Source organism: Mirounga leonina, unplaced genomic scaffold, assembly GCF_011800145.1.
Source record: "Mirounga leonina isolate KUSES-001 unplaced genomic scaffold, KU_Mleo_1.0 Mir_166, whole genome shotgun sequence".
Taxonomy (NCBI): domain Eukaryota; kingdom Metazoa; phylum Chordata; class Mammalia; order Carnivora; family Phocidae; genus Mirounga; species Mirounga leonina.
In genome coordinates, this window is record NW_023270418.1 from 24,293,793 (window position 1) to 24,354,740 (window position 60,948).

Consider the following 60,948-nt stretch of genomic DNA (forward strand, 5'->3'; position numbering starts at 1 on the left):
CACACCACATTTGTCATTTAATCTCACCTTAGCTCTGACAAGGTGGCCACCATAGGATGATCTTTCTTTTGCACATGAGGAAACTATGACTCAAAGAGATTAAGTCCCTTGTCCACCGGCAAGCATAGATAAAGTCACCTGTGTCTTCCTCCAGGGACTGAACTCCTACCATTACATCATAAAACTTCTGAGAGACAAGACTGTTAATGAAAACTTTAATTAAGACCCAGGGTGACACTGACTTTACTGCCTGCTTTTATCCATCTGTTTGTCTACCATCATCCACCCTCACCCATCATTTATCATCGGTCCTCCGTCCATCCATCATTCATCCATCCATCCATCACTCGTCCATCATCCACCCATCCCTCATGCATCCATCAGCCAGCCACCGTTCATCATCCGTCATTCCCTTCATCCACCTATCCCTCATCCGGCCAGCCAGCAATAACCCATTCATCTTGATCTCTCATTACCTCCCTCTAAACCAGCTCCCGATCTGGGATCAAAGTCCTACCCACCCATCCCTATTCTTTTTAGTATTTTCAGTGTCCCTAATACCTGTATGTCACCAGGACAAAAACAAAATGATATTCCAAACAACTCCACACATACAGAGAACTTAAGCCCTGTCATTCAGTTGACCTTATCTCCTCAGAGCAGAAATTCCAGCCTTAAGCCCAGGGCTCCCCCCCAGGGGAGCAGAAGTAAGATCAAGACGGAGAAGGAAGGTGAGGAATTAAGAAGACAAGGGCTGAGAAAAAAACTTTAGGAAATCACAGACTACTGGACATGAGCTCCTGAAGCCCACCCCCCTGCACATCACTCAGATAAGGGAACCAGAGGTCCAGAGCTCCAGGCTTCATCACACTTGTTACTCTCTACTTTGAATCCTAATTATTAAAGTTTTAGTTTTTTCCCCTGTTAAAATAATAAATCTGTTAGGACTTGTGTTTTATTGATTCCATAGCACCTGGCAATGTGCCTAGTGTACAAGTATTGCTTTGTATACATTTATTAGATGGATAGGTCTGTGCGAGATGGCCAGAGGGTTTGGCAGGTGAAGGGAAGGACACCTGGAAAGGTGAATGAGTGGATGATTAGATGCGTGTGTGAATACATTGGGGGATGGGTGGAGGGTCAGTGGTATGAGAGGATGAGAGAGTACTTGGAAAGATGGAAGGATGGAGACGAGTCATGCTTTGGGACTCTAGTTCCTTCAGCAATCCCCTCACAAAGAGCAAACCTTATCACATCCATTGCGATGGCTACTATCAAAAAACGGAAACTAACCAGTGTTGGTGAGGATGTGGAGAAATTGGAACACTTCTGCACTAGGGGTGGGGATGTAAAATGGTGCAGCCACTGTGGAAAACAATATGGGGGTCCTCAAAAATTAAAAAAAAAGAACTACCATTTTATATTATGTGTATTTTACCACAATTTAAAATAATAAGAATAACCAGTAAATTTTATGAGCCCTGCCTTCAAAATCTATCCCAGATTCTGTCTCTACTGCCACCACCGTTGGCCAAGCCACTATCATCTCTTGCCTGGATGATTCCAGGAGCCCCCTCCCGGTGCTTTCCTCCTGTTCCTACTGTGGCCCCCACTCCATCTATTTTCCCATAACAGCCAGAGTGATTTTTTTAAAAGCTTATTCAGTGGAACCACTGAGTGTTCAGAGAAGGTACTAAAAACTTCCAGAGAGACAAAACGAAACTAAACAAGCAGAAAAACACACAAAAACAAAAAATAAGGTTACATTCCAAAAAGAGGACATAAAAAGGCTTCTGACTTCGAAGGAAAAACTCCAGTAACCAGAAGATAGAGAAATGCTTTCAAATTTCTAAGGGAAAATGTGGTTTTCAACCTAGATTTCTGTACACGGCCAAACTACTGTTAACCATGAAGGCATGAGAACAAGAATACAACAAAACCCTACCTCCCACACACCCTCTCTTAGGACACTGTGATCCGAAGAATAACAAGTCCTATCCACGTTACGTAGCATTCACTGCGTGCCCGGCACCGTTCTAAGGATTTTACGTACAGTGACTCACTCAATCGTTATAGCAATCCTGAAAAGTAGGTACCAGTATGAAGTTGAGACAGAGAGGTGAAATATCTTGCCCGTGGTCACCCCAGAGAGTAATGGGGAGGGCAATGGGGTGTGAATCTCAGCAGCCTGGCTCCAGAGCAAGAGCTCTATCTCCTTGCTACCTGGCCCCTCATCTTCTTTTTCGGGGATGAGGTATGGTCCCCAAAAAAGGGGGATATATATCAAAGTATACCATGTGGCTCAGCTGAGCAATCTTCACATGGCCATAATACTGGAAAATGCAGATACTGATTTCATAAGTTACTATAGGGAGAAAGACAAATATTGTATGATCTTACTTATATGTGAAATTGGGGGGAAAAATATCCCAAACTTATAGACAAGGAGATCAGATTTGTGGTTGTCAGAGGCTGGGGTCAAAAGGGACAAACTAAAAAAAAGGTGGGGGGACAAACTTCCAGTTATAAGTACTAGGGACACAACGTACATCGTGGTGACTGCAGGGGCGCCTGGGTGGCTCAGTCGTTAAGCGTCTGCCTTCGGCTCAGGTCATGATCCCAGGGTCCTGGGATCGAGTCCCACATCGGGCTCCCTGCTCAGCGGGAAGCCTGCTTCTCCCTCTCCCACTCCCCCTGCTTGTGTTCCCGCTCTCTCTCTCTCTGTCAAATAAATAAATAAAGTCTTTAAAAAAAAAACAAAACAATGTGGTGACTGCAGTTAACAATGCCGTACGGTATATTTGAAAGTTGCTAAGAGATTAGATCCTCAAAGCTCTCTCTACAAGGAGAAAATCTTTTTTTGTATCTCTATGATGTGAAGGATATTAACTGAATTTACTGTGGTGACCATTTCACACTGTCTACGTACGTCAGGTCATTATGGCGTGTGTCATAAACCTACACAATGTTTTATGTCCGTTACGTCAATAAAACTGGAAAAAAGTTGGTGTATAATCATTTTGGAACGTGTGAACTGTGAGTGTGTGTGTGTGTTCTGAATGACTATTATCAGTCTCATCTTACAAAGAACAAGATGGAACATTAGACAATATCTCAAATTGAAGATTCAAGCTAGATTCCTCTCCACCTAGCACATAGAAGGTACTCAATAAATGCTCGTGAATGAATAAATGGACAATGTTCTAAGTCTCCATTTCAAATCTTCATGTGTATGTTTACTTAGCACTGGAATAGGCAGACTGGAAAAATAGCTTTTCTCCATCTCTGCTGAACCATGTATGTCACGGAGAAATGTCTCTGATAAGCTTAAGTAAAAAGCAGCAACTTGCAGAACAGTGTGATGTTACAATTCCATTGTTGCGGGAATAGAATATACCCGCACGTATGCACTGACAGACAAATGGGAGTATATATGTGGAATAAAATGTCTGCACGGATGGACGAAGGTGCTATCAGTGGGGAGGGAGGTTGGGAAGAGGGAAATATTTTACATGATAAGTATTTTTAAATTTTTGGCAATATTTGTTATTTTAACAATCTAAAATCGAAGATTTAAAATGTATTTAGATTTTCACCACACACACGTACAAACGCTCAGACAAGATGATTCAGATCATGTCATTTCTCTGCTCAAAACCCTACAATGGCTTCCCATTGTTTGTAGGATAAAACCCAAACTCCTTGGGGCTCCTGGGTGGCTCAGTCATTAAGCGTCTGCCTTCGGCTCAGGTCATGGTCCCAGGGTCCTGGGATCGAGCCCCTCATTGGGCTCCCTGCTCCATGGGAAACCTGCTTCTCCCTCTCCCACTCCCCCTGCTTCTGGTCCTGCTCTCGCTCTCTCTCTCTCTCTGTCAAATAAATAAATAAAATAAAATAAAATAAAATAAAATAAAAAAACCCAAACTCCTGCCATGGCCTTCGGGCCCTGGGTGATGTGTCCTCAGCAGGCCCCTCGGGCTTACCCTTTGTCTCCACGGCCGCTTCCTGTGCATCTACCACTCTAGCCCTCTGTTGAGGTCAGCGCTACTTTGCACTTGCTGTTATCTCTACCTAGAGCATCTTTATCCTTTGCGTGCACGGTCCTTATCACCTCCACTGCCACCTCCTCAGAGGCCTTCCCCGACCACCCAAGGGAAAGTAGCCCCCAACATAGACGCTCTGCATACATGACTTTGCCTTTTATGGGACTTCTTATGTGTGTCTGCGTATGTGACTGTTTACCGTCTCTTCTCCGTATGAGAGTCGTGGCCTTGTCTGACTCGCTCATCACGGAAACTCCAGTGCCTAGAACAGTGCCTGGCACACGGCATATGATCAGAAGCTATGTGGTGGATGGACAAATGAGGGATGAGTGGGCATGTGGAAAGATGATACGTGTTGGAAGGATGAGTGGGAGGCGGCAAGGGTGGGTGGTTGAATGGGTGCGTGGCTGGTCGGTTGCCTGTCACCTCGGTCAGTTGAAACTGACGCAGTGAACCTGTCACAGAGCCTTCTGGGCTTCTCCCACTCTCCCAGCCGCTTCCTCTCTCCTGCCTAGGGGAGTCATGAAGCTAACGTACTAGGTCCTGAAAGCTCCCAGGACCTTGCACATTTCGTGTGTGACCTCAGTGAATCGCCACAACGTGACGAGGTAAGTGTTTCCATGCTCTCACTTCCATATATGAGGAAGCAGGGGCTCCGAGAGGCTGTCGTTCGCTCTAAGGTCACACACTGGTGAGTGATGAAACCAGGACCAGCCCCAGGTCCAGCCCCAGTGCCTTTTTAGTAAGTTTCAACCACCTGAAAACATAGACGCAGAGGACATTCGGGAACTGGTGGGAAAATGTGGGGTGTCTCTACTCTTGGGTCTTCAGACAGTACCTTCCAAGAGGTATTAGGAAAGGACAGAACAGGGCGCCTGGGTGGCTCTATTATTTAGTGTCTGCCTTCAGCTCAGGTCATGATCCCAGGGTCCTGGGATCAAGCCCCACATCAGGCTCCCTGCTCAGCGGAGAGTCTACTTCCCCCTCTGCCTCTCCCCCTGCTCTCTCACTCTCTCTCAAATAAGTAAATAAAATTAAAAAAAAAAAAAAAAGGAAAGGACAGAACAAAACAGATGCCCAGATCAGCACAGATGCCCAGATTGGAAATGACAGGAGCAGGGGTGCGGGGAGTAGGGGCCGGGACTCCTGGGGATGCCAGAGGAGTCTCTGAAGAAATTGGGGCATGACCAAAACAGGGTGCTCAGGCATCTAATCAGGAGTCATTCCTAGAGCCCCAGGCCAGATATAAGGGACCTGCCTGGGCACTGGGCCAGGAAAGCGCAGGCTTTCTCTAAAGTGCTCACTTCATCAGCCACAGCCCCCGGTCTAGCTGGCTTCTAGATGTATGCACACACCCTCATATTACAGGAGGGGAAACTAAGGCTGCAACAGGCCCAAAGAAAATGCCCCCAAACCCAGTGAAACTGAGAGAAGTTTAAGCCAGAGGGGAAAGAGTCCCTAAGCCATCCCGGGCAATGCAGTTTGCTGGGACCTGGCCGTCCTGTTGCCTGGAGCCACCAGGGGGAGCCAGTCCTCAAGTCCAGAGGGACCTTCTCGGGTGCTGAACTGCTAGGGGCAAGGGTCACCAAGGGCTGGTCTCTAGGTCAGGGAGACCCGCCCTTGATCCTGGCTGGGGGCGCTGGGAAGAGAGGTGGATGAGGGAGATGTTCTCTCTAAACTGTTCAGCTTTTGCACAGAGAGGATACATTGCAGAAGCACAAATAAGCTTTAAAGGATGAAAAGGAAGATATTTAAAACCTTTCTAGCCCCAGGATTCTGAAAGAAGTCTTGGTGTTCCCACCTGTGGACTTGAGGCTCTCCACCACCTACTCCCTAGACATGGCTCCCAGGTATGGTCTTTATAATCGTTCCCAGCTGTGTGTCGCCAGTGAGCTGTAACCGAGATCTGGCCTCCCGATGTGAGGTCCTAATAAGGACCCGCCACCCGTGGCGTCCCCGGGAAGGGCCGTCGGGGGGAGACCGCCATCCATGCGCCTAAAGAATGGAGCTGCTGGGGCGCCTGGGTGGCTCAGTTGGTTAAGCGACTGCCTTCGGCTCAGGTCATGATCCTGAAGTCCTGGGATCGAGTCCCGCATCGGGCTCCCTGCTCAGCGAGGAGCCTGCTTCTCCCTCTGACCCTCCCCCCTCTCATGTACTCGCTCTCATTCTCGCTCTCGCAAATAAATAAATAAATCTTAAAAAAAAAAAAAAAAAAAAAGAATGGAGCTGCCGGTGAGGCTGGCCCCCAGGTGGGAAACCTTCCTCTGCGGCTGCAGACACCCCAGTGTCTGGCCTGCCCAGATTTCAGAACTCCTGGAGAATCCCCCAAGGAAGACCTATGAACTAGGCCTTCTTACTCTGGCTCAGGGGTGTCCCAGCAATATACCAAGATCCCCTTTGGGGGGCCTCTCTTGAGTGCCCTGCCCAGGTCCCAGGCCCCTAACGCCGGTCCACGTCGACCCTGAATGTGCTCCAGGGTCGAGGCTGGGCCTTGGGATGGGCGATGAGACTCAGACAAAAGGATCCCCTGGCTTATGCTCACTCCCACCCCAGCAAACTGGGGCTCCAGCCCCTGCTGAATGAGGGGTCCCTCAGAGCCTTTCCCTTAGTGAGCAGGTCTCAAACAGGGGTGATTCCATCCCCCGGGGGGACATCTGGCAATGTGTGACATTTTTGGTTGTCATGACTGGGGGTACTTCGAGCATCTAATGGGTAGAAGTCAGGGATGCTGCTGGACATCCTACAATGTACAGGGCAGGCCCCCACAACAAAGAAATTCTCCAGCCCCAAATGCCAAGAGAGGTCGAGAACACAGCAGGGAGCAAGAATTCACGTTGGGTGAAGGGGGTGACAACACCAGAGAGGAAGGAGGGGGGTTTGGAGGAGCAGGAGAGGAAAGCACGAGAGGTGCCCTGGACCGGAGCAGACAGACTGGGCTCCCCTGACCAGCTGTGTGACCTTGTACAAGTCGCTTGGCTCCCTGAGCCTCTGCTTCCTTGTTTGTGAAAAGCCACACGGATTGGACCAGAAGGTCAACGTGGACGAAGCTGACCGCCGGCCTTGGCACACCGAAGACGTTCAGTAAATGCAGGCTGGGGGCGCGGGGGGCGGGGGGTCGGGGACTCACCGCTGTGGCTTTCTCCATCGCTGCTGAGATAGGGGTAGTACTCATGCGTTTGGCGCTGGTAGAGGTCCGTGTCATAGGGAACCAGGTCTTCCGATGGCTGCTGAGAGAGGAGGCTGTCAGGACTCGGATGGCGGCGGGAAAACCCCAGCCAGGTTGGCAGCCCCTGGCATGCTGGGGGCCACAGCAGCCTCCCTCCCTGAGGGACTGCTTCAGGCCCACAGCCCTCTCTCCGCCTGGAACTGGGAGAGGCCACAGTGGGGACAGGGGGACCCAGAGAGCAAGAGTCTTGGCTCCTGCAGAAGGGGGCTGACCGGGACCCCAAAGGTCCGAGGTCAAAGGAGGAGGTCCCATCTCACACACAAACTCTCGCCCGTTCACACGGACACACCTACACCCCCAGACGTACAGCTATTCCCCATGACACCCACACTCCCACACGGGAACTCACTCCCTCGTGCCTGCCCACACTCTGCGGTCACTGGCATTCACACACGTGTGCTCACACGCGCACACGCCGTCGTACCCACTCACGCTGTAGGCACACGCGGCCACTTGGATGAACACACGTCTCCTCACACTTGCCTTCGGGCCCTAAACACAGGCTCAGGCCCACCTCCATCACGGCCACTCACATTCCGCTCGCACAGCCGTCCTCACGACACACACATGGTCCTCCTGCCGCCGTGTCCGCAGCCCGCGTCCGGCCCCACGCAGCCTCGGGGCCCGTGACCAATGGCCGCCCACACTCATGGGCTCTACTGTGTCACCAGGCAGGCTTGCGGGCCATGGGCCAGCCGGAGCCTTGCTCTTCCATCCTCCTTCTGCCCCACCCACTGGGATACCGCCTTCCCTTCCTCCCTGCCCTCCTGCCCTCATCCCTCATTCTTCCTCCCCACCCTCCCCACCCTCCTCTCTCGCTCCTCCCCCTGCACCCCTCACCCCTCCCTGCCCTCCTCCCCTCCACTCCTCACTCCTCCCTGCCCTCCTCTCCCTCTCCTGCCCCTCCACCCCTCACTCCTTCCTGCCCTCCTCTCCCTCCTCTCCCTCCACTCCTCCCTGTCCTCCTCTCCCTCTCTCCTCCTCTCCCCCTCCACCCCCCCCTCACTCATCCCTGTCCCGTTGCAGGCACGGGGACAGCACACCAAGTCTTCAGAGAGTCATCAGGCCTCTCCCCACCCCCGCAGCGTGTGCCCAGGGATTGCACAACAGTTACTCTGGCCCTCAGGGCTTGGGTGGGGGGCCAGGGTGCCTTGGGAGCCCACCTTCCCAGGAGTAGCTCTTGAGGGGTTTGGTGTAGCAGCCCAAGAAGATGTGCTTCCTGCCTAGCTGTGTCTGGAGTTAGGGATTGAGAGGTCAAGGGTCAGAGACAGTGTGGCCCAGCTTCTGGGACTGTGGCTTTCTTGAGGCAGACTTGGCTCTTCCTGGGACCACCTCCTCCCACCCCCGCCTGCCCCCTCCCCCTCCTTCTTGGTGGTGGGTGCGGAGGGTGGGACAAGGCTCAGTCTGGGAAGGCTGCCGGAGCTGTGTGCGTCTGGCCAGTAAGAAGGCCAGGAACCCAGCACCGGGTTTCCAGGCAGCGCAGCCCAACAGCAGGATGTCAGGCCTGGGGTGCCTCCCGGGGCTCTGAGGCCTGGCTGGGGTGGGGCGGGGGTGGGGGGGGGAAGGGAGCTGCCTCTAGGCCGGGAAAGCTGAGTCAGGTGGGCAGGCCCTGCTGAACACTTCCCGGCTCCCCCAGGGCTCCCCACCCCTGCTGAGTGGGGATGAGGTGGGAAAGACAGAGGGGGTCCTCTCTGAGGGGCCCAGGTCTGCACCTGCCTGAGGCTGCAACTGTCACGCAGAGCAGGGGCAGTGGGGATCTGCCCCGGCCTGCTGCCCTTGCCCTCCAGGGCTCCCCTGGGACTCCCGCTGCTTCACCTCCAGCCCCCGACCTCGTCCCACCCTCAGCGCCTGCCCTCGCTCCAGCCTCCACTCTACCGGCTTCTACCCCAGCGCCCTTGAGCTCAGCCCCAGATGGGCCCAGCTCCAGCCCTGCCCTCCCCTCCCCGCTCCCTGGCCAGTGCCCCAACCCAACTGCCGTCCTAGTCTCTGCTCCGCTTCTTGCTGCCGCCCAGCCCCTGGGGACCCGCCTGCCCCAGGCCCAGACCCTCGGGTCAACAACCATGTCCCCTGTGCCAGGCCCCAGACTGGGCACTGGGGACCCAGACATAAGCCAACCTCCGTCTCCAGGAGCAGCCAGGTCACGGGCTGAGACCTCTGGCCTATTGCCTCCTGCCCTCCAGCCTTTACTGTCTGGGGGACCGGCTTCCCCCGCACACCAGTCTCCCCATCTCCTCCTCTGCCACCGCTCTGCCGCCGCCCTCACCATCCTCAGCCCAGCACCCTGCCCAGGAGCTCAGCCTGCCACCCAAGCCCCATCTATAAATAACCGTTCAGGCCCCACCGATCACAGCCCCACCATGGGCCCAGCCCTCAGCCCGCCAGGGCACGCTCCGAAGAAGCCAATGGCCCCCTCGCTGGGTCTCAGGCCAGGAGCTCCGGGGAGGAAACACTAACTTCCCACTGATAGTGAGCCCGGGAGGCCAGCTGGCTGGCTGGTGGGCAGGCGGACGGTCGTCTGAGGGCCGCAGGTCAGGCTAGGAGAGGGGTCCCGGTACTCACAGGGGGGACGAGGGGAAACCCTTCCATTTTGCACGCCTGTAACATCCAGCCGAGCTCCGAGCCAGTCAGGTCCCCTGCCTCGGTGGGGGCCAGTGCGGAGCCCCTCAGGATGGGGCGCCCCGTCGGGGGCTGGACGAACTCAGGGCGGGCACAGGGCTCAGGCCTGCCCCCTGAGCTACGGGAGCCCTGGGTGAGCCCCCTCCCTTGACATTGCAGGGCCAGCGCAAGTTCCTGATTTTATCGAAGGGCCTGCCACTGGGAGATAGTCCCCTTGGGGTGACATCACCGCCCCAGCCCGTTTGCATAAATCTCTTGCGCTACAGGAAGTCTCAGGCCGGCTGGGGCAGGTGGTGCTCCAGGGGCTGGCCTGGGAGGCCATGGGGGCCAGGCCCCCTGCCCAGAGGAAGCTGGTACTGTGAGGGGCGGTCTTGGAGGCTGGGGTGGGGAGAAAGAGTGGGACGGAGGAAGGCTAGCTCTACCACAGGGAAGCCATTGCTTCCCGCAGGCCCTGCTGGGGCCCCCTCACCCCACAGATGCCCACTGCTCTTGAGATCCCCGTGTGGTCAACAGTCACTTGCTTGGGGTCAGAGCTGGTAGGGGTGGCTTCTCGGGGTCTTTGTTTTCTGGGGTCAGCCTGGCTGGCTGAGAGCTCTGATCTAGCAGAGTGCCAGGCCAGTCTCTTCTGGGTCCTGGGTCCCCAACCCTTATGCTCTGTCCACCCCAGGGCTCAGCATAGTGCCGCTTTCCCCCTCCCTCTGAGTTCCTTCACAGCAGCTTCCCTGCCACCAGAGGAGGGTCGTCCTGGGTTCTTACACCCTCCCCTCCCAGTTTCCTGAGTACCACTGCTTCTTCCAAATCCCTAGGGGCTCTATTCCCATCCCAGATTTCCTAGATTTCCCCACCCCTTACTGATACCTGAGAATCAATCTAGTCTTCCCAGTTTACAAACCTTTCTTGTCCATCCACTCTCATTTTCCTACCCATTTTTTATCCATCCATCTATTTACTCATCAAGCCAACCATACATTCATTTATTTATCAGTTTATTTAGCTGTCCATGCATTCATCCATTTATCTATTAGTCCATTCATCCATCCACTTATCTGTTTCTCTATTTGTCCATCTAGCTATTGATATGATCATATGTTAGCTCATCCATCTGTTATTGATCCATCACTTTATATTTTCATCTGTTTATCCACTATATATCCAGCTCTCAATCTGCTCACCCATTGGCTCATCCATCCACTTATTCATCCATCCATCCATCCATCCATCCATCCATCCATCTATGCACCTACTCATGCATTCACCCATCTATCCATTCATCCACCTATCCATCCACCCATCCACTCATCCATCCATCTCTGCATCCTGCCAATATTAACTGAGCTCCAGGCTCTATGCTGAGTGTTGGGAAAATAGGTAAGTACTGGACAAGATCTCTGCCTTCAGAGGGCTCCTGATCTAGTCTGGAAGACAGGGATGAATAGAGACATTTTTTTGATCCATTGATCTCTGGGGAGTCCACTCTACTGGGGAAGAACTTCTTGAGCATTGAATTTCCTTCCATGTGTAGTCTAACCCTTTGTTTTATATCCCCTTCTCACTAAGACTAGCCTGCCTCCTTCCCATCCGTGGAACCCCAGGCCCCCAAGCGCTTCTTCACTGGCAGCAAAGACCAGGGATTGGCAAGGTCTGGGTTCACTATTAGATTTATTTCACTTCCATCTTCACTGATTTTTTGCATCTGCACTTGGGGCTCTCCAAGGGGTCCAGGTCACAAGTCCTCAGTACTTCCTAGGAACCTAACCAATGCCCCTTCCCAAGGGTAGAGGAGGGGCGCTGACTTGGCATCAGTCCCATCCCTGCTCCCCACTTCCCCAACAAGAAGGCCATGTCCCAGCTGACTGCATGTATGTGGGGTAGGTTTACTTCATGAGTCCCAGATCCCGCTTGATGTGTTCATTCATTCATTCATTCATTCATCCATCCATTCATTCATTCCTGTCTTGGTTTGGTTTGTTTATATGCTTATTTATCTATTCATTCATTCATTTAATCACTAACTTTTTATTGAAGGTCTTCCATGGGCTGAGCCTGGTAAGTGGGCACAAATATGAACAAGGCATGTCCTGGGCCCCCAGGAATTCACGGGCCTGCAAAGAGAACACACATGGAAACAGATAGTCTGGTCTCTGAGGAGGTTGTTAGGTGCACCAGGGAACAATTAATTTGGTCAAGTTCACAGTAGGAAAACACACGAGGAAGCTGAGGAAGGAGCCTGAGCCAAGGCAAGAAGGTGGAAGAAAACAGGGAACAGGGAGCCCCCATCCTGTGGCAAGAAACAGACAATACAGGAAAGCAAAGAGCCTTGAGTGTCAGGCCAAGGATGCTGGGTTGCGTCTGGGGGCAGATGTGAAGCCCGCACTGCTTGAGAGCAGGGAATGTGGTGCTCAGCTCCTCAGGTGCAGGCAGCATGCCCTGTCAGCTAGGTGTTCCTGAGGCCTAAGTCTCGAGGGGCCCCAGGAGAAGGAAGAGATTCCATTATCCCAAGTTCGGCCAAGCCCAAGGGGCCTGGATACGGAAGCCCCAGATAAGATCCAGGGCTGTCCATCTCTAAAAATGGGCAGAATGACTCTCAGTCTCTGTGCAGTCAGTACCAGTAACTGTGTGTCCATTCACACAGCAGCAAGCCCTCCCTACCCTTCCTTCCACTTCCCTTCCTCCCAAAATGCACCGGGGGCCTCTTCCCAGATTCTAAGCAATTCAGAGCAGCAGGAAGGGTCTGATAATCTGATAATCCACCACCCCAGGGCTAAGAGCTCCTAAGGGGTGGGGGGGAGGTAGTGGGCAATACTTTTCTGAGTGCCCAACACTGTGTTGGGTGCTTCCACCCTTGTGATCTCACGTAACCAAGACAACCTCTGTTAACTGAGGCCCAAGAGGTCAATGACTTGCTCAAGGTCAAGCGTGTGCATGGAGAGCTGGGGCATCAGATCTGCCTTCTGGGTCCTTATGGAGAGGGAGGGAAGCAGAAGGAAGAAGGAAGGAGACTGAGAAGCCAAGCACAGAGAGAGCAAGGCGGACGGGGGGCAGGAGGGAGAATTGGAGAGGAAGAGAAAGAGGGAAAAAAAAATGGGAGAAAGAGTCAGGGAAGGGAGCAGAGAGAGGTGATAAAAGAAAGAAAACAAGCAAGGGTGATGGGGGAAGGGGAGGGCAAGGGGGAGGGAGAGAGGAGCTGGGACAGCCTCCTCCTTCAGCAGGGCAGTAGAGGAAAGGGGACCAGAGAGGGTCCACCGGGTGCCTCGGGCCTGGGCCGTGGCTCTCATTCTCATCAGTAAGAAATGGATTTGAAACAAAAAAAAATCTTGGGAGCTCCAGAAAATGAGAGGCAAAAAAACCCATTTTTTGAAAGTATTTTATTTTTTGAATAGGTAACATATGAGCATGGTACAGAACTGCCCAGTTCCCCTCCCAGAGGTTCCCTCCCCATTACCTCCTTCTTGTGCATTTTTCTAGAGAAGTCTGAGCAAACACAAAAATAAAGGCAGATATATTATTTTTAAAATTTTACACAGAAGGTAGCATACTAAACTCTGGTTTGATTTTTCCCTTAAATCCATTCATGTCCAGACATAGAGAGCTATCTTGTTCTTTTTAATGACTGTATAGTATTTCACTGTTTGAATAGATTGTGATTTTTTTAAAGTAAGCTCTACATCTGACATGGGGCTTGAACTCACGATCCCGAGATCAAGAGTCACATGCTCCACCCACTGAGCCAGCTAGATGCCCCTAGATAGTGATATTTATAAATCACGAGAGACCTCATTCATATAAGAGTGCATGAAACATTTCTGTAGAGTTTAAGGAGAAATTATAAAGCTAACCCTTGGGGTGCCTGGGTGGCTCTGTTGGTTAAGCATCTGACTCTTGATCTCAGCTTAGGTCTTGATCTCAGGGTTGTGAGTTCAAGCCCAAATTGGGCTCTACGCTGGGTGTGGAGCCTATTAAAAAAAAAAAAAAAAAAGCTAACACTTCCGTAGCCACCATCCAGGTCAAGAAATAAAACATATCCAGCACTCCAGAAGCATCCCCAAATGTCCCCTTACAGATCTCTCCCTCTCTCTAGAAATAACGCTATCCTTAACTTTTTCAGTGGTTATTTCCTCGATTTTCCTTATAGTTTTACCACTTATGTAAACATCTCTAGAATTTAGTTTTTATTGTAACAGATTTTAATCTCATATAAAAAGAATCAGGGTGTAAATATTCTTTTGCGTCCTACTCCTTTTTTTTTTTTCTTTTTAAAGATTTTATTTATTTATTTGACAGAGAGAGAGAGACACAAGCAGGGGGAGTGGGAGAGGGAGAGGCAGGCTTCCAGCTGAGCAGGGAGCCCGATGTGCGGCTCGATCCCAGGACCCTAGGATCATGACCTGAGCCGAAGGCAGACGCTTAACGACTGAGCCACCCAGGCGCCACTAGGGTCCTACTCCTTTTTCCCACCATCTGGTTGCTACATATATGTAGCTGTGGTCCATTTCCATTGCTGTATCGTATCCCATTGTCTAAAAATTTATTTAAACAGTCTCAGGGATGGACATTCAGGTTGTTTCCAGTCTTTTGCTATTATACATCATAATACAATCAATAAAATTTGCTAGTTTACACATATGCAAGCATATGTCTAGGGTAAATTCACCAAAAGTTGAAATGCTGGGTCAAAGGCAGTATTTTTATTTATTTATTTATTATTATTATTTTTTTTTAAGGAAGCTAGAGGGGAATATAGGGAAGACTTGAGTTACATGTTTCCTGGGCTTGATGGACTTGTAACGCTGGCTCAGGATGCCTTTTCTCATGCTTTTATGTTTGTTTGTCTCTAAAAAAGCACCCTTCAACAGCGAATAACAAAACATATTTTTCTGCCTTAAGTGAAAACAATGTAGGAAACAGACTTTCTCCTGTGGAAGTAAATGTTTGAAGGGAAATTAAAATGTTATAAATTTTCTTTTTTCTGTATTTAATTTTTCAAGATTAATTTTGACGGTTAAGAGACTAGTGCCAGAGGGGTCCCTGGTGGCTCAGTTGGTTAAGTGTCTGACTTCGGCTTGGGTCATCATCTGGGGGTCCTGGGATAGAGCCCTGTATTGGGCTCTGAGCTCAGTGGGAAGTCTGTTTCTCCCTCTCTCTCTGCCCCTCTTCCCACTCGTTCTTTCTCTCTCTCTCAAATAAACGGATAGAATCTTTAAAGAAAAAAATCATTTAATAAATTTTTTTTTTAAAGAATAGTGCTGGAAAGAAAGTCACCACAACTAAATACAGGCTGAGTCAAAAACCCTTGTGACCTCCTTATAGACACTAATAAATAGTGTCAGAAATTACCTAAAATTGGGGCGCCTGTGTGGCTCTGTCGGTTAAACGTCTGCCTTTAGCTCAGGTCATGATCCCAGGGTCCTGGGGTCAAGCCCTGCATTGAGGCCCGCATTGGGCTCCCCAAACCCTAACCCTAACCCTGCTCAGTGGGGAGCCTGCTTGTCCCTCTCCTTCTGCCGCTCCCCCTGTTTGCTCTCTCTCTCTCTGTATCAAATAAATAAACAAAAATCTTTAAAAATTTTTAAAAATAAATTACCTAAAATTGAAATTAAAAGCCCTTAAATTATAAGTAATGTTGAAAATGACATATCTCTCATATCTTAACTCACTGAAAAAAGACCAGATAATTTATTTGGAAGGAATTTTTGACTCCCTTCTTTTGATGTCAGAGGAGATGGATTTTTTTTACTGAGTTATAATTGACACATACTATTATATTAGTTTTAGTTGTACTGCATTAGAAATCTTGAGATAGGTAGACATGTTGTCATATTGCCCTTGATCAAAATTGTACCGACTTACCCTCCTCCTACCAGCAGCATATGAAAACTGCTGTTTCCCCACTCCGCTAGACAAGTGGGCAGTCCTGTGGGGAGACAGGGAGGCCGGGCAGGCCTGGGTAGTGGATGGCCAGGTAGCCCTTTGCCCTCACTGGACTGGGCGGGCTGCTGAGGGGGTAGGCTGGATGCTATTGCAATCTCAGGGCAAGCAGGCAACAGGAAACGTGGGTGCTGCGTCCTAGAAGCTGAGTCCACAGAGGGGGACATGACCCCGGACCTCGCAGACCCCTTAGCCTCAGCCCCAAAGAACTCTAAAACAAGAAGGGACCGGCACCCCCTCCCTGCTTTCCCAGCAACTGGTCCCTCTGGGGAGTGGACAGAGTGTGTGGGAAAACTCAGGCCTCAGACGGAGAGCTGGGAAAGTTGACCCGAAAGAGCTGAGCCCGCGTACAGAAATGGCCATCTTGCAACTTCCTCTCACGGTTGAGACATGGGAGAGGCTCCTTGGGCCACAGCCTGCGTTGCTTGGGCCCCTCAGAGCTCCCCAGCTCTGGTCAGAGCACCGGGCTCGCTCTTTGGTGCATGAGGACCTCCAACAAGACTCCTGTCCTCGTGGGGCTTGTTCTCGAGCAGGAAAGACAGGGAGAAGTCCGTACTTGAGAGCGTTTCCCTGCAGGTTAGAGGGGGACGAGCGCTAGAGGAGAAGAGGGGCCGGCTGGGTGAGGAGCCGAGTGGGCAGGGCAGGCCTCGCAGACTAGGGGCTATTTGAACAAACTCTGGAAGCCAGCAAGGGGGCAAGCTAAGCGGACACCTGGGAGAAGAGCTCCAGGCAGGGACCCCAGGCCGCACAAAGTGTGAGGCCGAGCAGCAGGGGGCCGGTGGGAGGTGAGGGCAGAGATGCTACCTGCTGCTGAGGCAGGTAGGGCCCAAGAGGAAAACCCTGTGTGACGTTCCGCTTGGACTCTTGAGTGAAGCCCAGGGGACACTGCAGGCAGGGGGCCTTCTGTCCCATTCGCCTCTGAGGTTGGTGCTGTTGTCATCCCCGCGGGACAGATGAGAACACTGAGGCTCAGAAGTGGCCCGTGCCCCGCACATCCTGGCTCAGCCCATCAGTGGCGCAGGCGAGGCTGCAGCCCGGTCCGCCCAAGACCCAAGACCCCAGCCCCCGCCCACACAGCAGGCGTCAGAAAGTGCTCATGGCCGCGACAGAGGGCAAGGACCAGGATTTGTTGAGCCCCTACTGTCTACCCGCATTAACTCAGTCCACCCTCACTTAATCCTATGGGGCAGGCATTTATTACCGGGGCTATTGTACGGAGGAGGGAAACGAGGTTCAGGTGGCTGGGGGGTGCACCCAAAGACACACAGCTGGTGAGTGGGTGGGAGGTGACTGCAGTGGCCCTGGGGCCAATGTCCCCACCTCAAGTTTCTCCCCTGGGTATTTCCCTACCTAAAAGCCTTCCTTAGTTCTTGCTTGCCCACAGGCTGCAGTACAAAGCTCTGAGGCCTTTGCCAGAGCCCCCAACACCCAGGGTCCACCCGCCCTTCCACCCTCCCCCACCCATGTGGACCAGCCCCACCCCCTCCTCCAGCCAGAAGACGCTACTCAACATTCCCAGAACCTCTTTCTCAATGTCCCAGACCTTGCTCACAGGCCCACCCCTTCCACGCAGGCCTCAGTCTCTCATGGGCTCTCCTCCTCCAGGGTGTCCCCCAGACACACCCTTCCCGTTTACCTCCGTCTCTTCCCAGCCCCCCCACCCCAGTCTCTCCTCTTACTCTGTACCAGCCCCCCAGCCCCAGCGGCCAAGAGGCACAGGTCTCCAGAGTAGCCCGACCTCCTCCGAGGCCTGAATCTCGGCCACCCCTCCTCACCCCTGTCTCCTGCTGACCAGGGCTGTAGACTGGGAGCTCACCTCCTGGCCACATCACTCAGCCTCCGGCACCTCAAACCCACCACCACCCACAGCGACTTCCTTCTGCTCACCACGGGCAACACCTCCCACCCCTGCCCGCTCACTCACTGAGGACAGGATGGCTTCCCCTCCAGGCATAGGCCCCCTCCTCCAGGGAGCCCCTTCCACCGTCCTCTTCTATCTAGGTACCCCTGGATCCTTCCCCACGATTGGCTGTGTGGCCTCTGGGCAAGTTCCTTCCCCTTAGGGAAGCTCAGACAACTCAATTCTGTAGAGGGATCAACAAGACCCACCTCCCAGAACTGTTCAAAGGACTGAAAGAGCTCATCTGTGTAAGTCCTTACTGGATATACAGAAGGGTTCATTTAGTGCCCATTTCCCTCACTGGCCTCCACACACATTTACTGAGCCTTGTGGAGGTTAGGAGTATGGCTCTGGAGACCTTGATATGAATCCTGTCCCTGCCCTTCATTCTCTGTGTGGCTGAGGGCAAGTCACTTCTCGGGGCCTCGGGACCCCCATCTGTTAAATGGGGGCAATAGTTGGCTGCACCTCACAGGGGTGTGAGAATTCAGTGAGACAGCAAGTATGATGTTCATGGGCAATGTGCATGCCCGGCGTCCTTCCAGAGGGAGGAAGTCTCAGCCCTGTCCCTGAGGGCTCACGATCCCAGCAGAGCTCCTCTCCACAGCCTCCTTGGGAAAACAGAAATGCAGGGAGCCGGGAAGCTGGTGGGGCCGAGCCCCGAGATAGCCCCACTGGCACTTTGCTCTCACCCTCCCTGTGTGAGCAACCAGCTCTCAGGAAGAGAAAGCCGGACAGAAAAGTGGCCCAGGTCTGGAACAGGGACCCTGTGATAGGGTGAGAGGGCCTTTTGGAAAGAAAAAGGGAAGGTAATGATTATACAGCCGCCATCATGGGCCCAGCACATTGGATCTTTACAGCAAGGCTATAGGACAGGGATGATCTTCATCTCACAGATGAGAAATGGGGCTCAGAGCGGATACTCTCCCAGGTCACAAGGCAGAGCACGCCAGACTCCGGATTAGACCCAGGCTTGTCTTACCCCAAAGCCTGCGCTCTCAGCCCAAAGCTGCCCAGTGTGTATGCCATGAGTCCTTGGGAAGGGGTCTCTGTGCATATGACGGGAAGGCCCTGGGGGGAGCAGTGGTCGGGGGCAACTTTGACTTCCGAGCTGTGAGACCCAAGGCCGGTTTGAGGTTGCCCAGGGCTCTCGGGTGGGGGTGTGGACAGCCCAGGGTGCGGAGCAGAAGGCATGGGGCCTGGAAGGAGTTAACTGCATGAGGGGCCTGAGTGAATCAGAGGCTCCGCAGGCTGCGATGGAAATTCCCTGTGCATGGCGTGTGGTCACCCAGAAAAGGGAAATGGTGCTTTTCGGAGCAGGGGACGGCGGGGGCTGGAGCCCGGGAGCAGACGCCTGCCCGGGTGGGGCTGGCGAGGGTGTTGTGACCAAAGACGCCTGGCCTCAGGCTCTGCTTAGGCCCTGGGTGGGAAAAGGGAGGCCAGGGCCAGGCCTGGCCATTCTAGGGTGTGCCCATGGGCCCTGAGGGATGGGTAGGAGTTCGCCAGGCCCAGAGGAAGGAAGGGCACTCAGGCCATGGGAACTGCTGGCACCAAAGCATAGGGGTGTGACTCAGCACGAGAGTCTGTCCCCCACGCTTTTTCTGGGGAACTCTTTCCTGTCCTTCAGGGCCCATCCCGAGTGATACCCTTCCCCACCCTAGGAAGCAACATCTCTTCTTTTTCATGTCCCGAGGCCTCAGTTTCCCTCTGGGAGCTCTCAGAATCCTGTAACTCATCCGCCTTCTCCACAGGCCTGTGGCCAGGGGCCACGTCCTGGTTCTAGAGGCAGCTTGCCCCCGGCACAGAGCCGGCACCGAGTAGGCGCTTGCCGTTTGCGAGATGACGGCTCCACAGAAGGGGACCCTGGGGCCCAGAAAGGTTGGGAGAAACGCAGTCAGCCAGCTGGCTCTGGCTGAGTGGGGCTCAGGCCAGCGCTTTGGCCTCAGCTGGGGCTTCGTGGGAGAGAAGAAACGGGGCAGGCGTTCTTCCCTCAGAAGCCCGGCCGTGGGTGGCCATCTGACAACCGTGCCATCCGAAGCCTGCTTCTCTCTCAAGCATCAGCCTGGCCCTGCTCCTGCCCTGTCACAGCGCTGGGAGACGTCTGTCCTGCCACCGGGGAGACTGGGCTATGAGATGGAGCGAGAGGCAGTCAGGGAGACAAGGGGATGAGTCTTGAATCTCAGTCCAGACACGCTCTAGCTGTGTCGCCTCGCACGCGTGCCTTCCCCTCTGAGCCTCGCTTTCCACTTAATGCTGGAGGCAGTGGAACAGGCTTGTTCCCGGGCACAGAAAGAACGGACTGAGGTAAACTGCGAGCCTCTGCACTGGTGTGAGGGAGCCTGTTACTAGCAATGAGTGCTGTGTTGCCCGTCATCTGTCCCGGGAGCAGGCTCCTGCTGCAGGGCCCTCCGGCCTGCCGGCTCCTAAGCAGGCTGTGCTGTGGCCTCAGGCCCGGTGTCCGCCTGTCCCCGTTCGCTTGGCACCGTGTGACGGCCTATGCCCCACACCAGCCCAGGCAGTGAGTGGAAGCCCGGCTCAGGGAGAGTAGAGGCTGGGCCCTCCGTCCAGGAATCTGCCCTCTGAGCTCCCCAGGTGCCAGAGCGTCCCCGAAGCGCCCAGACTCCTTGGCTCCCGTGGGGGGTAAGGGCGCCAGAGAAGCCATCCTCAGGAGGGACGGGCACCACGGCGGCGGCCATTGGTGCTGGAGCTTTTCCAAGCACGAAGGGGAACTGAGAAGTGTGGGAATGTGCCTCGGGCAGGCCCGAGTGGGCTGGGTCCGGGTGGGAGCGGCTGCGCCGAGGAGGCCAGACCGACGACAGGGTCCTGGGGGGTGAAGGGGAGAAGGGGGCCTGCTGGCCACTGACTGTGGGGCTGGGGTCGCCGTGACGTGTCTGCAGGTTGTCCAGACAGAGCTGGCCGGGCATCGGGAGGCCGGGGAGCTGCGTGGAGAAGGAAAGAGGAAGCCATGGGGGGAGGGGGGTGGGGCTGCTGGGGATGCAGTGGGAGTGGGGGCTGGGGGCCTGGAGCCACGTCGCCACAGCCACTTCACTTCTCCCGGTTTCGGTTTGTAAATAGCTGCCAGCTCCGGGCAGGCGGGATGGGCCCTGCCCCTTCTGTGGCCTGTGTCCAGGGAGGCCCAGGTCTGAGTAGCTGCAGATGCTCAAACCCTGGATTTGAGGACCCCAGGAGGCAGGGAGGCTGGCCTGGCTTTTCGCCTGGGTGGGCAGGGTTGGTGGGCCCAGCACTGGGCAGCCCCGACCTGTGGTCACTGAGGTAATGCAGCTGGGACAGAACTTGATGACTTGGCCACACTGGGCTTATTTATAACTGGGCCTCCGCGGGCAGAAGCAGCTGCTGAGCCGCCAACTCAGCACTTGGGCTGGCCCAGGGCACCGAGGCAGGGGACAGGATAGTGGGGGCCAGCCTGGCCTGATGGCCCCCAAGTCTGGGCCTCAGGGTCTTGGGATCCCCAAGGCCTTTCTGGCTGGAACCAGTCCTTGCGCTTTCTGTGTTGTGCAGGCCTTGAGGTCCAGGGGTTCTACGGGCAAGATGGGTGTCCCAGAACCTCCTAGACCAAGAGGGTGTCTGAACTCAGTCAGTGGACTGGTCAGTTCCCAGGAGGCTCACGCCTTGGCCTCCGTGCAAAGCAACTTTTCCTCCAGAGGTCAGGCGCTGTCAGCAAACTCAACAAGAAGCAAAGTCATCTCCCCTCCGCTTCTTGCAATAGCCGTGCTTAAAAACAAAACAAGACGCATTCGGGAAGAGGGCAGTGCCAGCTCCTGAGGCCTGGCCTTCAGGGTGGCAGCTGACAGAGGAGGAAAGATGTGGGTCCCTCCTGAGCCTCCCACGTCACCCCACATGGGTACCCATCTCCTTCTTGGGCAGGAAGCCTGGCCCTGCCCCCACCCTCCAAAAGACCACTTATCTTTCTTCTGAGTAAGAATGTGAGGGGGGTGTCAGGCCCCTTCCCAAGGTTTGCAGGATATAAAGAGGTTCCTAAAATCTTTCTCCCACTTTTGAATCATCCCGGGTCAACCCTGTCACCTACTACTTACTCTCTGTCCCATCAACACCCTGTCTCCCAAACTAGGTCCCGGCCTTCCCACCTCCAAGCCTTGTTCCAGTCTGGCCCCGTGCCTGGCATGCCCTTTCCTCCCCCCTAGTCTCTCCAAGTCCCCTCTCTGTCAGGGCCAATGCCAAGCCCTGCTCTGAGGGTCCAGCCTCAGCGCCCGCCTGTCCCCAAAGCAGAGGCTCTTGAAATATAAAATTCAAGGATGATGCCAGAATTGGAGCAGAAATGGGTGAAAGATTTTAGACCCTGAGTGCCATAATCACTACACAAAAGAGGAAGCCAACATCCGGCGTGGGGCAGGGATGGCCAAAGGCACTCAAAGCAAAGGACAGTGCTGAGACCAGAGCTACGCACCCTGACTCCTGGCCTAGAGCCCTGACCCCCGGACCTCTGACCTCCCCGGCCCCAGCTTGGCCTTGCGTGACGGCCCCGCCTGGCCCCTTCCACTTGGTGAACGCTGTTGGGCTTGGGAGGGAGGGGGAGCTGGTGTGGTGGAAGGGGGGCACCTCGGGCCTTCCACCACCCAGGTCTGGGGCCTGGGATGTCAGGCCTCCTTAGGCCCCTCCGGGCAGGGTCGGGGCACCCAGCCCAGAGCCGCCCCGGGCCGCAGCTGCCCCTGTTTCCACATCGGCAGTAGCAAGTCCGGCGCCTGAGAAAACAGGAAGCGCCCAGTCACCACAGGAAGCGTGTGTGCGCAGCCTCCCCACCCCCGGCCCATTGCAAAACGCCAACAGCCCCATTACCACAGGCACCACACGGTGGCGGGGAGAAACGCTCTGGCCGCCAGGCCTCCCGAAGAACCGGACAGAAAGACTCCAGCCCTCACTTGCCTGGGCCAGGCCCCAGGGTGAATGTCCAGCTGTGGCCTCGAGGAGCCTGGGGTCTCCTAGGGTTCACGCCTCAGGCCTTCCTCTGGATTCTCAGCCCCATCCCAGGCTGGCCTAGGCTAGGCCTGCTTTGGCCATCATTAAATCAGAGTATGGGGTCAGGGGTCATAGGGAAGCCATTCCTCTGGCCTGGTGGTAGGCGCTGGAGGACTCCGTGCCTGGCCTTCAGACCCTGACAGGGCCTGATCCCCAAGCCTCACTGAGGCAGCTGGCCTAGATCCTGCCACCCCCATGACCCCAGGGAGCCGTCTGCTGTCAAGTCCACACCTGCCACACCCTGTGCCCAGCCCCAGCCCTTCCCAACCAAGGCCTCGCTGGCCCTGGGGTCCTGCCCAGGCTAGCCCTTAGGAGACCTGAGCCCTTCCTCATCCCACCCTGCCTGCCCCGACTCACCTCCCATTTCTGGCCACCCGGACTCAACCCTTGGAAGGAGATGGGAGTGCAGCAGTGCTGAGGCCCCGTGCCTGGGGAGGTCCGTGCTCCGCCAGCCCCGGGGACAGCAAGGAAAAGAGAAGAGAGCAGAGCATTTCATGGCTATAATAAATCAAAGGGGGAAGTCAGAGCAGGAGAAATAAGAAACTTCCCTACCCTGGGCACAGGGACCTGCCAGGCAGCAGCCCCCGTCTCCCCACGGCCTTCCCTCCTCCCTCCTGCCTCCATGGCCAGGGCCCAGATCTGGTACTCCCTCCTCGGGCCTAGGGACCCCACCTGCCCAGAGACCTCCTGGGCAGCCAACACTTCTTGCTGTGCATCCTGGATCCAGGCACCTCTAGGGTTGGGGCCTCAGTTTCCTCCTCATGGACACAGAAATCCCTGGGGTGCGTGCGGGTTTGGAGAGTGAATGCTCAGGCTGCCCAGCAGAGAGGGCTGAAGATGGGTGCTGCCCCTCTGGACAGGACAAAGGGATCACAGAGATGAAGGGAAGGTGAGGCGTTCTGGAAATCCCCAGTGGACAGTTGGGCTCGGCTGGACAGATGTCCGTGAGAGCAGCCAGGCGGGCCAAGGCAAGAGGCTGGAGTACAGAGCAGAGGTGGGGAGAGCCCTAGACTGTGAGAGTAGGCGGGGCCTTGACCTCAACTCAGCTCCTGTGCTCGCTCCAACCAGACCCAGGGGCCCAGGGCCTGGGGGCCACTGTTTGTACCCGGCACGTCTTCCTGAAGTGTCCACTCACCATAGAGACTGAGAGGGGAAACTTTATTTTTTTTCCCTCCCACCCCCAAGATACTTTTTTTAAAGGCAGGAAGAGAGCTCACATATTAAAAAGAAGGATGCAAATCTGTATGAATTTTTAAGACAAAACAAGGAATTTCAGAAGCATTTTAGCTAGTTTTGGGGACACTATGAGCCAGGCCCCCAGATACCCAGCAGAGCCTCCTCAGCCACTCGGGTGCCTTGTAGACACTCAGGATGCCTCCACTTGAAGCCCTCCCGAGACGGTGAGCTCACTCCCATACTCCAGGGGTCTCTGCTCTCCCTGGGAGCAAATTCTCCTCAGCCTCAGCCCTGGGTCTCCAGAGGATGCCGCCTGGACAGCTGCCAGCCTGGAGCGCCCGGCTAACCAGAGAGCGGGGCAGGGCCTGGGATCTCTCTGAGCCTCTGAGATCACGCTGCTTCACTCCCAACCTTGTCAGGCAGATGAGGCAAGAAAGCACCGCAACTGCTGGGAGCCCAGGCTGCAGGGCCAGACACATCGACAGCATGCAGTGCGTGGCCCTGGCCAAGGGACCTCACCTGCCACCCTCAGTTTCCCTACTCGGAAAATGCCTGCCTTGAAAATCCGCACAGAAAGACCAAGGAGCTCATGGGATGGGGCCTCAGGGTGCTGGTGGGGTCTGTGTCACACGGCGGCCGCCACTCCCATCTCCTCCCAGAAGCACCCACTTCCTCCCTCCTTTCCCTTTCACCTGCCTGAGGTGGGGTGAGAACCTCTGCTCCCTGCTCTTCTCTGCACCCCCAGGGCCCCTGGCCCCGCTGTGACCTGTCCTGATCTGGGAGAGTGTTAGAGCTGGGGTTCCCAGCCCTACCCCCAAGGCACGCCCTCTGCGAGAGAGACCTTGGAGGTCCAAACTCCCGCCTTGGCAGGACTCCCCACTGCTGTTCACACCCCTCCTGCCCTCACGCAACACCCCACTTCTGTCCTCAGACAGCCACACCCATCTGAACCACCGGTGGCTTTCGCCAGGCGCTTTACTCACTAACATCTCATAATCCTCACAGCTGCGGCTCTCCTTACCCCCATTTCAAATATGGAAAACCCCGAGGCTCAGAGGGGAGGAAGGTCAGCGGGCCAGAAAGGAGCAGCTCAGAGATGAGAGCTGAGTTCTGTCCGCTAACCCGCTGGGGATCCTGTGCAGACCATGAGGCAAAGCAGCACCTCTGTTTGGAAAAAGACTTCGAGCCTTTTGGGGTGTCACTGCTGCCCAGGCCCCGTGGTCATGGCCTCTTCCCAGCTCCCCCTGCCCTGTCTCCATCACCAGAGTCTCTTGCTTCTCCTGGTCCACGTTGTAGGATGTTAGAGTTGGAAAAATTCCGGCCTCGGGAGCCCTTGAGAGCAGAGAGTATAAAAGCGAGAGAAAGGTGAACAGTCTCCTGAATCAAACGCTATCCGTGCTCCTCCTGGCTCCGGCCCTGCGCATGCACACCTAAGCAGGGGCACTTAACTGCCTGGGGAGAAAGCCCTAGGGGAGCAGTGTTCCCTGACAGTTAGAAGCAAGGCATTGGTGCCAGGCATTCATGGGTTTAAATCTCAGCTCTACAACAGAGTCCATCCCCTGGGTAAGGGACTGAACCCTAGAACGGAGAGAAAAATGCTTCTCCTGGCCTGGAGATTTCACAGAAGGGAAGTTTGTTTCTAGAAGCCAAGGGCTCAGCCCCTCTTCATGCATGGTCTCATGTAGCCTCGCAACAGCTCTGACGGGTTGGTACTATTATTATAACTCCCATTTACAGATGAAGAATCTGAGGTGAACGAGTCTTCCCCAGGTCACACAGCCCGGCGGGGGCTTGAACCCCAATCCTGAGTAACTACACGTCAGACGCATTTGCACTGCCTCAGAGAGGTCCCCCTCCTTCTCTCCTAGGAACTGTTGTTCTCTGCCACCGCCAACCCACAGGGTCCGGGGCCCTGAGTGACAAGTTCAACCATGACTGGATGGCCCTGCCCCGCTGTGGTGCAGTCCCCAGATGCCTGACTGCCCTTGGGTTGGGCTTGCGGATGGCCTCCTGGGCACGCAAGGGGTTGGGACCAGCTGCAGCAGGGACTCCTCCAGGCGCTTGTTTGAGCCACCGTACCCTGTAACCACGATGGGTGTCTGACTCTCTCCCGTGGAGGGGTGTAAGTCCTTCTAGGGGGCCTGCCGGTAAGGCAACCAAACGGAGAAGCCAGACTTGGGCTTCTCTCTTGTTTAGGCACCTTCCAAGGCCCTGGGAGAGGCTTCAGCAAATTTATATTGTGATTTTGTAGTCTTTTTCTTTTTTTCTTTTTTTCAGATTTTACTTATTTGACAGAGAGAGACACAGCGAGAGAGGGAACACAAGCAGGGGGAGTGGGAGAGGGAGAAGCAGGCTTCCCGCGGAGCAGGGAGCCCCATGCGGGGCTCGATCCCAGGACCCCGGGATCATGACCTGAGCCGAAGGCAGACGCATATCGACTGAGCCACCCAGGCGCCCCTTGTAGTCTTTTTCTTAAAGACTCAAATTGTATAAGCATCGGGCTCTACGAAACCTAGCTGTCCCCAGGATGGGGACAGTGGAAAGCTTTCCATCCTCCTCTGCACTTGCATTGTGTGACCTCAGGTGAGACCCGCGCTTTCCCATCTGTGCAAGGAGGATGAAGCCTGGCGTCAGGCGGGTACAGCAGGACCAATGAGAAGGGCTCGGGGTACCCATCCTTTACAAAAGGCTCAAATCCTCCGAGGGCTTTTACCAGCCTGCACTTGTTCCGTCTCCAACAGCCCGGGGGAGTAAGTGGAGCCTCCTACCCCCACTTTCCAGCTGAGATCACGGAGGCTGGGAACTGAAGGCGCAGGCCCGAGCCCCTCCTTCCCTCCCCCGCTTCCCCGGGATCTCCACCCAGGATGCCGAGCCCGGCGTGGGGGGAGTGGGGAACAGAGGGTGCGGAGATGGCGCGGCGGAGGCAGGGGGAGGAGGCGGCGTCCCGCACTGTCTCACCGCAGGACCGACCTCGGCGCTTATCTGCTCGCGCAGCTTCCGCCCCCCCAGCCCAGCCCCCCGCCGCAGGCCGGGCCCCCGCCCCCGCCTCCGGAGCGCCGGCCGGAGGGCCCCTCCCCGGGCGCCCGCCCCCAGGGAGCGCCGAGCTGCCGCGGGCCGCTGCCCGGCCGAGCGGAGAGGGGCCCGGCCCCCAGGTGAGGAGCCGGAAGTGATCAATAACTCCGGGGGGGGGGGGAGCGGGGGCACCGGCGCGGGGCGGCCTCCCGCCCCCAGCCCGCCGCCCCGGGCCGCCCCTGCCGAAGCCGGGAGGGAGGCTGCGAGGGGAGAGGAGCGGGGTCCCCGAAAGCCCCGGGAGCAGGAGGAGCGGCGGGGTGGGTCTACGCGGGGTTCTGAGGGACACGAGCCCCCCGCCCCCAAAACACACGCACGCGCGCGCGCGCACTAGCAGCGCCCATGGGCGTCCCTGGCACAGATGTGGGAGGGAAGAGAGAAGTGGAGACACCTTGGAGAAAGTGAAAAGCCAGCCACAAAATCGGGAGGAGACGCCCGCCACGTGCAGCCGGCAAAGGTTAAGCATCAAAAAATACATAAAGAACTCTTGCAAGTCCATGGGGGGCGGGGTGGGGGGGGTACAAAAAAAGAAACAAGGACTCCGGCAGAAAAATTGATAAAAGACATGAGCGGGCATTTTTAAGAAGAGGGAGCACACGTGTTCAGTGAATATCTGAGAGATGCTCAAGCTCACTGGTGTGGAAGGAACCACAAAGACGGACCAGGGTGGGATGCTCTTTGACACCACTGGGAGGGCCGAAATGAACAAGCCGGACAGCACCACGTGTTGGACAAGAGGTAGAGCTGCTCAGTCTCCAGGGCATTGCTAGTCAGCAGCTCTGTAACCACTAGAGAAAACAATCTGGCCTTATCTTATAAAGTGGGGGCCCAGCCTATCTCCACACCCCCACCCCCCAGGCGCAAAATCAAGAGAGCCCTTGGCAGGTGATCCAAGAGACCCGGGCAAGAACGTTCAAAACTGCTCAGTTCTTAGCAGAAGTCTTGAAATAGCCCAAAAGTCCGCCAACAAGAGAGTGGGTAAATAAAATACAGTGGATTCATCCACAGCGGCACGTGGTTCAGCAGTTAAGCAAGCAAATGAACCAATTTCACATAATAACATGAATGAATCTTAGTGCCATACTGTTGAGTGAAAAAGCCAGTCCCAGAAAACAAATACTTGCCCTTCCTGTGAAGTTCAAAACCAAGCCAAAACATATCTCTACAAATAGCAATGTTGGTTCCTTCCTTTTAATACTTTTGTTATTAGGAGATGACAGAAGACATAAGAGTAAGTCTGAGAAATTATGAGAACCGGTAAAAAAAAAAAAAAATGTAGTTGATGTACCAGGCATCAAAGGAACACATAAAAATAATTTGCCTTCCTATAGGCTATCAATAAATCATCCAGAATGTAATGGGAATTATCCTATTCAAAATATCTGCAAAAATGTAAGATACTTTAAAGTAAACTTATTAACAATTATGCAGGTCCTATATGAAAACAATTGTAAAACTCACTGAATAATTTAAGAGAGAACCTTATAACAACTTTTATTTTCCTTAGTCTTAAAAAGAGCCAAGCAGTGCCTGAGTGAGTGGAGCATGCGACTCTTGATCTTGGGGTTATGAGTTCAAACTCCACATTGGATGTAGAGATTATTTAAAAATAAAATCTTTAAAAATCAATCAATCAATAAGCCAAATCAAACAATATTGTCCAGGCATACAGGTATATGAGAAAACTCCTCATTAAAAAAGAAAAAACCTGGGCGCCTGGATGGCTCAGTCGTTAAGCGTCTGCCTTCAGCTCAGGTCGTGATCCCAGGGTCCTGGGATCAAGCCCCGCATCGGGCTCGCTGCTCCGCGGGAGGCCTGATTCTCCCTCTCCCACTCCCCCTGCTTGTGTTCCCTCTCTCGCTGTGTCTCTCTCTGTCAAATAAATAAATTAAATCTTTAAAAAAAAAAAAAAAAAACCCTGATCATGGCAAAATTCAGGTTCCCCCAAGAAGGAGGCAGGGAGATGGAATGCAGAAGGGGTGACAAGGAAGAAAATACCTCAATAAACACATAAAGTAAAAGAGGGCCCTGCAAAGGCCCAGATGACTGTGCATAATACAGGAGTATCTGCATTTGCACTCCTGAAGGGGAAAGACATTAAATTCATTTGGACAGATTTTTATTCAGGGTATAGGCAAAAGCTTGTCTTCCCTTCCAGAAGCCCACAAGACGGGGGTGGGGGGCAAAGGGGGGGATGCCTGTGCATGCAGGAGATGGGGCTAAGAACCCCAAAGGCACACAACACTGAGGGCCTTCAGCCTGGACAGATCCAGAAAGCTTCAGGAGGGAGGGGCAGCCTTTTAAACGTGCTGGATTTCAGTCAATAGATGGCAGAAGGGGAAGAACATGCCAGGCCTGCCAGGGGATGGGAAGGGGCTTATAAAGAGGGTTATAAAGGCAGAGAGGCCAGGGGCACTCTCTGCCTTTGGCTCAGTTGGTTAAGCGACTGCCTTCAGCTCAGGTCATGATCCTGGAGTCCTGGGATCGAGTCCCACATCGAGTCCCACATCGGGCTCCCGGCTCAGCGGGGAGCCTGCTTCTCCCTCTGACCCTCTCCCTTCTCATTCTGTTTCTCACTCTCTCTCTCAAATAAATAAATAAAATCTTTAAAAAAAGAAAGAGAGAAAAGTTAAAAAAAAAATAGTAATAAAGGCAGAGAGGCCAGACAGAAAGTAGTGAGGCTTGGTTGCCCATGGGCTGCCCAGGAAGGGTGGCTAGGGGAAAGGGGTGGTGCTATGGAGTTGCTGGGGGATCATCTGGCCAGGGTTCAGGATCTGGGGGAGAAAACACTCCAGAAACTCAGTAGGAAGCTGAGGCTACTCTAGGAAGAATGACTTGAGAGAGGGTTAAGGTCAGGGGTTCCCCAGGGGCAGGTTTGGTGTGGAGATGTGGAGCCCGAGTCCATTGTAAGAACAGCCTCATTTCAGCTGTGACCTTGGACAAGGTGATCGCGGCCCTGAACTTCAGATGCCTTTCTACAGAGGTTGCTGCCGGCCCATGGACCCCACGGAAAGCCCTGAGAAGGAGAAGTCCACACTCTGGAAGCAGAGAAACTGTGCATCAACCCCCAGCCTAGAGCATCCAGCACTGCACAGCCAGAGGAGGGGGAAGGTCGTCATAACATTGACAATTCCAGGCCACGGTGGTCTTGTAGCCACCGCCTTGTCAGCAGGCCCGGGCCCAGGGGCAGTCCTACCTTCAGGAAATAGAGCGCTGAGACCTGGTTGCTGAAAAAGCCCCCACTAAAGATACCAGAGCCGGGAAGAATGTGTGAAAGTCAGACGCAGTGAAGTCAGAGAAATGGGTCTGCAGTCCCCCAAGTCAGACGCTTCAGAGCTACTCAGATCCAAGCACTCTCCAGGCTCATCTGCCCTGCTAAAGTTCTTCTGTCCAGTGCCTCGACCCAGAATGTCCCTGTGGCCTCCCAACCAATTGGTAAATGTGTTGGAAAATGCTCATCTGTGCTTAGCAAGGAGAGGGGTGAGGTTGGTCCCCGTCTTGTATCTCTAATGTATCTCTTCATTGCTGTAACATTTTCTTTCCCTTTTTTTTTAGAGGAGGGGGAGGGACAGAGGGAGAGGGAAAGAGAGCATCCTAAGCAGGCTCCACACCCAGCACAGAGCCCCATGCAGGACTCGATCTCATGACCCTGAGATCATGACCTGAGCCGAAATCAAGAGTCTGACGCACAGCCAACTGAGCGATCCAGGTGCCCCTGTAACATTTTCTTTATACCCATGTATTCACACATGTCAATGATGATAATATCTAACCCTGAAGTAGAACTTCTCATGTGCCAGGCATAGTTCTAAGTGCTCTGCGTATATTCATTCATTTACTCCTCACAACAATCTGATACAGTAATCCATTTTACAGATGAGGAAACTGAGGCACAGGAAGTCAAGCATTTTGTTTAAAGAGTTTATTTATTTATTTGTTTATTTGAGAGTGTGTGTGTACTCGTATGTTCACATAAGCAGGGGGAGGAGCAGAGGGAGAGGGAGAAGGAGGGAGAAAAAATCTGAAGCTGACTCTTCGCTGAGCATGGAGCCCAATGTGGGGCTCAGTCTCACAACCCTGAGATCATGACCTGAGCTGAAACCCAGTCAGACACTCAACCGACTGAGCCACCCAGGGGCCCCCCTTTTGTCATTATTTTAAAATAGTAGATCGGGGCCCCTGGGTGGCTCAGTCGGCTGGGCGTCTGCCTTTAGCTTGGGTCATGATTTCAGGGTCCTGAGATCGAGCCCTGCATCAGGCTCTCTGCTCTGCAGGGAGCCTGCTTCTCCTGCTCTCTGTCTGCCCCTTTGCCTACTTGTGCTCTCTCTGTCAAATAAATAAATAAAATCTTTTTAAAAAATAATAGATTATCTCTGAAACAAATAATACATTATATGTTAATAAAAAAAATTTTTAAAAATAGATCATATTCAATAAATCATTTCTGCATCTTTCTTTTCTCATTCATCTCTACCTGGAATCCCCTGGCAGATCTAATTCACTGTTGTTAACAGCCACACATCAGACCACCCACCATGTCCTTCCACCTGGTCCTCCCTGCTCGCGGTCCTCTTCTAGAGCCCCCCAACGTGCTTTGTTTCTTGACTCCATTAGGGAATCTGACGGTGGAAATTCCAGGCCAGATGAGAGGAAAGGACAGTGAGAAGGCAGCAAGTGACATTTCAGGCTGGGTCTTGCCTACCCTCCTGCAGGTGGCCCGCAGCCCTCAGCCCCCAGAGGCAGGAATGCTGACTGTGTTATTGTGAAATCATTTGTATATTGTGAAGTGCTTTGCATAGGATGGAGAGATTTGCATACAGGGTTGGGGGGGGGGTGGCATCTTTGAGATCCCAGAGCAGCATCCACGATTGTCTTCCTCCCTTTGCAAAGAAACCAACCCAGGGCTTCCACTTCAGAACTCAGGGACAGGCCCAGGAGAGCGTTCTGGCCGACCTATGGGCCCGGTGTGCTGAGGCAGACAAGAGGCTTTCAGAGGAAAGTTGATCCCATCTGGAAGGAGCTGGGGGGGGTCTAAGAAGGGCAGACACTGGAGTGTGAAGTGGAAACAGGGCACCAGGTGCAGTGTGTGAGAGCCCAGTGTGCCCTCAGAGTCCCCAGCAGGCAAGAGCCACACAGGACAGTTGAAGGGAGCTACCACGGGAGACACAGGAGGGTCAGAGGCTTGGAGACCCCCATCCCGAGGCGATCTCTGCCCGGGCCCCCACATGCCCCATCCTGAATATTACACAGTCTTGCCTGATTCCCAGAGAGAAAGACTCCCACCCCCTAGAAGTGACAGGTGCTATCACATGCTCTGGGTTCAGGGACACCCAGATGCAAACCTGGCTCTGGCATCTGTGTCATGTGTGGCCCTGGGCTAACAGTACACACCTCAGTGGAATCAAAGGACTCAGCGAGACAGTGCAAATGGAGGGAAGGGCACGTAGTAGTGTCCAGTAAATAATGCTATTGCTTGCTGCCCCAGGCTGGGGTCAGGCCTAGCTTCCTCCTGGAGGGGAAGCACAAGCGACAGCTCCCCCAGGTTTGGGGTTCCCAGCAGCAGTATCAAGACACCATGCATTGGACCCCAAAGGGTTACAAGCCCTGGAGACAAAGGCCTGAGGTTCCCAGTGAAAAACCAAAGCATAAAAATAATTCGATGAGTAAGAATAAAATTCCCTCTTCTGAGGTTCCCGGGGCCAGGCCCCTCCCTGCGGCAGGCACTTCCCCTTTCCCTTGTTCATGGAGGAGCCAGGCCGCTTTGACTCAGAGCTGGAGCGCCCGAGCCAGGAACCCACCCGACCCCGGCCGCGCTCCCGGCGGCGCCTGCTGGCAACCGAGCGCGCCCCCGTGCGGCCTCGGGCGGAACTGCGGCCCGAGAGAGGAAGCGGCGGCCAGACCCGCAAGCCCAGCCACCCAGCGGCTCGCGGTCCCTGCGGGGCCGCCGCCCCCGCCCTCCCCAGCGGGGCTGAGCGCCTTGCCCCTGGGGCTCCCACTTCCGCCCGGCCCGCCCCGCCGCCCCCCCCGCCACCGCGCCGTCCGCCCGGGCGGAAGTGCGCCGGCCTCCCGGGTCCCCCACGGCCGCGAGGCGGAAGCGCGCCGCAACCGCCGCTCCCCCCCCGGCCCCGCGGCGCGCCGCGCGTCAGGTTCCGGACAGGTCCCGTGTGACGTGGCCGCGCGCCGGGGGCGGCTCTGGGCTGGGGGGCCGGGAGGCCGAGCCGGGCGGGGCAGACCCGGGGCGGGGCGCGGCGCCGCTGCTGGATGGCCGGGGCAGCCCGCAGCGCCGCCGCCGCCGCCGCTGCACGGTGAGTGACCGCCCGACCCTCGGGGGCCCTGCCGGCCCCGGGCTAGGCCCGGGCTTCTGGCCCCCCTTCTGGCCCAGAGCCGGGCACTTCGACTTCCTTGGGCTCCTCTTCTCCCCTGTCGCCCCGCACGTCGCTGCCCATCGCTCCCTCGCTTCCCTCCTCCGCGTCCGTCTCCCACCCTCTCTGGCTCTCTCACTCCTGACTTTGTCTTGCTTTCTCCTTTCCCTCTCCTCTCTCACTCTCCGTACCCCGCTCCCCTCGCCCCAGACCGCGGTCCCCGCACCTCTGCGTCTCCCGCCTTGGCCTCCCAAGTCTGGCCTGGCCCAGTCCTGCCTTTGGTCCCCAGGGAGCCCCGGCGGGGTTCGTCAGGGTCTCCCGTAAAGGCCCGGAGCTCCTGGACGCGGGCATCTTTTCCACCCTCCCACCTCCATCAGGGGGTGAGGAAACTGAGGCAGGGACATCGCTGGCTCAAGGTCACGGCCAGATGAGGCAGGGCAGACCCCATTTAAACCTCACGCCCGAGTTTCCAGATTGAACTTCTCTGTTGGTTGACTCACATCCACGTCCTGTGATCCAGCGTCTGGGAACCTTCCTTCCGGGGGTGTCCCAGGCTGCCTGCAGTATAAGGAGGGCTTTCCCGTGCCTCCTCCATTGCCAGGCACGGCCACCGGCCTTAGTGAGCTCCTCTCATTGTCACAGCCAGTGAGGGAGGCAGTTCTTCTCTCATCCCACAGACGAGGAAACCGAGGCCCAGAGAGGGGCTTCGGGGACTTGCCCGCATTCCAAACGCTGTAGGTGCAGAGCACAGAGTTCGGGGCCGGTCTCCAAAGCCTGTGCTCTGCACATCCGTGAGGCAGCTCCCGACTGAAGGATCCTTCTCTGCAGTTCCACCTCCTGTCTGTCTCCGCGCCCTGGGGACGGGGGGCTCACTGCCGAGGAAGAAGCTCTGATGGTTCTGCCCTAGCTCCGCTGCCTGCTTTCCGCACCTGCACCATCAGGTGTTGCCCATCAGGCCAGACAGTGGCCACCTCAGTCCCCGGGGTGTCCTCGCTGGAGCACGTCCTGGCCGCAGAGCCTCTCCTGGCAGCTGGAGACACCCGACTGGGCTGGGCCTGCCGGTGGCTGAAGGGAACCCAGCCAGCGCCTCACCCCGTCATTAGGGAAAGTTTAGCTCCAGGCAGACACGCTGACACACAGTCTGGAGCAGGCTCGGGAGGAAAAAATGTGTGGTCCTCAGGAGTGGGGTGTGGAATAGCAGAGCCCCTTTGCTCTGTGCACCCATCACTGGGGTCCTCAGAGGCCCAGGGCAAGGCCGGTGGGAGAGCGGATGCCATGGCCGCTTGTCTGGGGGGAGGGTTAGGATGCCACGTTTGCTAAGCAGGTGTGCGGCCAAGGGTGGCAGCTCACGTAAGAGGCTTTGTGTTTTTCAGCACGTGGCATGCCTGGATGTCCCTGTCCTGGCTGTGGCATGGCGGGCCAAAGGCTCCTCTTCTTCACCGCGCTTGTCCTAGAGCTCCTGGGAGGGGCTGGGGGTTCCCAGCCGGCCCTCCGGAGCCGGGGGCCCGCAGCTGCCTGTCGCCTGGACAACAAGGAAAGCGAATCCTGGGGGGCCCTGCTGAGCGGAGAGAGGCTGGACACCTGGATCTGCTCCCTCCTGGGCTCACTCATGGTGGGGCTCAGCGGAGTCTTCCCACTGCTCGTGATCCCCCTGGAGATGGGGACCATGCTGCGCTCAGAAGGTAGGTGACCCTCCTCTGGCGCCCGGGGCCCTGGGAGAGTGGGGTCCCACGTCTGTCTGGGGTGGAGGGCAGGGACGGAACACATAACTTCTCACCCTGTGAGACCAGGGTGCGCCAGGCTCATTTGTTCGTTCACGTGTGCATTTGTTTATTCTGAAAGAATAAAAGCCAGCAAACGTTGACTGAGAAACTATATTGTGGTTGGAAACGTGGGTGCCAGGCCGCTTGGGTTCCACGCCTGGCTCTGCCACTCACCAGCTGGTGGCCTGGGGCAAGTTACTTAACTTTAGGCTCCGAGCCTAAATACTGGGGATGGTACTCGTATCTGCCTCGTAAGTGCTGCTGTGAAGAGGAGAGCAGCTCAAACGGGCGGAGCACTCAGAAGGGGGCCTGGTGCTGGGGGCGGGGGTGCAGAAAAGCCCCCCCACCCAGGGCCCCTGGGTCAGCCGGGGCGGAGGCTCCCCTTTGGCGCCGCACACGCAGCTGTGCACTGTCGACGCACGGATGACACGTCATAACTTGTAATGAAAACTACAGAAGACTGGGTGGGTAGCTGCTGAAAGTGCAGGTGCCTGCTGCCCGTCCCCGGAGTGCGCCGTCGCAGGCCTGGCCCCGGGCTCCAGGAATCTGTTCGGAATGCGTGCTCCAGGCCTTTCTGCCGCCTGCGGGGCCCGGGAACTCTTCGTCCAGCAGATGGTTATGAGCACATCTGTGGTCCACGCCGGGCTGAGGGCTGGCGCCACAGCTGCGAAGAGAGCCCTCGTGGGGCCCTGCTGCCTTGGCCTGTGCAGCATCTCGCCCCTCTTAGAGGGTCCCTGCGAGGTCAGCCTCAGGGGGACTGGGATTTTTAGCTCCATTTCACAAATGGGGAAACAAAGGCACAGAGGAGTTCTTTGACCAGGCTGAGGTCACAGAGCCTGGAAGCGGCAGCTTCCCCTGGGATCCCACCTGACAACCCCCCCACCCCACCCCCGCCGCCAAGCGGCCTCTGCCCTCTGGGCCTGTTTCTCTATCAAACCAAGCGTTTGGAGACAGTCTTCGGGCACTTCCAACTCTCGATGCTGCAAGTCTGCAAAAGTCCTCAAATCTCTGCCACTTTTCTGAGAGTAACAGTGACTGAGAAGAGAGAAATTCCCACTTAAAGAGCGCTTGCTATGTGTATTGTCATTTAATTCCCACAAGGTTCCTATCAGATAACAATCATCCCCGGTTTACAGATGGGGAAACTGAGTCCCAGAAGTAACCTGCCCAGGGTCACCAGCTGGTGGGTTGGGGAGCTGGGACCCGTCGGGCTCCCACGCCCTGTCTCTTAACCATGAAGCCGTAGTGGTTCCACAGTCGTCCAGTGGGTCGTGATGGATTTCCTGCTAAGCACCCAGGCAGGGCTTGGCCTGGGGGGGGGGGGGGGGGGTTGGGGGGGACGATCCAGGAAGGGCAGCAGGCCAAGTCCAGCCTTCTGGAAGCTTGCAGTCTGGTTGGAAAAACGCAGCGCCCAGCAAGCTGGGTGGGGCAGCGGTCTGGCCGGGGGCTCTGATAGGCCAGCCCCCAAGCCCCGCATCTCCGCATCTCTGTCCTGTAGCTGGGGCCCGCCGCCTGAAGCAGCTGCTCAGCTTTGCCCTGGGGGGACTTTTGGGCAATGTGTTTCTCCACCTGCTGCCCGAGGCATGGGCCTACACATGCAGTGCCAGCCCTGGTGAGTGAGGCCACAGTCGGGGGGCTGGAGGGCAGAGGGAGCTGGTGCCCACGCCCAAGGTTTGCCTAGGCCTTGCCTGCTCTGCCAGAATGACTGGGAGAGGGGATCTGGGCATCTGGCAGGGAACTCGTCCTGCTTCAGCACCCTGGCCCCTGGGGCAGTCCCTGAGGCCCAGCTTCCCCACCAGCCAGTCCTGTCCCGCTTCGCCTGTCACTGCCCCTGACGAGGTCCCATTCCAAATGGTCCCCGCTTCTGTGGCCCTGGCTTGGCCTGGCCTGTCAGTGCTGCCCCCTGCAGGTGGTGAGGGGCAGAGCCTGCAGCAGCAACAGCAGCTGGGACTGTGGGTCATTGCTGGCTTCCTCACTTTTCTGGCGTTGGAGAAGATGTTGCAGGACAGCAAGGAGAAGGAGGGGACCAGCCAGGTGAGCCCCAAGCCCCGGGGCCTGGACAGGTCAGCCTCTGTGATGTGGTGCCAGGGCCTGGTGGTGCAGGTTCTGAGTTGAGCCCCGAAAAGAGGGTCTCTTGGCCATTCTCTCGGGGCTCTGGGAGGCTGGGCCAGCTGGGAAGATCCGGGGAGTGACGACGTGGGCCCCTGCTGTGGCTTGTTCTCTTAGACTGGGAGTGACAGCGGCATGGAAGGTGGTCAGTGGAGCCTGCGGGCACACAGCTGACTGAGCAGCAGAGAAGTCTAGCTAGACCAAAGGGCTGTTCCTGCCTCCGTGTCTCCATCTCTCATTCCCCTCCCATGTCTACCCTGGCCGAGTGGGGGAACATCTAATGTCCCCTCTCCCTCATTCTCCTGGCCCTAGGCCCCCAGCAAAGACCCCGCTGCCGCTGCCGCGCTCAGTGGAGGCCACTATCTGGCCCAGCCGGCTGCAGAGCCCGGCGTGAGTGCTGTGGTCCGGACCATCAAAGTGAGTGGCCCACTCAGGGCCCCCTCCTCCTGCAGCTGTCCGCCCCCCCGACCCCCCAACTGGCAGGCCCAGCCAAACCCTGCCCGCCTGGCTCAGCCTGGCTTCCTCTCCCCTCACTCAGGTCAGTGGCTATCTCAACCTGCTGGCCAACACCATAGACAACTTCACACACGGGCTGGCTGTAGCTGCCAGCTTCCTTGTGAGCAAGAAGGTGAGTGGGGGGTTGGGCCAGGTGGGCCCCAGGCCTTTCTGGAGGGAGTGATGGTGCCTGTGTTGACCATTTGGCTCTGCCTCCAAAATAGGTCTCCAGTCTGTGCACTTCCCACTCTCTCCATCACCAACACCCTCATCTGAGCCCTGAGGGCTCCTGCACGTGGCCGCCTTTTGTCCGAGCCACTGGTCTGTTCTTACTGTGAACACTCCTTGTTGGGATTGCATACCTCTGCCAGGCTGCTAGGCTTGGGCCCTGCCCGCTTCTAGATGCTTCTCACCCACTTCTTCCCTCGGCCCTCTCTGACATTAGTGGTCTGCCTACTCTTGAGCTGGCCTAGCTCTTTCCCCTCTCCTGGCCTCCACCACACACTACTCTATCTGCCTGGAATGTTCTTCCTCCCACTCTTTGAAATCCTGGCTCCTTATCCTTCAGGCCTCAGCTGACATGCACTTCCCCAAAGAGGCCTCTGCTGGCCCCTCATCTAAATGAGGCCCCCGTCATTCATGCCCATGCCACCTGGTCCATCTCTTCCCCCACAGCACCTGTCATTGTGTAATCTTGTGGTTCTTTGTGTGTTCATTCAGTCCTCGCCTCCCTCTCCAGACTGTTAGCTCTGTGAAGACAGGTTCCTTGTCTGCTGTATTTCTAGTAGCCACATGGCGTCCAGCCAGAGCACCCAGCAGAGTAAATATTTGTAAACTGAGTGGACAAGTGGGTGCCTGGCCCTTGGCCCAGAACCCCACAGACTCCCTTCCCTGCAGATTGGGCTCCTGACCACCATGGCCATCCTTCTGCATGAGATCCCCCACGAGGTGTGTGCCAGAGGGTTTCCATGGCAGCAGTGTGGGTGTGGGACTTCGGAGAGGGATTTGGGGTGGGAAGCCCAGAAGCAGCAGGCTTGGGGACGAGGCTTTGGAGGCCTGGAGCTGCTCGGCCCACCAGGCTGCGGCCGCCATCTCAGCTGTGCTCCAGCCTCCGGGTGGGGGTGGGGGTGGTGGTGAATGGGGTCCCAGCCTCGGCGGTGCGGCCTGGGGGGCCCAGCAGCAGGGCCGGTGCAGGGGGCTCGGTGTGCAGGTCCGTAGCCGTCCCCCGGGGACCAGAGTGATCATCTGGACCTCTCCTCAGGTGGGCGACTTTGCCATCCTGCTCCGGGCCGGCTTTGACCGATGGAGCGCAGCCAAGCTGCAGCTCTCGACGGCGCTGGGGGGCCTGCTGGGCGCCTGCTTCGCCATCTGTACGCAGTCCCCCAAGGGAGTAGGTACGGGCGTGGTGGGTGGTGGTGGTCCGCGGAGGGGCCCCAGCCAGAGGGCACAGCTGCCCCGGCCCCTGTCCCGGCCAGGATCTGCCCCAAGTGTCCCCTGTGGGAGCGGGTGCTGCACATGGCTTGCCTGGGCCCCCAGCCGGTCGGGACTTCTGCTCCCGCTGCAGAGGAGACCGTGGCCTGGATCCTGCCCTTCACCTCTGGCGGCTTCCTCTACATCGCCCTGGTGAACGTGCTGCCCGACCTCCTGGAGGAAGATGACCCGTGGTGAGTGCCCGTCACCATCGCGCCCGGGGGGTGGGCTTCTGGGCTCTGGCCCGCCCTCAGCGCCTCTCTGAGCCCGGCCCCTCTCCCCACAGGCGCTCCCTGCAGCAAGTCCTGCTGCTCTGCACAGGCATCGTGGTGATGGTGCTCTTCTCGCTCTTCGCGGGGTGACCGCCCCTGACGGCCCCCCCCACCGCCCCCAGCAATAAGAGACTTGGATTCAGTCTGTGACCGTGTGTGAGGCACAGGGCGAGTGCCTGAGAGCACCCCTCTGACCAGATTAGAGGACGGGTGTGTGTGTGTGTGTGTGTGTGTGCACAGAGGTACGCGTGAGACCGACACTGTGATCGTGCGCTGGGCCCAGGGCCCGATGCCCGCACCCAGCCACGCTGTGGTCTTGTCTCCTTACCCCCGCCATCCGGCACTTCCCGCGGCGAGCACTGAGGAATAGCAGCCCTGCTCCCAAGCGGAGGCCTCTCCCACCAAGCCCACAGGGGGAGTGAGAAGAGCCCCAGGAGCCCAGGGCTTCGGGGAGCCCAAAGCTGTCTCCCTCTGGGGCCTTGGGGTTCCTGGCCTTCTGCTCAGGCACCTAGCCCCGGGCAGCCTGAGCGCTGAGGCTGGGGAGCTTTCTCTGCTGTGTCCGTTGTCCTGGCCTTTCCTTTGTCAGTTCTAAGGCCAAAGAAAGGAGAGGCAGGTGCTCGCGTTGCCCCTCGCCGCCGCACTCAGCACTGACAGTCCCACCCAGCCCGGGATGGAGCCGGGGGTGCTTCCCAAGACCTTCTCCTCGTGGCTGCCAGCCCTGGGCCAGCTCCTGTGCCCCCAGGAAATGCTCCCTGGCAGCGCCTGCAGCTTTTGCCACCTCCTGCTGCCAAGCAGCAGCCTGCAGGGCGGGGAGCGGCCCTGGGCCAGAGAGGCCTGCTGGTCCAGCTCAGGGACGCTCACGCGGGTCCAGGCGGAGATACCCTGGAGGCAGGAACAGTGGGCTGTGGCCGCCCCTCCCTGCCCAGGCCCTTTTTCCTGTCCCACCGTGGCCGTGGCCGAGGGTAGGTTGGGGGGTGGTGAGGGCTCCGCCTTGTCGGCATGCAGGAATGTGCTCTGGGAGAACGCTGAAGCCCTAATCCCCGGCTATTTCCCTTGGCTGACACCCAGGCACTGAGCTGGCCCGCTCCACAGCCAGGCTCAGCCCTGCTGCTCGACCACGGACGTTCTGAGAAGCGGCCGTCAAGAGGGTCTGAATGGGTTTACAGCAGTTGGGCTGTGGTTCGTTTTTTTCTGTAAATAACTATAGATAAGATATGAATAAATATTATATACAAACTGGCTGCCTCTCTCCTGTACACCAGTCCATGGTCAAGCCGGGCTTTCCTGGACGCCCCTTGCTCCAGCCAGGCTGGTGGCTTTGTGCCCCCCCCCCCCCCAGGTCAGCAGGCCACCCTGCCCACCTTGGCATCCCCAGCCCCGCTCCAGCTCTTCTGCTTCGTGCCCCTCTCTGAACGGTTACCCTCGCAGCGTTTCTCAGGACAGGGCACAGCCGTTCACGCTCTGCCCGGCCTGTTGGCTCTGGAGCCCAAAGCCGCAAGCCTGGCACCGCGCCACTGTAGCCGACAGCAACCCCAGGGTGGCTGTCCTCGTTTTATGGACCTAAGAGCCAGGGGCTTCTCCCCAGCCTGTCCCCTGAGTAAACGGAGGAAGGGAGCTCCATCCACAGTCATCTCCAGCTTTGCTTCAGTAAGATTAGAAAGATCATGAGGTCCTTCACAGATTCTCACTTCCTCTGAGTGTAAAGGCGGCCTCAGGCGCCGGGGGGTGCTGCTTCCTCACAGCGCACGCCCGGGAAGGCAGGAAGGGGAGAGCGGAGTCCCACTGTGCTCCCCGAGCCATGCGGGTCGGCTTTCAGGAGCCCCTGGCTGAGAACTGCCCCGTCTGTCCGTCCTGGAGGCCGCTCCGGGCTGAAGCCCCAGGCAGCGGCATCCTCAGCGGGGAGTGCCTGGCTCTGACCTGGTGGCTTGTCCGCAGAAAGGGAGCCGCCCCAGCCGGCTGTGACAGTCCAGGGCCCGGGGAAGGAAGGAATCCGGGACTGTCCCGCCCCCACCCCCTCCTTAGCGGCACTGGGGCTCCCACCCACGTTGAGCCCTTCCAGGTGACAGGTACACGTGCAATCACAAGACTCAGCCTGCCCGGGGGAGGCAGTGAGGCCCCCGTTCACGAATGAGGAAGTTGGGGGAGCACGGGTTCACTGCTGTGCCACGGTCAGGAGGTGAATGCCCTGACTGGTCAGGAGAGGGACCAGAGAATGCAGAAGCAATGGCGAGCAGAGTCTGTCCCTGGCCGAGTCTGTCCCCGAACAGGGGACAGTAACCACAAGCCCTCGGAGGCTTTACTGGGAGCGCCTTGGGCAAGGGGTGGAAGTCAATGGGATTGCCAAGGGGATCACCCCTGCGAGCACTGGCACACTCTAGAAGGCGGCCTGGAGGCGACGGGAGTCCAGCGTCGGGAAGCTAGCCAGGAGCCGAGCCCTCCAGATGAGCTGGCTCTGTCGGTAGCTCACTGTGGGCCCGTCCAATCAGGGAGAGGGCGGAAAAGGAGTGTGGAGGGGCTTTTGCTAGGGGGCAGGTAAGAGCTGACAGGATTCTGGAGACGCTCTTACTCTGGAAGGCATTCCGGGGCCCCCGAAAGCTGCTGCTAAGAGCACAGGGGAAAGCAGACGTGCTTTACTGTCCTGGGTTTAAATCCCAGCTATGCCACCTAAGAGCAATCCTGGCCCAGCTGCTCACACGCATCTAGGAAATGGGACTACCCCACTGGGGGCTACTGGAAGAACTAGATCCAGTTATGCACAAGATCCGCTGGGCACAGGGCCCACAACAGGCCCTCAGTGAACCACACGAGGCCAGCTACAATGCAGGGGAGCTGGAAGGTTGGACGGACAGAGGACCAACGAGATCTTCGAGGAAACGGGATAGGACGTGGGACCTGATGGGGAGCGGGGCTGACGGCGGAACTGGGGGGTGGGGGAGAACACACTGTGACCAAAGGTTAGGCCTAGAAGGGCTCTCAGTGCTCTTGCTCAAGGTTCATTTCTCAGCAGGAGGAAATGAGCCAAGAGAGCTAATGGGGACACGTGGAGAAACAGGAGGCTCAGGGGCCAGGAAACGGGAGGAATTTCAAGGAGCAGAGACACAGAGTCTGGCTTTACAGGGAAGCAAGGATGAGGGACCAAAATGCCAAAGGGGAAAGGCTGGCTTCTATTCAGGGCCTTGGTTCTGGAGCTGCAGGGCCCTGACTCTAAAGTGGAGGGGTGGGGCAGGGAGCAGGAAAGGGGGTGGGAGGGGCACGGTGGGGGGTGGGGGGGGCGGAAGACCCCAGGCAGCAGCCGTAGCGCGCACCCATCCTTCCCGGAGGGCCTCGCCTGACGACTGCTTTGAGGCCCACAGTGGTTTCAGGGGTTCCAGGCAGCAGCACGTGCGGAGGGAGCCTCCTGCAGAGGCCCCACTCTTCCTTCCAGCCAAGCCCCGGGAAAGGTGCAACAGACAGGTGGCAGGGACCTGCAACCATCTTTTATTATGGATTTTAACCAGCACCAGACCAGGGAGCAGGTGTGGCGGGCAACCTCCTAGGCGTAGTACTGCAGGTTGGCTTTCTTCTTGGCCTGCACCTCCAGGATGCCCTCCATGTAGTCCTCATGCGTGAGTTCCGTGGCACCCCTGCGCAGTGCGATCATGCCCTGCACCCAGGACAGACAGGCTCTAGGGTGCCTTCCCGCACCCCTGGCCCGGCTCCTAGAGGCCTCGGCCTTCTGAGCCTCTCCCCCGCCCAGCAGTCTCCACCAGCCAAATGCCCCATCCTGTTTAGGGAAGGGGGGCAAGAAGGCATGAAGTAACCCACTCCCCCACGCCACCACTCACCGCCTCCACACACACGGCCTTGCACTGGGCCCCGTTGAAGTCATCCGTACAGCGGGCCAGCTCCTCGTAGTTCACATCGGGACTGGGGGGCCGGGGGGAGAGGGGGACAGACACCACAGGACTCAGTTTTACTTATGGTTATGGGGAGGGGCAGGAGAGGATATCCTCCCATACTCCCCATCAGGCAGCGAGGTCCACTCGTCCTGGGACGTCGGCAAATCCCTCCCTTCCCCGCTGTGCCTGTTCTCTTCTCAGTATGAGTTACAGAACAGAGGGCAGGTAAGTCAAAGCAGAGAACAGGTTATTTCTGTGTCTTTTGAGCTCTAGCCTTCTAGAAATCTGCACCTGTGATTCCAGGGACTGATTCAGCCTGGGGCAGGGGAGCAAGAGGATGGCTGTCTCCCTGAGGAAGTCCTGCATCAGCACAGTGCTGCCTTGGTCTCTTGTGCCGAGCCCTTCCCCAGACGCACCACAACCCCATGAGGTCAGTGCCATTACCCCCAAGCACCAGACAAGGAAACTCAGGCTTCGATGGGTAATACCACCTGCTGGAGATCACACAGATCTGAATCCAAGTCCACTTGGCCCCTGGCTGGATTCCCCAGAGCCATGCTGGGGGAGTCAAGGAAACTGAGGGCCTCCAGCCTGTGCACCTTCAGACCACGGGGTAGGAAGAGGCAGGGTGATTCTAAGGAGCAGAGCACCCAGAATCAGGGCCTAGACCCAAGCAAGATTCTATCTCAGGCTTGTGGGGAGAAACGGAGGCTGGCATGTGGAAGAGTTCTGTGTGAAGAGGGAGGGGAGGAGGAGTGGGCGGAGACCTGGGGACACTCAGTACGAGAAAGACAAGAGAGACGGCTCTGCTGCTGCCCCTTCAGATCTCAGCGCCTTGCTCATGTCCTTGCTCACCTGACGTTCATCTTGCGGGAGTGGATCTGCATGATTCTGGCCCGGGCCTCCTCGTTGGGCATGGGGAATTCAATCTTCCGGTCCAGACGGCCTGAGCGGAGCAGTGCGGGGTCCAGGATGTCCACCCTGTTGGTGGCTGCAATCACCTGAGCAAGGGGAGAAGCAGCAACGTGAACTGAGGAAGATGGGGCTCCCAGACAGACAACAGTCAAGGCCATGCCAAGCAGAGAGGCAGAGAGGCAGCCCAGGGTCCACATCAAACAACGGTGTTAAAGACAATCTCAATTCTAATTCTAGCTGCACTAGCTGGGTGACCGAGAAGGTGCCCTGCCCTCTAAGCTCCATTTTCTTCATCTGTGATGACAATACTCACCTTTACTTGGGTGTTGGGCTGGAACCCATCCAGCTGGTTCAGAAGCTCCAACATTGTCCTCTGCACCTCCCGGTCTCCGGCCTTCTCACTGTCAAAGCTGGGGCACACAAGAGGCCCGACACACTGATGAGGCCACAACTTGGGCAGAGCCTTCCCCTCCTCCAGCCACCAGAAATCTAACCCAACTATCCAGGGCAGGGAAAGGTCACGCTCAACTTGCAGCCCCCAGCCCAGGACTGACACACAACAGGTGTCAGAGACTGGAGAAGCTCCTGGTATCAGCCAGGCTGAGGATAAAACAGTGAGCAAAACCAACCACTGCCTGGGCTATCCCCCAATGAATGTGCCACTGCAAACTGAGCTAAAGCTTAGAAATATGGGATCCAGACTTGGGAGTATAAAGGGGAGCCCAAACAGGCATCCCTGAGGAAGTATCTCTCACGGTGAGAACACACAGGCTAGGCAACCAACCACTAAAAAACAGGAAAAGTATATTCTAGAAAAGGAACAGGTGCAAACTCTCTCCCACCAGGGCCAGATGGACTTCGATCATAGAGCGGACCTATAAACCAAAGGGATGTTGGGGCATCTGGGTGGCACAGTCGGTTAAGCGTTCTACTCTTGGTTTCAGCTCACGTCATAATCTCAGGGTCGTGAGGTCAAGTCCCGCCTCCTGCTCTGCACTCAGGGGTGGAGTCTGCTTGGGATTCTTTCCCTCTTCCTCTCCTTCCCCCTCTGCCCCTCCCCCACCTCAAGTGCATGTGTTCAATTGCTCTCTCAAATAAATGGCCTTAATAAATAAATAAAAATCTTAAAAAAATTAACTAAATGGATGCTGGGAAGAGGTGGGGGCGGGGCCAGGTCCAGGATGAAGTGGAGGGGAACAGGGAAAGCCACACAGCAGACCAGGCAGGCCATGGTTAAGTCCAGCATTTATCCCAAGGAGCAATGGGGACCCACAAAGGGTTTCAAGTAGGATGTCTGTGTGAGGGAGTGTGGGTGTATGTGAGGGAAGCAAGCAGGTATGAAAGGAACATGCAGGTAGCCGTGAGGAGAATGGTCAGGGGAAAAAAGCAGCAAGGAAGCTAGTTCAAACAGAATTCAGGACGTAGAACCACAAGAGTAGAGTTGCCACTGTTCCAGGGGAAGGAGGGGACAGGGTGGGAAATAGTTGGAATTTAAAACAATCTCCTTGGTGGCACTCAGCACCACCCCCCTCTTTTTTTTAGGATTTTATTTATTTGACACAGAGAGACAGCGAGAGAGGGAACACAAGCGGGGAGAGTGGCAGAGGGAGAAGCAGGCTTCCCGCCGAGCAGGGAGCCCTATGTGGGACTCGATCCCAGGACCCTGGGATCCTGACCTGAGCCGAAGGCAGACGCTAAACGACTGAGCCACCCACGCACCCCCACTCAGCAACCCCTTACCGCTTAGTGCCAATGGCATCCAGCTCATCAATGAAGATAATGGATGGAGCTTTCTCCTTGGCCAGAGCAAAGGCATCCCGGACCAGCTTGGCACCATCCCCAATGAACATCTGCACCAGCTGGGGGCCAGCCAGCTTCAGGAAGGTAGCCTGTCGAAGGGGCACGGTGACAAGAGTCAGGCCAAAGGCACCAAGAGAGGTCCCTCTGAGCCTGCTTGGCAGAGCTTTAGCTTCTATCCATTTCTTCCTCATTCCCTTCCAAAGCACTCACCTTGGTCTGTGCGGCACAGGCCCGGGCCAGCAGGGTCTTCCCTGTACCTGGGGGGCCATACATCAACACTCCTTTTGGAGGCTGGATCCCCAAGTTCTCAAACTTCTCCTTGTGGTTCATTGGCAGGACAATGGCCTCCACCAGCTGCCAGGAAGAAGTCCTGGGTGAGGAGAGTGAAGCCTGGAGGGATCCTACCGCCTGACACTTAATGACTTCAACCCCATCCCCAAACCTCCTAACGCCAATTCAGGGACATGGCCTCTCCTTCCCCTGCATCAGAAGGACACAGAATGCTCACTCCCACCAAGGCTGGCTACGGCCGCTCCAGGAACAGCAGGACATGGTAGAAAGGCACCAGGGTAAGAACCAGGAGCCTGAGTTCCAGTCCTGGCTCTGGTCCTAACCTTCTGTTACCCTCAAGACAAGTCATTTAATCTCTGGACCTCAGTCTCCTAAACTGTTACACAGCACCCTCCTTACCTCCCTGGAATGCTATGATAAGAGGCATGTTGGCAGTAAGTGCTCTGGTCAATGAAGCAAAAAAACACAAAAGGTGGGCAATGCTGCTATTAGCAGCCCGTGCCTCCCTCACCTCCTGAATCTGCTTGTCCAGGCCCCCGATGTCACTATATTGTTCTGTGGGCCTCTCATCCACCTCCATGGCCTTCACCCGAGAGTCATACTCTGTGGGCAGGGTCTCCAGGATCAGATAGGAATCTTTGTTCACACCCTGGGGACAGAGCACGAAGCCTTCAGATTTGTCCCAGCTCAAGACCTAACTAACTGGCTGGGTGGCAGGTGTCTGTAAAGTGAAAGGAAAATACAGGACTACGGAAGACAAGAACCAAAGAGCAAGCTGATGAGCTCAGACTCCCCGGGCTGCTCTGCCAAGGTTCAGGGCCAACAGTGACCGGGGCCTGCGGCAGAGGCTCAGCTAGTCAGTGGGAGAAACCTCACTGGAAAAGCCCTGCCCAGGTTCAGGGACACCACTCACCACCAAATCTCCTGGCTTTAGCTTTTCAGCATCCACCAACCCAATCACAGGCAAGAAGTATGTCTGTAGGAAAAATTCTAGGTTGAATCTCAGTTACTGCCTTCAGTAATAAAGCTCCCTAGTCCTGTCCCACCTCCACGCCTCACCCTCCTTAGTTCTATCCTTGAGCTAGCCTCACCTGTCGTGTAGAGGTTTTGATCACTGCACATTTACCCTTCCTCTGGGAATCCAGGTCAATATTGGCACCATCCTCTTCTTGGTCATTGGGATCAACATCTAGAAGCTGGGAAGGGAAAAAGCTCAGGTCAAGAGGCCCTGCTCAGCCCCCTGAACTCCTCAGAGACTAGCACTTCCCAGGTGAAAACAATCCACCCCCTTCCTCAGACTAGCCCCAGTCTCAGCAAAGGTGTGGCTGATAAGCCAGGGGACTGATAAGATCCCTTTAGGTGTTGCTTTTCTGTCCCCCAAGAGCTCTCTACCCCCCAAGTAAAGAGGAAACATGTGTGGCTTCTGAGGCCTTTTCAGGGTGTCTAGGTGTGTATATATACCACCCTGGAAATGCCCACTAGGGAGGGGGCCCCAGGAGGTGTAGTTCTAACGTGCAACTTGGGCCTCAAAACTTTTCACCCACTCTTTTTCCAATGGCCCCATCGCAGGCTGCCTCCAAGCCCGGCTGACCCTTTTCTCTTCCCCTCCACATACACACACACCTCGATAACGTTGGACACAAGGTACGGCAGGGTCTTGTTCACTTTGATTTTCTCACTGTTCTCTTTGATCTTGTCCTTCATGGCTTGGAGTTCATGGGTAACTCGCAACACTTCACTCTTCATGATCTGGGATGAGGGCAAGTGGAAGCCAATGTTCAGCCTGGGCTCAGCTTATCCTAGGGCCCTGTAATTGGTGAGGCCCGGGCTGCCCAGGGGACCTTCCAACATCCATCCACTCAGCTCTAAAGCTCTCTGAAGGGTGAACCTGTGTCCACATCCAGCAGAGGGCAAAACAGGAAACCTCCTGAAGGTAGTTGTAGCAGAGGGAAAAGAGCAGGGCTCTGAATCAGGCAAATACAGGTTTTAGCTTCTGCTTCTTAATTAAGGGCTGGGTACTTCACCACAGTAAAAACCTGTTTACTCACCTGTAAAATGAGGACTTTCTGAAAGAAAGATTCTCAAGAGGAATATTTAAAGACCTGGCTGCAAAAGGCAGTCTGATGAATCCTTCTCTCAGGCCTGCCCTCCCACCACCCTGTCCCTCTTCGTGTCCCTTTTAAGGCTGTTTTCTTTTCACTTTTTCTAATCCGTGGGCCCTACGTCTTCCTGGAAAGGCCGAGAACAACGTGAAAGACGCTGCTGGGATCTCCAGGGCCTGCCCTGGGGGGGCTTTGCTGCCCGCCACCGGGGCTGTGAGCCCACCTTGATCTCACTGTCCAGCAGCCGTGTGCGCTGGATAATCTCTTCTGTGGACATCTTGAGCACCTCCTCCCCGATTCCATCTTGCTGTTAAAAAAAAAAAAAAAAAAAAAAAAATTTTTTTTTTTTTAAAGATTTTATTTATTTATTCATGAGAGACAGAGAGAGAGAGGCAGAGGGAGAAGCAGGCTCCCAAGGAGCAGGGAGCCCGATGCGGGACTCGATCCCAGGACCCTGAGATCATGACCTGAGCCGAAGGCAGACGCTTAACCATCTGAGCCACCCAGGCGCCCCCCAATTTTTTTTTTTTACTCAGGTCAAGGATTCCGCATCCTCAGCCCACCCACAGCCTCAGCTTCCCCGCCCATAAAACCAAAATGAAGGAGTCGAGACCCTTGCCCACATTCCAAGCGGCCCCGACCCCGGGACCAGGCCAGACCCTGACCCCCCCAACCACTTCCTACCCTCCCGCCAAAGGCGTCTTCCCGTTGGCCCCGGCTCCAAGACCCCCAACTCTCCCGGCGCACACCTCAGCCTCATCCCACACGGTCGCCATCTTCTCCTGCCGAGTCACTGGACTCTCGACTTTCGGCAGCAGATTCATATCCCGAAGGAGAAGACCGAAAATCAGACTGGACAGAAACTTCAGCCAGGATTAATACTATCTTTCTGAAGGCCTGCTCCTGCCTAGTGGCGGGCCTCTCTCTCCAATTCCTGACTCTTGACCGAATTAGTTCCGGCCGCTACCGCCATAACGAATCTGCTTCTCCGATTCAAAAGACCAAGCCCGGGACACAGGACCCGCTCCCCCCGCCGCTCCTGAAACGTTACCACCCTCGTCCAGTTTAAGCCGGGAGCGACAGGTGGAAGCGCTATTGGTCGGTGCGCGCAATGGGCGGAGCCCGGATGTAAAACCGGAAGGGGAGGGAGAAGCGATGGGAACCTCGAGGGCCCTTGGGAAATGTAGTCTTAATCTAGCCAGTAATTGAAAGGGTGCTTTGGAAGGAATGATTCGACCTCAGAATCTGGCGCAGCTAGGAATTAGGGGATTCGCGAGATGGCTCTGCTTCCCAAACCATAGGCAACATACGCCAGCCGTGTGCAGAGAGCCAAAAAAAGGCATGTCCAAGGTTACCAGAGAGAATCATTAACCAGTTTTAAAGAGAAATTGCTGCTGCTAACTTCTGAGCAGGCGCCACAGACCAGCCCACGTGGGCAGAGCTGAATGGACAACAGCCTCTACAATTAAAAACATTATGACTCACATCTGTAATCGTTTCTTGTCATCTCAAGGAGTAGGGCAGTTCTCTGGATCATATGAGACCCGTTTTTGTTGTATCTGTGTCCCTTGCTCTGGAGGATCTCTGCTTATGACTCTAAGGCGAGACCCAGGGCACCCCTAAAATGAACTTCATGTGAGCCACATGGCATATATTTTCAGTCAAGCCTTCACAAAGAACCCCTCAACTTGGTGGGAAACTGTCGAGTGGTTTTCTTGGAAGCAGTTGAAAGCAGAAATTTCTTTAAATAACAGCATTTGCTAAAGGTTAAGTGACTTGTCCAAGGTTGTTCAGTGACTGCGTGTGAGCACAGGAGCTGCTGACCCCAAATTCACACTTGTCAGAACTGCCTGACAGGAGTCAAGAAGACCAGTTGGGGAAGAAGCTGTCCTGTCCGTGCTGGCCCCAGCACACCGGCAAAAAGAGTCAGAATCGCTGGGCTCAGGTACCAACAGTTTATTTTTCTACAAAGAGCAAAGTACAAAGAGGCAGGGAGGGCAGTGGAGCCTGGACGAACAACAGGGGGGCAGGTCCTGGGCCCCAACAGGTTGGAGGAGGCCCTGGCGGCTGCCCCAGGAGTAAACAGGGTCCAAGGCATGGCGAATCAGGGGCCCCCAGCATGATGATGGACAAGGAGCAGGGGGAAGTGAGGCAGAAGCCCAAGACTGCTGGTGGGACTCACACAAAGCCGGGCTTCATGGATGAGCGGCGGCAGTTGGGGCAGCTACGTGTCCCGTTTCTCTGCAGGCACCTTGGGAGGCAAAGGACTCTGTCCGTTCACTGAACCCAGGCTTCCATCCTGGGCCTGGGCTCTCTCTCCTCCCCTCCCCTCTGCAGGAGCTGGGACAGTGTCAAAGGGGAGGGGAGGGCTCCCAGCCTCCTCCCGGCGGCCCTGCTTGCCCTTAGCACTCTGTCCTGGGCTTTCCAGGAGGTCAGGAGTGAGGAGGTTGGCATGGACGCAGGTCTAGCCCTGGGTGTCTGAATCTCATGGCCTTTGAGAGGCCTCTCTGAATTCTCTTTGGGGGGAGTAATGATGGCCACCTCATAGGGCTCCTGGGAGGATTCCATGAGTTATCACAGGGGAAGCTTCTAGAACACTCAGAACGCAGAGCGCACTACATTCAGTGTTACTACTGTGGTTAGGGCAGCTGGGGCCCTAGCGTACCCCGAAGAGACCGTGGGTGCCCCCTGCCCACCGGCCAGGAGCCCTCACCTGAGGTGGAAGATGTGGGAGCATGGCAGGGCCTGCAGCTGGCTGTTCCTCTCGCCTATGGACTCGCCACACAGGCCGCAGTAGAGCTCGGTCTCCTCCACACACTCGTGGAAGCGCACGACGTGGGCGCGCAGCTCGCGCTGCAGCCCCTTGCTGCGGTAGATGCTCTCGCTCAGGCAGTGCAGCTTGAGCTGGCTCAGCTGGGGCCAGCAGGGACCGGGGAGCAGGCGTGGGGGACAAGACCACGTCAGCACTGGTGAGCCTCCCTCCTTGCCCAGCCCGAGAAGCCGTCCCAGAGGGCCCACCGAGCAGTCAAGACACACACGGTCTGGTCCTGGCGGCGTTCTTGCATCGCTGATGGGCCTAGGAAAACCGTCCCACCCTCTCTGGGCCTTGGCTTCTCCCCCACGCAGAATGGGGGGTGGTGGTGGTGAGGTAGTTGGTGCTCACCCCTAGAACTAGCTGGGAACCCCATGTTTTTGAAGGATTTTATTGACCAGATCTGCTGCATTGACACCATAATGATTAATTTGCTCTCCTGTTTTTGTTAATTAAATACACACAACAGCTCATCAGCATTTCTGACCAACCTGAGATACTTGGGTAAAACTGAGTGGCTATAATCTATTTGGCATTTTAGTTGGGCTGTGCACTGGATTCCAGAGAAATTCGTATCTTCTAGAAGGCTTCAAGAAACACTGAGCCTATTGTCAACATTTAAAGGTTTGGATATAACTATTAAATTTGAGAGGCCACAGACGCTATGGGAGGACCACGGGCTTTGGAGTTAAGACAGACCAGGTACAAAGTGTGGGTCCTGGAGCACCTCTCTGAGCCTCGCTTTCCTTACCTGTAAAATGGGGCTTGCAGTGCCCACCTTGCAGGGAGACAGTGAGGAGTGGGACCAATACCTAGAAGAACCTGTGTGTGCCCAGCTCTTAGTGAGTGGACCCACTGTTGGGAGATTTAATGACCATCAAGAAGCTCTGAGGAATTCTGATGTCCTCTGAGCTACAGAATTCTTGCCCTGCCCTCCAAAGTGCTCTGTGGGTGGAAGAGAAATAGCCAGGGTGTGGGAATGGGTGGGGGCAGCTCCTGGAGATCCAGAAGGGCTCAGGGCATGTGCAGGCTCAGGGAAGCCCTCTCCACACACCCGAGATGCCACCTTGGGCTCTTGACTCCAGACCCAGAAGACAGAATCAGGTCTGACCTTGTTCCCCACTTCCTCGGCCAGGTCCTGGGCTTTCTCGATGGCATCCAGAGCCTGGAAGGCAAGCACAGGCCAGGGCTGCAGGCAGAGCTGACAGAGGCCTTGGCTCACAGGAAAGGAAGGGGCTGGGAGGGGTGGGCCTGGGGAGGATATCATGGCTGGGCAGCTGCCCTGCGTGTGAAGGTAGCAAAAGGAGGCTGGAGCCCAGTCACAGAGCTGTGTGGTCAAGTTACCTGTTGCCTCAGTTTACTCAGATACAGAATGGGAAGAATATTCCTGTCTCATTGGGTGTTGTGAAATCGTGAAAGCCGTTAAAGCATCCTGAGTTCCAACCCACCTCTGGCCCTTTACTAGTTGTGGGTCTGGGCACGTCGTGGGCCTTCTCTGAGTCTGGAAAATGGCTTGGAATGTACTCAGCTCATGGGATTCGGGTGAGGCTGATGTTAGACAAAATGTCTGAAAGAGTCCTGCCCAGGACCAGCCCCACAGAGTGTTGGCTGACCTACTGGTTCCAAATGGGAGCACCGGGGAGAACCGGGGGCTGTCGGGAACAGCCCCATCTCACCTTGTCCAGCGCCTTCCTGGCTATCCAGCATTTGGCCACTCCCAGCAGCACCTGCACCTGCCCCAGGCGGTTTCCAATCTCCGTCATGATGCTCATGGCAGAGTCGTACCTGGGGAAGGCTGTCTGCACAGCCAGGGGGAGGGTGCAGTCAGACTGGACCAGGCCTGCAAGCCCTCCCTCCGCACCCCAGGGGCCTTACCTCCAGGTCCCCGCGGCTCCGGTGGATGTCAGCGAAGCAGAGCAGGCAGAGGGCCTGCAGTGGCCGGTCCCCATGCTGCAGAGCAATCTTCATAGATTCCTGTGAAGGCAGGCGGGCAGCTCAGGCCTGCACATCTGCCCCCCCCACCACCACTGGGGTGTCATTACTCAGTGGGCCCCTCTGACAGGGCAGCCCAGGGATCGCCAACGTCCTCGGAGCCCAAGAGACCTAGCACGGTGCCGAGGCCCCACACACGGAACCACTGAGGCCTCACCACACCCATCCAGTGGACAGAAGTGACTTGACCAAGGGCACCTGGCTAGTAAGTAGCGACGCCAGGATTTGAAACCAGGTCAGTGGCACTCCAGAGACCGGCTTTCTTCCTACTGAAAGTGCCCCACAGAGAGTGTGTATGGGGGGAGGGCAGAGGGAAGCCCCCTCCCCCTGAGAATGGACGGGAAGGGAGTGAGGTTTGGGGCAGGGCAGTGGGCAGAACAAACGCATCCTTCGGGGCACATGGAGAAGGGGGCCCAAGGCAAATCTTGGGGCCCTAAGTGGGTTGATGTGGGAGGAGGACACCCGAGCCCACGCCACCACCCTCCGCCTGCCCACCTTCCCCCCTGGCCCACCTCACAACACTCCATGGCGCTGCCCAGGTGGCCCAGCAGGCGATAGGCCACAGCCATGTGGTACTGGCTCATGGCCCGGTACTTGAGGCTCCAGCCTTTGCCATAGTCGCTAACGAGCTCTGCGGCCTTGCAGGGGAAGAACAGGGCTTTCTCGTAGTCCTGCGGGGGACACAGGGAGGAGGTGGGACAAGAAGGGGCCCACAGAATGGCCGGAGCTGCCCCTAAGTCAAGGGCTCCAGGGCCCCGCCGGTGTTCGCTCATTCATTCAGGTGTCCCAGGAAAGAGTGATCCAGGCAGAAGGAAGAGACGCTGAAAAGGTGTGGGCTCCGTGAACCTAGGAATTTTCATCGGGTTCGCGGATGCATCCCAAGAGCCTAGCACGGTTCTTGGCACTTAGTAGATGCATAGTGAATATTTGTTGAATGAAGGGATGAACGAGAAGGCAAGAAAATACAGTTGGCTTCTGTTCTCACTTCGTCCCAGTTGGGCCCCTTATCTTCAGAGACACACAAAAGGGGGTACCAGGCCCCCCGCTAGTGTTTGCCCCCCGGCACCCAGCAGCAGGCGCTCACCAAAGGCTCAGGGACTGGTTGCCAGCACAGTCTGCTCCAAAGAGCATTGGAACAGACTCACTGAGGCAATGAAATCATCCTTCATCCTTTATTTCTCCTCAAACCTCCAAAAGCTCTTTCTACCTGTCTGTTATCAGCTAATGACCTTGCTTCATACTCCACAGGGAAAACAGAAGAGAGTCAGAGAGGACTACTGCCTTCTCCACCAAATCCTCGATATGGACCACTCTGCCTTCTTCCTGCCACTCTGGAGGAGGACTCCCTGCTCCTACAGATGGGAGTCCCTCCACGGGACTCGGGAACAAATCCCCTGGCTCTTTCTTCTTTTTTTAAAGAACTTTCTAAAAAAGCTTTTCGTTATTTGTTTGACACAGAGAGAGAGCGCACAAGCAGGTGGAGAGGGACAAGCAGACTCTCCACTGAGCAGGAAGCTCGATCCCAGGACCCTGGGATCATGGCCTGGGCTGAAGGCAGCCGCTGAACAGACTGAGCCACCCAGGTGCCCCCCGCCCCCATCTCTTTCCACTCAATCATTCCCATCGGCGTACAAATACATTCTGGCATTTCTTGCCTCGTTAAAAAAAAAAAAAAAAATCAATTTCAAACAACCTTCTTTTGATTTCATGTCCCCTTCAACTATAACCCCATTGCTCTGTTCTTTCTCATAGAAAATCTATTTGATCTTTCACTTCCTATCTAACAAGCATCTCCAAGTTAATATGAGACCAAAAGAGAACTCTCGATAACCCCAATAAAAACCTGTTCCTCACAAATTTTGTTGCATACTTTTTTTTAAGGTTTTATTTATGTAAGTAATCTTTATGCCCAACATGGGGCAGGATCTCACGACCCTGAGATCAAGAGTTGCACCCTCCACCAACTGAGCCAGCCCAGTGCCCCTTGTGACGCACTTTTTTTTTTTTATTTAAGATTTTACTTATTTATCTGACAGAGAGAGAGAGAGCACAAGTAGGCAGAGAGACAGGCAGAGGGAGAGGGAGAGGCAGGCTCCCCGCCAAGCAGGGAGCCCGACATGGGGCTCGATCCCAGGACCCTGGGATCATGACCTGAGCCGAAGGCAGACGCTTAACGACTGAGTTACCCAGGCGCCCCTTGAGTACCCATTTTTATTTATTTATTTGACAGAGAGAGACACAGCAAGAGAGGGAACACAAGCAGGGGGAGAGGGAGAGCGAGAAGCAGGCTTCCTGCTGAGCAGGGAGCCCGACGAGGGGCTCGATCCCAGGACCTTGGGATCATGACCTGAGCTGAAGGCAGGCGCTTAACGACTGAGCCACCCAGGCGCCCCCAAAATTTTTTTATTTTTTTAAAACCCTAAAAATAGAAAATGGAAATAAATGACCCTAACTGCATATCATCATATTAATATAATTAATTAATTATAAGTTTAATTATAGAATTAGTATAACGTAATAATATACTATTAAAATATAATGCTACATTATTACATTATAATGTATTATATTGCATTATAGTAATATAACCACATAGAAAAATATAATTATTTCAAATGACCTTGGAAATGTATGTCCTTGGGCAGTTCATCCATAGCGGGATATTTGATAAAAGACAAAAGAACGAAAGGCAAAGAAATCTTAAACTTCCTTCCGTTGTCTTTTTTTTTTTTAAGTAATATTGGTATTGTCTTTGGAAAGTATTTTGTAGAATAAAATAAATGTGTAATTATGTTGCTAAAAGCCAACATTTTCAGCCTAAGAGAAAAGAGAATCAAGATTAAAATAAATTAAGGAAAATCCTGAAACATTAGATTTGAATTGCAAATATTAGCATAAACTTCAGTTGTCTTGGCAACTAAAAAGATTTAGAAGTCATCACAACTCTCAGTAGCAATGAGCACCTTGAGAACCCACATTTGGTCTTTAATAAAATTTCCCACCAAAAAGAGCCCAGAGAAATGGCTGATTGCAGGTCCGGGGCAGGGAATATACACATGGAGCCTGGGACAGTTTAATCATTGCAGAAAACAAGAACACTTTCCGTGTTTAAATGAAGTCTCTCCAAAGGGACACAGGAGACTTATTGAAGGAATTCCATTAACTAAAGTTAAGATAATTTGAGCATCACAAAGCACAATATTGCAATTAACTGAAGAAGACCGAATACTTAAAAAAAAAAAAATCCAGGATTTCATAACGGTACTCCAAAAGAAGAAAGCAAACCAGGTTAAGTATGATCATTGGAGGCCACTATGACTTCAACTCCTCATCATCAAAGTGGGAACTAAAGGAAAGGAAAAAGTACCCCGTTTTTTCTGTAGGAACTGCATTTCAGAGGCGCCAACTAGCCCCATTTGACGGGGGAGCGTTCTTCCTTAGAGAAAATTCCAGCCAACAACTGTAGAAGGAAAGGTAGAACTTGGAAATCGCCATTTCCTTACAGTCGAAATAAGAGAACTGATTTGGGCAACAAGCATCACTGGATGCTAAATCCATTATGGAAACTGGCCGCGGAACTGAATTTTCACAGGGGGCCGGAGCGCCACCGCCCCCCAAGTTCACCTGCTGGTCAGGGAAGGAAAAAACACTAACCCTGAAACCGAGGGATGGGGTTGAAATCCTGGAAAATAAAGGGGACGGGAGAAATCTACTGAAAGAGACTTTAGGAGACATAATGCCCACTGCTCATGTGCCTCATGTCTGTGTTCCAATTTATAGAAGCCGAGGGTAGAGGCGTGTTTTCAAGATAAGCAGAGAAATTCAAGAGATAATTGTGATTATGTAAGAAAGTGTCCTTATATAAGAAAATGTCTTTTTTTTTTTTCTTTCAGAGATGCATACTGAACTACTTCGGGGTAAAATATCATGATGTCTATAATTTCATGTCACAACACTTCAGTTAAAATATGTAAATCAAATATGGCATAATATTAATAATTGTTCAATCTACGTGGTGGGGATATGGAGGTCGGTATATTATTCTTTCGATTTTCCTGTACGGTTAATTGTCTTCAGAATAAAAAAGGTTTTAAAACACCCTATCCCTCTCCCATCTAGCGAGTCTCACTGAGTGGGTTCTTCCTATGTGTGGTTGCTGAAAACAAAATCCTCGGTGTCGTCCTGGATGACTCTCATTTCCTCGCATCCCACCTCTGATTCATCAGCATTTATACACCCATTTACCCCAAGATTTTATTAAGCATCTACTGTGTGCCGGGCATCAACATCCCCCGTGGGCCAAGCGCAGTCTGGATGCCTAGGGGGTCCCAGGAGAACAAACACTCGACCAGCCCTCGGTCACCGGCTCCATCAGTTCAAACTGATCTGCCTTCTCCCCTGCCCCCGTACCTCTTGGTTCTCACCACCTCCTACCCCCTTTCACACACCTGCTGCGGCCATGCTGGCCTCCACCGTCCCTGGAACAGGTCAGCTATGCCCCCCTCCTCACCCAGGGCAGGGGTTTGCTTTAGCTGTTGTCTCTTTTTCAAGCTCTTGCCAGATTTCTGCATGGCTTACCCTCTCCTGTGCTTCCAATCATCAGACTGATAACACCTCTATGAGGCCTTCCAATCACCTGATTTGAAATTGCAACACCCCATCCTCGGCACTTCCCACCCCCTTTTCCCGCTTTCCTTTCTCCTAAGCACTTTCTAGCACGCTATGTGATTGACTTACTGATTGTGTTTATTTGACTCTTACTAGAATGCAAGCTTCACAAGGCCACGGGCTTTGCTGTTGTTTTCCCTGCCTCCCAAGCCCACGGAGCAGGGCATAGAGTAAAGAGTCAATAAATACTTGATGAAGGAGTCCTTACAACCGTGCTGGAAGGTGGGCCCTGCCCTCCCTCATTTTATAGATGCACCTACCAAGGTTCGGAGACGAGAGGTGCCAAGACCACATAGCAAACACAGGGCAGTACGGGTTCATGGCCAGGCCTCAGAAGGAGCCTCCCATTTCCCCAGGAAGGCAGACAGACCAGGGTTTGAATTCTGGCCCTGCCCTTCCTGGTAAGTCTCTACCTTCCTGGGGGAGTCTTCCCTCTCAGACTCTCCTACGTGAGAGGACTGAGCAAGGTCCTGAATGAGGAGTGCGGCTCGCGAGAGGGTGTCAGGGGACCCGAGCCCTCCCCCACCCGCCCCCGGGGCCCCGGCCCACCTTGACCTGGGCATAGAAGCTGCCCAGGCTGCAGCAGACGCGGCACTCGAGCATGGCGTCGTCATTGTTGTGGGCATAGCGCAGGGCCTTCTCGAAGCTCTCCAGGGCCTTCTGGAAGAGGCTGAGGCCCAGGAAGGCATTGCCCATGCTCAGGCTGACCTGGCCTCCGAGCTGGGCGCCTGCCCTGGTGCCGGGCAGGCCGAGGCAGGTCTTGCAGTAGGAGATGGTCTTGTGGAACTCACAGAGCTTCTCGTTGCTGCGTGCCAGGTTCAGGTAGCTCTCCAGAAGGAAGTCGGCATCCTCCAGCTCCCGAGCGGTGTCGATCTGCACCACAGCGAACTGCCCGGAGGGTCAGGGCAGTGCGGTCAGCCTGGACTCTGAGCCTCGGACCCGGGCCTCCTCCCTGCCTCGCAGCCGAGGCCTCGGACCCAGAGCTTCCAGCCAAGGCCTCAGATGAGTTCTCTGCTCCCCAGCCATAGGCTAGAAGCGTCAGACCTGGAGCCACGCTTGGCCCCATAGCCTTCACCTTTCGACCCCAGCCTACCCGCACCACCCACCCACCCAGCCCCAAAGCTGGAGCTCACGCCCCCTCAGGCTCCGACTCAGCACCCCAAACAGGAAGGCTGGAACCTAGCTTCCGAGACCCGGCCTGGAGATTCTCGAACCCTGAAGCTGAGAAGCTCTGTCTCGGTCTCAGAGCAAAGTTCAAGGCCACAAGGGCCTTCGACCGGACTCAGAGCCCCAGCGGGGCTGGGCTGCTAGCCTGTGGGACATGGGGGTGTCTGAGGAGGCGGGAGGGTCCGAAGCCCGGGGGTGGCCAGCCCGGGCCCACCTTTAGCATCTCCTTGTAGCGGCCCATCTCCGAGTGCGCAGTGACCAGACAGCCCAGCACGCGAAAGCGCCCCACGAGGTCCGCGCTCTTCTCCAGCACCTTCATCCACACGTGCAGCGCCTTCTCCGTCTGGTTAGACTGGTACAGCTGGAGCCCCTTCTCGATCTGCTGCTTCGTCTGGTCCTGCCCCATCCTTCCAGAGCCCTGCGCCGCTTGAGGACGGAGAGACCCCGGTGGCCCTGGGCTTCTAGGCATTCATGGTGGGGACCCCAGGGTCAGCTGCCCACGGAGCCCCAGGAAGGAAAGCAGTGCCAGGCAGGAGCCGAGCAGGGCCTGGATGGAGAGCGGGCGCCACCCTGGGAACAAAGCTGGTCCGGCCACCGGCCGCAGCTGTCCCTGCCAGTTGGGGCCACGTGGCCGCTGAGGAATGTCAGCCACACTGTCACGCGGGCCTCTGCCGCCCCCACCCCCAAGCTGGGAGGCGGCTTCCCAAGGATGCAGGCATCCTGCTCCCGGGGCACCCCCTTTGGTGGCTCTTCAGCACCTCTGGCCCCGACCTCCCTTGGCAGTGTGGGCCCTCCCGGCAGCCTGGCCAAGGAGCCGCCCCCAGGGACGGGCTGAGGGCCTGGAGGAAGCAGGGAGGAAGTGAAGCAGGTGGCCAGCCCTGAGCCCTGCCTCTCCCCATCACAACCCTCCCCCTAGACCTACCCTCCCCCAGGCTCTGTGTCTGGGATTCGCTGGGCACCGGGCACCCAGGGCTCTTACCCATGCGCATGCCCACACCATTCCCGACATCTCGTCCTAGCTCACAGTATGACCCAAGCCAAGTCATTCACCTCTCTGTGCCTCAGCTTCCTCATCTGTCAGATGAGGATAACAATAGGCTAATAAACCCTGACTCAGAGGGCTGTTTGAGGCAGCATCGGGTAGTAGGGAACAGCACGGACCCTGGAGCCGGGCTGACTCTGCTGTTGGCTGTGTGGGCCGTGTGACTTTGGGCAAGAGCGTACTGCTACCTACCGCAGTGGATTGTTAGAACTAAGGACTTACTAGCCGAAGAGGACGTAGAACAGCAAGAGGTCATCCCGAGCTGGGTCCGACTGCTCCACGGCCCACTGCCCACCAGGGACAGGAGTTGACCCCTGGAGGGTTAAGAAGTGTCCTAATTCCAATCCCTATCCCAGTTTGAAAGGGTCCCAAAAAATGCGCTTTAATGCCAGACACTGTGGAGAAGGGCGAAGTCTTATGCAGGGAGCAGACTTCTGAAATATGGGGGCTCCTAGTGTTGAGAGGCCCTAGGGAATGGGGCCCCAACTCCACCAGCTCGTCTCCCCCCGTTTTTCTCCTTCCTCTCTGTACACCAGGCTCCTTCTTGCCCCAGGGCAAAGTTCATCTTTTCAGAGTGGACAGAGTTTTTAGTACATTCACAAATTTGTACATTGATCACCACTAATTCCAGGACATTTTCACCATGTCAAAAAGAAGCCCCATACTGATGAGCAGTCACTGCATTCCTCCCGTTACAGTTGAATTGGTGTCCTCCTTGAATCATACGTTGAATTCTCTTTTTAAAGATTCTTTTTATTTATTTGAGACAGAGAGAGAGAGAGACAATGCATGGAGGAAGGGGCAGAGGGAGAAGCAGACTCCCCAATAACCAGGGAGCCCGACGCAGGGCTCCATCCCAA

The 60,948-nt window shown here is 55.6% G+C and overlaps 4 protein-coding genes across 12 annotated transcripts in view; 1 reads left to right on the plus strand and 3 right to left on the minus strand.

Annotated features, from left to right (window-relative positions):
* Positions 1–10,081, minus strand: part of SPI1 (Spi-1 proto-oncogene) — a 15,452-nt gene extending 5,371 nt beyond the window's left edge. The window contains exons 1-2 of one of the 2 annotated variants that reach the window (XM_035012806.1): positions 9,829–10,081; positions 7,171–7,267 (exon numbers count right to left, since the gene is read on the minus strand). In XM_035012806.1, coding sequence (XP_034868697.1) covers positions 7,171–7,267; positions 9,829–9,873 — 142 coding nt within the window. In that variant the 5' untranslated portion in view covers positions 9,874–10,081. Of the gene's footprint in view, positions 1–7,170; positions 7,271–9,828 lie in introns of both variants that reach the window. The other variant, XM_035012804.1, reaches the window with a different exon arrangement.
* A 23,116-nt stretch (positions 10,082–33,197) lies between these two features.
* SLC39A13 (solute carrier family 39 member 13) lies at positions 33,198–40,637 on the plus strand. 8 transcript variants are annotated; one of them, XM_035012808.1, is made up of 10 exons: positions 33,198–33,255; positions 34,686–34,994; positions 36,574–36,687; positions 36,970–37,109; positions 37,497–37,601; positions 37,723–37,812; positions 38,577–38,627; positions 38,941–39,073; positions 39,244–39,343; positions 39,436–40,637. In XM_035012808.1, the coding sequence occupies exons 2-10, from the start codon at positions 34,694–34,696 to the stop codon at positions 39,509–39,511; spliced, it is 1,110 nt and encodes a 369-aa protein (XP_034868699.1). In that variant the 5' UTR covers positions 33,198–33,255; positions 34,686–34,693; the 3' UTR covers positions 39,512–40,637. The 8 variants fall into 8 exon arrangements, with proteins under 8 accessions (XP_034868699.1, XP_034868700.1, XP_034868702.1 ...); XM_035012809.1 differs by having other exon boundaries at positions 36,985–37,109; XM_035012811.1 differs by having other exon boundaries at positions 38,941–39,069; positions 39,436–39,527.
* Positions 40,638–42,877: 2,240 nt separating this feature from the next.
* On the minus strand, positions 42,878–49,435 carry PSMC3 (proteasome 26S subunit, ATPase 3). The gene is made up of 12 exons (XM_035012817.1): positions 49,157–49,435; positions 48,631–48,714; positions 47,929–48,054; positions 47,397–47,501; positions 47,219–47,281; positions 46,817–46,954; positions 46,225–46,368; positions 45,955–46,103; positions 44,528–44,624; positions 44,155–44,300; positions 43,246–43,327; positions 42,878–43,064 (listed from the first exon to the last, which is right to left on the minus strand). Exons 1-12 carry the CDS (start codon positions 49,229–49,231, stop codon positions 42,954–42,956), a joined length of 1,320 nt encoding a protein of 439 aa, XP_034868708.1. The 5' UTR covers positions 49,232–49,435; the 3' UTR covers positions 42,878–42,953.
* Positions 49,436–50,335: 900 nt separating this feature from the next.
* RAPSN (receptor associated protein of the synapse) lies at positions 50,336–59,914 on the minus strand. Its single transcript, XM_035012818.1, has 8 exons — positions 59,261–59,914; positions 58,429–58,767; positions 53,724–53,882; positions 53,095–53,193; positions 52,896–53,018; positions 52,331–52,384; positions 51,121–51,320; positions 50,336–50,658 (listed from the first exon to the last, which is right to left on the minus strand). Exons 1-8 carry the CDS (start codon positions 59,513–59,515, stop codon positions 50,586–50,588), a joined length of 1,302 nt encoding a protein of 433 aa, XP_034868709.1. The 5' UTR covers positions 59,516–59,914; the 3' UTR covers positions 50,336–50,585.
* Positions 59,915–60,948: the final 1,034 nt, after the last annotated feature.

Excerpts from the sequence above, each read along its gene's own strand:
- RAPSN (XM_035012818.1), bottom strand. The coding sequence starts at position 59,515 with ATGCCTAGAAGCCCAGGGCCACCGGGGTCTCTCCGTCCTCAAGCGGCG. Across the intron at positions 53,883-58,428 it reads GCTTCTATGCCCAGGTCAAG|GACTACGAGAAAGCCCTGTT; the intron begins GTGGGCCGGGGC and ends TGTCCCCCGCAG. Across the intron at positions 52,385-52,895 it reads CCAGGAAGGCGCTGGACAAG|GCTCTGGATGCCATCGAGAA; the intron begins GTGAGATGGGGC and ends CTTGCCTTCCAG.
- PSMC3 (XM_035012817.1), bottom strand. The coding sequence starts at position 49,231 with ATGAATCTGCTGCCGAAAGTCGAGAGTCCAGTGACTCGGCAGGAGAAG. Across the intron at positions 48,055-48,630 it reads TGCTGGACAGTGAGATCAAG|ATCATGAAGAGTGAAGTGTT; the intron begins GTGGGCTCACAG and ends CCCTCATCCCAG. Across the intron at positions 43,065-43,245 it reads AGGCCGTGTGTGTGGAGGCG|GGCATGATCGCACTGCGCAG; the intron begins GTGAGTGGTGGC and ends TCCTGGGTGCAG.
- SLC39A13 (XM_035012807.1), top strand. The coding sequence starts at position 34,694 with ATGCCTGGATGTCCCTGTCCTGGCTGTGGCATGGCGGGCCAAAGGCTC. Across the intron at positions 37,110-37,496 it reads AGAAGGAGGGGACCAGCCAG|GCCCCCAGCAAAGACCCCGC; the intron begins GTGAGCCCCAAG and ends TCCTGGCCCTAG. Across the intron at positions 38,628-38,940 it reads TGCATGAGATCCCCCACGAG|GTGGGCGACTTTGCCATCCT; the intron begins GTGTGTGCCAGA and ends ACCTCTCCTCAG.